The sequence below is a fragment of the Silurus aristotelis genome (genome assembly GCF_946808225.1).
Source record: "Silurus aristotelis genome assembly, chromosome: 16".
Lineage (NCBI taxonomy): Eukaryota > Metazoa > Chordata > Actinopteri > Siluriformes > Siluridae > Silurus > Silurus aristotelis.
In genome coordinates this window covers 13,594,170-13,666,258 of record NC_139589.1, presented here as the reverse complement: position 1 = coordinate 13,666,258, position 72,089 = coordinate 13,594,170, and the positions used below count along the sequence as shown (strand labels likewise).

Below are 72,089 nucleotides of genomic sequence, written 5' to 3'. Positions count from 1 at the left end.
TAATATATTGACATATTCAAATATTAAATAATTGACTATTCTGTTTTCTGTCTTTTGGAACTTCTTGAGGAGAAACTTTTACATCACTCACTACATTTAGCTGGATAGCTAGTTACTAACAAAACCCAAACATGGATGCATCTATTTTGTTCCAATTGAAGCTTGATCATATAGAGGTAGAGAATTATGTCATTTCAAGCTACCACTTCTCACATCTAAGGTAAATTAAATGTGGATTCATTCTGTACCTTGATGACTGATTCAAGTAGCCAAATGACTGCACATTACTGTAGAAAATGCAGAATGTTTTCATTCCATTTGTGATATAAAACCAGTACAAACTATGTAAACTAAGTCTATAAGAATTTACACACCAACTAAGTGCAATACAACTGTCTTACGAAGGGAGGGGCACTTTTTTGAACTGTGGCACATTGACTGTCCACCACTTAAGTTACTGAATGTCACTTTATGGTAGGCTATACTACTTGGTTTAGACATCATGTGGTACACACACCCAGGGTGTTACCCACTTGCTCCTTATTCCACAACAGTGTGTGAGTGAGAGGGCATTTATCAACTCTTGTTATCATGCTCACACACACACACACACACACACACACACACACACACACAAACACAAACTCGCACGCACGCACGCACGCACGCACACACACACACACACACACACACACACACACACACACACACACACACACACACACACACACATACACACACATACACACACACACACAAACACAAACTCGCACGCACGCACACACACATACACACACACACACACACACACACACACACACATGCACACGCGCACACATACTTACTGCTCATGTGACTAAAGCAAGAATGATAAGAAACAAGCAAACACATTTTGTGACTCACTCACATATAAGCAGAGATAGAAGTTAACACATTTCATTACTATAATATCATATCTATAGTTATACATTTCATTAATATATCATTTCATTTGCATGAATACAAATATGTGTAGTATAATTCATTAATATTTATATATTTTTTTAACAAAATCAAGAATCAAATATTTTTTTTAATCTATAGAAATTACGATTTTATTTTAAAGCCAAGAATACTGTTAAAGCAAATCAGTGACTTTTGACAAAAAACTAAATCATGTGATGCTTATTTCTAATTGAATGTTTTCTTTATCCTACGAGGTTCAGAAAAATGCCTTTAGTAAGTAAGACGTGTGAAAGAAAATCGCTCCCACTTGTTTGAAGTTTTTTGTGGCATCCCTCTGGGATCATAGTCCCAATTTACACATCCAAGCTCAACCAAATTGTCCTGTAAAATCAAACAAACACTATTGTGTATTTGTATTCAGTAAGATGTTTTCATATTCATATACCATATACTTCATATTAGTATGTATGTGAATAGGTGTATGTACTTAATTCATGTACTGTATGTATGTATTTATGTATGCATAAGTATTAAGGGTGCAAATAATTACAAATATGTTATCACAATGGAACATATGATGCATCCTAAACAGATAAAAATGCAGAGCTGAACAGTTAATGAAGTATTCCTTTTTGCCAGAAAGCTTCAGATTAGGTGTGTACAATGACTGGGTGTTGAATTCTACAGAACGGAAACCATGCAAAAACACAAAACAAGCACAAAATATTTAGGAGTAATAAAGGGTAAATCCTTTTTTATATAAATAAGTTAATAGTTTTGAACATCTCTAGTATATAGTAAGTTTCTTTAGTACACACATATTACATTACAGTGAAAACTGTCAGCCCTCATTTAAGAACAAATACCCAATTATAATACAGTATGAATAGTAAATGCTTTTAACAATTGCCATGGCCTTCACTGAATATATTTATACAGTGGTACCCTGCTTATCGACCATAATCCGTTACTTAAAACCAGTTGAAATGCGAAAAGGTCGAAGAGCGAATGTACACGCAATATACAATATACACGCACTAAATTGTTATATTGACCGCTAAATAACACTTTATTGTTCACAAACCTAAGTTAAATTTATGATAGATGCTCTCTCCACAAAGGCTGGGGCGAGACTGGGAAGATCCTTTCTCTCGCTCCACGTGGGTCGGGGTAAAAAAAAGGTCGATAAGCGGGCATTTGGTCGTTCAGCGGGCGCAAATTTCGTAAAACTGTTCGCTAAGCGAAAAGGTTGCTGTCCGAGCCGGTCGATAAGCGGGGTACCACTGTATAATCTTTTGGAATGCATGGAGCTGCTGCTTTATCTTTGCTCATCAAACATACAAACGCTAAACTGATGACTAAAAACTAAAATGCTAAAAACTTAATTAAACATGGTAAAATAATTTAGATTGCTATTGTTGCCAGCTTGTATAACAGTTTCTCAGTGTGGAAAAAAATAATGAAACAATAATTTGAAACAATTATATTTAATGAAGTATCAAGCTTGCCCCCAAATGTCTTTTTAACTGGGCATAGACCACACCCACAAAATGTAATATTGTTAGCTGTTAATATAATTAACATTTGCATTAGCGTTAGTATGTCAGTGTATATGTTTGTGTGTGTGTGTGTGTGTGTGTGTGTGTGTGTGTGTGTGTGTGTGTGTGTGTGTGTGTGTGTGTGTTGGTTTAAATGTACAGTGTAGATTAGGGATGTAAAGGTACACGTATACTTTTTTGGTACAGGGCTTTCGGTTTGGTACACGTGTACCGAATGCAATCCTTTTTTTAATGCAGAACATACTTAAAATCTAAGTATTAAATGTATTAAGTGGTGGACCACAAGTTTGTTAAGTCTCTGCCTCGCACTTTCAGTGCATTATTTGTAAACTTGAACATATACATAACAATGCCTGGGGTAAAAAATGAATCCAGAGTTAGCGCAGTGTCACTCTACTCGCTCCGCATGTTTTGCGCAAGAATGAAAATGCCAAAGAATCCATAGTTAGCCGATAACCAGGATGTGGCTAGGTGCTAACGCTAGCACTATAGATTCTTTAGCAGTTTATGTCCAGCTTCAAGAATTTCTCATAAAAAAGGAAAAAAATCCTGACAATTTCCACATTTGTTAAAGTATGCTGAAATAAGTAGAATATTTAAGCAGAAGATATCTTTAGAAAATGAAATATTAAATGTAAAAACACACACACACACACACACACACACACACACACACACACACACACACACACACACACACAGTGTATATATATATCACACAGTTGACAAAAGTTGTTTCTCAACCCTTTTGCTATTGAGATATTAGTTAAATTTTATTAGCACCAAATAATTTTTTCCATTATGTAACAACAAATACCCTCCTCAAATTCCCAAACTGATGGTGACAAAGCAACGTTGTACATAGTGTGCTCTCCCACAGGTCAGTAAAAGTGAAAGTACAAGCTGTTATATATCTCTCAAGTAACCCTCTCCTACTTACCCAGGCTGAATAAGGCTAGTGCTTTATCCACCCAAGCACTAATAAAGAGTTGCAGCACAGGAACACTGAGTCTGTTTTGTGTATATTGATATAGATATACATATACATACACATAAATATATTGATACATAAAATATAGATAAATATATAAATTCAGGAAAGAAGAGACTAAATATAGTTTGCTTGCCTAGTTTTGGTGTGTGTGTGTGTGTGTGTGTGTGTGTGTGTGTGTGTGTGTGTGTGTGTGTGTGTGTGTGTGTGTGTGTGTGTGTGCTATGTATGAGATCGCTGGTGTTTGTCATGCTGCAGGCTTTGCAGGCTGAGTGAGAGAAAGACAAGAAAGAGAAAGACTCACATGGCCTAACTGTATTATCACATGGGTTGTCCATGTGAAACTGCTTGTGTTAGTTGCTTGTCTAAGTTTGTGCACATGGGCATAAACTCATCCAGTACATCAAGTGTAAGCAGCAGAGTCTGCAAAAGGTGTAAAATGATGTTTATAGAAACCCTTGGCTGTTTGTGGTCAAAGATCTGACTATGATTTGTTCCACATAGCATTAACTCTTAAATAATATACTTGTCAGCGCAATTATCTATGCATACAGAACTGGACAAATCATTGTTCCTGTCTGCAGTTAGATGAAATTACAAGTATTTGCTGTTGTGTCCTATTCAATTATTTCCTGCAAACATGGTTACTGATACTCTGCCTCATTGGGTGATCCAATTATGATTATCTTCACAGCTCTGTGCAGTATATCTGCTGTAGCCAGTGCCACAAGTTGGAACTGATGAGGTGGAAATAAATTGTAGAAGCTTGTTTGTTATGATCATTTATGTTCCTTTGTTGGCAGTGCCACTGATTCCTGTCAGCATTAGCAGTCCCATAGTGGGTAATCACACAAATCAATCTTTGAGTTAACTCAAAAACAAAAAAACAAAAAAATCCGCACATAGAAAATACAACGAGTGAGAGGATGTTAGTATCCTTGTAGCTTTTTTACAGAATTCCAATTTCCAAAGTGTTTTATTTTCCTTCTTGACACAGCAATTTGCCACTGATTACAGTTAATAATTTATAGACAAACAACTTGTCATACTTTTTTTGTAGGTTGGTAGTTACATTTATTGGTGTGTAATGCCCATGAAACCACATAAACAATATCATTTATTTTAGCTCTTAACAGCTATTTTACCAACCTGCAGTTTATCAGAAAAAAACTGAGCTTTTCTTGTTACTGAGAAAAGGCCAGCCCAAAGTCTTCTGTCAAGAAAAACAATACTCACTATTACAAAGACATCAATTTCTCATTCTATAAATGTGTACAGAATAGCATTAACCCTGTCATATGAAGATTGCTAATTAGAATTTTTGTAATGGATGTCCTTCTCCCTCTCACATCAATAATAACAACACTAGCTAACTATCTGTAAACTGGTGTATATGTGTGTAATAGGGCAGGTAGCACTTTCTTCAATGTGCGTCACTTTTCCCAAATGCAGCTGCATGTACAGAAGGCTGAAAGATGCCGAGGTCAGCTTCACATGCCTCGGAGAAAGCATGTGTTTACCCCAACCTTTCTGGCAGGAAGCTGCAATGTGATGGGGGGAGAGTTAGCTGTTGGGTGAGAATTGACAAGGCTAAAGTGGTAGATTTTTTTTTATTGTGTACTGTTAATTATGCAGAGTTAAATTATGTCATCTTGTAGCCCTTCTTTTAAAAGTCTACATAATTGATTTACACTTGTATTAACCTATCGAGGGCAAACACAATTCAGATCTATGTATCTATCTGTCTGTCTGTCTATTTCTCTCTGTCTGTCTGTCTGTCTGTCTGTCTGTCTGTCTGTCTGTCTGTCTGTCTGTCTCTCTGGCCTTTATTTTAGATCAGCCTGACAAGGTGATGTCATACCCATTAGGCTGTGTTAAGGCTGTGTTGTTACTTACTTCCTGCAGATAGATACTGCCACAATGGAACAAAATAATTATTATAATATATAATATCATAATTAAGTTAATAAAATTAAGAAGCACTCTGAATATTACTTGGCAAGGAACATTGCTGTTTCTTGTACATACATGCAGGATACATAAAGAAACATGCAGAGATAAACTACATGGACAAATGTTTTGTGGACACCTTTCATACGATTCATTGAGTAATTGGACAAAACATTGAATAATTCCACATTTAGTGCCCATTCGTTGTTAAAAGTTCAAGTTTATTTCTATAGCGCTTTTCACAATGGACATTGTCTCAAAGCAGCTTTACAGAATTTAGGAATTAAGGTGAATGATGTGTATTTATCCCTGATGAGCAGCGTGAGGCAACTGTTGCAAAAACTCCCTTATATGTTATGAGTAAGAAACCTTGAGAGAAATCAGACTCAAATGGGGAACCCATCCTCATAAGTTGAAAAAAACAGGTGAAAACCTGGCCAGAAGGAGCAACCTCTGCTCTTCAGGACTGTTTTGATACACTGACTGGGACTTGTTTAGGGAGGCTGCAACCAACAGCGACTCCATCAACTTGGAGGAGAACACATCATCAGTGACCATGGAGTGCTCATGGAATGTGCAGAACAGCTAGCCGATGTCTTCACCAAAATCTTCAATATCTCCCTGAGCAGCAACTTTGTTCCTGATCCACCTGGACAACAAGGACATGTTGCTGTTTATAGACTTCAGCTCAGCATTCAACACGTAATCCCTCAGCATCTGATCGATAAGCTGAGCCTACTGGGCCTCCCTCTGCAACAGGATCCTGGACATCCTGACTGGGAGACCTCAGTCAGTCCGGATCGGAAACAGCATCTCCAGCACCACCACACTGAGCACTGGCACACCTCAGGGCTGTGTGTTCAGCCCACTGCTGTTCACTCTGCTGACTTATGACTGTGTAGCAATGCACAGCTCGAATTACATCATCAAGTTCGCCAATGACACGACCGTGGTGGGTCTCATCAGCAAAAACGACGAATCAGCATACAGAGAGGAGGTGGAGGCTGGTGTGGATCCAACAACCTGTCTCTGAACGTTGACAAAACTCATCCTCAGTGGAGATCGTCAAGAGCAACAAATTCCTTGGTGTACATCTGCCGGATAACCTCACCTTATCACTCAACACCAGCTCCATCACCAAGAAAGCCCAACAGCATCTCTACTTCCTGAGAAGGCTGAGGAAAGCTTATCTTCCTCCCCCCATACTGACCATGTACTACAGAGGGACCATCGAGAGCATCTTGAGCAGCTGCATCACTGCCTGGTTTGGGAACTGCACCATCTTGGATCGCAAGACCCTCCAGAGGGTAGTGTGGACAGCTGAGAAGATCATCGGATTCTCTCTCCCCTCCATAATGGACATTTGCATTCACAAAGCCACCAGCATTGTGGACGACCCCACACACCCGTCACACACCCTCTTGCCATCACGAAAGCGGTTCAAAAGCATTTAGGCCGTCACATCCAGATTGTGCAACAGCTTTTTCCCGCAAGCCATCAGGCTTCTCAACACAGAATTAAACAGAAACTCACACACACACACACACACACACACACACACACACACACACACACACACACACACACACACACACACACACTCACTCAACTGTGTGTTATTCAACTGTACAACCTGAATCAACACACATTACTCGTCTCAATCCATTCCCCCGCCATTTATTTACCATTATATTTATACCAAACCATGTGATACCATTTACGTGCTGTTTTTTTGCACCTCTCGACTGCTGCTACTGCTGTTTTTGCACTGCATTGTGTTTGTTTATATATAATCTTGTTCATTGTCTTTTATAGTCCTCTTTGCACAGAACTGTATATTCAGAGTATACAGTAGGTTTACTGGTCGATGCTATTTTGTGATATGTGTTTTTGTCCCACACTGTCTTGTGTTGTCTGTCTGCACTGTTGGTTGCACTCGATGCACTTTAGGTAGATTTATGTTGTGTGTTGTAGCTCTATGTTGTTCAGTGTAGCACCAGGGTTCTGGAAGAACGTTGTCTCTTTTTCACTGTGTACTATGTACCACTGTGTATAGTTGAAATGACAAAAGCCTTTTGACGTGACTCTTGACTTGACTTAATTTGGGTGATATCAAGAGTGTAATTATAAATTCAAAACTATACAAAACACCAGAGAGCTACAGTCGCCACCAGCATGCTCATCAGTGGCAAACTTACACTTATAAAGAATATCTTATTCATTTTTATCACCACATTATCTGTGTAAAGCTGCTTTGAGACAATGTTCTTTGTTAAAAGGGCTATACAAAAAAAAAATTATTGAATTTCATTAAATTGAGAGTGAGAACTACCATGAGTCTTGGACTGTGAGATTAGGAGTAATGTTCTTACTACAGTCTTATACAGTCAGTTGATGTGATGGAACCAAGAGCTACTGAGCAAGTCATAAAATAGCACCAGCTTCTCCATGTCAGAGCCTTTAAACATTCAAAGAGGTCTAATTTCAAATCTCTATATGAAATGGGCTCCAAATGGTGCTGGGACATCTCTAAAAGGTTTTGGATGTTTGCTGGCTCGACATCTACTTCTTTAAAGGTCCATAATCATCATGAGGTGGGGCACGACTGGAGCTGGCACAACTATGGGATAGGTAAAGAAAGAGAAACAGTGGAGAGGAATTAGCTTAGCTGCTGTTCGTGATATTATCAGCACAAGTTGATAATGTGCATTTGATCAGATGTACTGGAGCACAAAGTTATGATACGTGATGTGTGTTATGTGTAGGACTTGCTAAAAGGATACGTCTTTAATTTGCACTTAAACTGGGAGAGTGTGTCTGAGCCCTGAACACTGTCAGGAAGACTATTCCAAAGTCTAGGAGCTAATTGTGAAAATGCTCTACCACCTTTAGTGGACTTTGCTATTCTAGGAACTACTAGAAGTCCAGAGTGTTGAGATCTCAAAAACGTGACGGATTGTAGTGTGTTAGAAGACTGGATTGATAGCTGGGAGCCAAACCATTTAGGATTTGTAAGTAAGTAGCAGTCGATTTGAAACTTAACAGGTAGCCAGTGTATGGATGATAAGATTGGGGTTATATGGTCATATTTTCTCGAACTCTGGATGCTGCATTCTGGAATAACTGTAGCTTGTTTTCAATGATGCAGGACAACCACCTAGTAATGCATTACAATAGTCCAGTCTGGAGGTCATGAATGCATGGACGAGCTTTTCTGCATCAGATATGTTTCTTAGCTGTTTTTTAATTATTTTAATTTCTGGCCTATTTCAATGGCATGCATTCAGGGTTGTGTTGTGTTGGGCTGGGGGCTTGGGCGGTTGTTTTGTCCCGAAAAACACCTGGTGGTTTAATTAAAAAAAAAAAGTTTGCTGTTTTTTTTTTTTCTTTTTCAATTAACCACTGCATTAATAAATTTGTCAATGGAAGGAAGGTTCTTACAAGGATATTAAGACAAATATTGTGTGTGTGTGTGTGTGTGTGTGTGTGTGTGTGTGTGTGTGTGTGTGTGTGTGTGTGTGTGTGTGTGTGTGTGCGCGTGCGCATGAGTGTCTGTGTCTGTGTCTGTGTGTGAACAAGGTTGACACAGAGCAAAAGAAAACAAACCATGAAGCGGATTGTAAACAGCAGCTGTCGGTAGGCTCCAGAGAAATCCTTTTAAACAAGCTGGACTACTGTATGTATGAGTGTGTGTATTTGTATGTGTTTCTAACATTACTGACACACTCTGTACCTGCTGTGAGCCTGGGTACACCTGTACAGTAAATGAATGTTACCTTATAGTCTAATTATTTAATTAAATCAAATTACATTATTTTACTTGGATCACAAAATACAGTTCAAAAGTCTCTGTATTTAGTCTGTATTCCCGCTAATGACCATGGTAAAATACATTTTTTAAAAATCAGATTGTGTACAAGTTGTGGTTATATCATTTAAAAGAGACGATGTGAAATAGAAGAGTTAAAATGGCTGTTTTTGGCCACATGACCTCCGCTTTATTTAAGAGAACCGAACTGGTATACAGATGTCGGATTAAAGCTTGCCATCTCTGCACCCTACTGCCTTATAGGCTCGTATATTACATAAGCAGCTGAGCTCCAGTTGTTATGACAGAAGCCTCTTCGGCCTTTGTACTTCTCTGTGTCATGGTTTATTTAGTTTTTCTCCCCTAACAGAGAGAGCTCTGAAAAACAGTAACTTAATCTCTGTGCCATTTAGTAGAGAGCAGAACTTAATTGTGCAAGTTAAAGAACCATTTAGGATTACACTAGATTAAGTACTTTACATCTCAGTGATGGTTATTTGGTTTTGGGGAACAGAAACCTCCTGTAATACATGAGGACTCATACCACACCCGTGTTTGTCTCACTTTGCTTACATGGACCTTCCATTGACAACTATTATTGCAGCTAATTAATAGTATGTCTGCATCTAAATCTAACCCTGACCTCAGCCTTACTAAGCAGTTAATGATGTAACACAGGAGTCCCAACCCCTGGCTTTTTTCTTTTTTTATTCTATTGTCATTTTATTCACTTTCACATATTTGAAAAGATGAAAACTTTCATCTATGCCAATTTCCTGCATTTTTTTAGTCACAGTTTTTTTCTATGAATCGCTAAAAAAAGCTTGACCGATTCTGTATTATGGTTGGTTGAGTAACATTTTCATTATACATGCAATAATTAAACGACTAATCAAATCACATGTTATGGTTAATAGTAATATAATGTGCACATTGTTGTTTTTAGTTATACATGTGACAATCTATCTGTCTGTGGAAAACATTTTTTTTGTAAAATTGAACCGTAATGCAGAAAAGGTTGGGAACTGCTGATGTAACACACCCGTACACTCATATGGTTCTTACATTTAACCAGGTCAAATCTATCATTTGTAGTTCTCTTTTTTAACTAAATGTTCAAACTTGAAACTTGGCTACACGTCTCTTCTCTCAAGTGAGAAAACTTAAAAAATAATTTTTATTATACCCGATATTTCGTGCAATATATGCTAAAAAGCAATATAGAAATAAGACAAAATACAAATCAGGCACATTTGTGTATTTAGAAGAATCTTAATAATGTTATAAATTTAGCTAATAATTAAGAGAAATATAGAATTAATATAGATATAGAATAAATAAAAGGTTGCATTTATCATTTCCCCTCTAACATACATCATCTTATTATCCACTGATAAGCAGGGAACAAAATATGGGTTACGGAACAGGCTGCCATGGGCAGATGTGTCAACCATCTTCCCTCATTTTCATTTCTCTGCTTGTATCTGTTGAGCCGAGTATTGTGGATGTGGACTAGTGCTCCAGTTGCCATGGAGAGCAAGCTGGGGGATGGCAATCGTGTGACCTCGACAGGAAGAATTCGGTGTCAATGGAGTGACTTTGCTGAAGCGTGACGCTTGTTTTAATGATGACTCACACAGAGGCCAAGGCCACAAACACACTGCTCACCATCCACACCATGTCACAGATATTATAATGTAATTATAGATTTTCCAGCAAACTCTCATTGCTCCCCTAATGCATTGTTGATAGTCTGTGATAGAGACACGTAACACATTCACTTGGCATCTTGGCATGATGCATGGGCATGTTATACACCTGTGAGAATTGCTCTGCCATCCTCATGGTTTTAAGGTTGAAATAATGTATACGTTTTTTTTTTACAGTGTTAGTTAATGTTGGCTAAAGAGGAATATCTTAGATGTGAGCTTGACAAACTACACCAGTGAAGCATGACATTGAAAACAAAATAGCCTTGTTGTTCAAGGTGACTGTGCAGTTTCCTACCACAATACTGTTTGTAATACTTGTCTTTGGTGATGGGTCTAGTTGACTTAAATTTGGTTGTTAGAGATACTGTTAGAGTTTGGAGAAGCTAAGTGGGAGGTTTTGTTGAATTTGTCTGGTTTAAAGACCTTTTATAGAGATAAAAATCTTTATATTCCTAGACAAACAATGTCAAACTAATAAATGTCTGTACTATGTCAGTAAAGAATCCTTTATGTTTCTGTAACTATATAAGTAATAAGGCTCTTTTTAACTACTTCTACTGTGGCTGGCCACAGAGCTTGACAGGTTACTATTGGAAAGCTGTTTTAGGCAGGTCCCTTTGGAGAGTTGGATTTAATGCCCATGATCTCTCAGTTCAAAAAGAATAGCAGATTGCCAGCTTTTTTTGTTTCTATTTTGTCAAACAGCATAGCAGATCAGCATGATGCAATAAAAACACTCTGCTCTTTTATCTCACTGTGTGCACTGAGCCTCTACTTCATTTTTTAGCTTTATCCTTCACTCTCTGCATTTTCTATGTATTCTGATGAAACAAACAGATTGCAGTAACATAAATCTCTGTCCTTTCTACTCTTGAACTACATTTAGGATCATATGAGGGATGATGTTTGTATATAGTAAGTCTTGTAACTGCAGTCCTTTAAAATCTTTTGAGTATGTGCGTGTCATTAGTGCAGAGGTAGTCAGATGTGTAGGTTATATAAAGTGAAGCCAATATATATTACATAGTATTTAATTATTTATTACATTTTATTTATTATTGTCTGAAATTTATATTTGAGGTCACCCAGATGAGTATGGTTCCCTTTTGAGTCTGGATTCATAAGGTTTCTTTCTAATACCGTTTCAGGGTTTTTTTTCTTTCCACTCTTGTCACTGGCTTGTTCAAGATTGTAGGGACAAATTTATGATGGTAAAAAAACATTTATTCAAATAATACAAAAAGATATATTTCTGTACAGCTGATTTAAATTATTGCCCATTGTTAAAATTGGTATACAAATAAAAATTTTGTCTAAACTGACAGATATGAGCAAAATTAAACAAAGAGCAATATAGTTAATAACATATAGTAATCTACAGATGTAGGTTTTTTTTTTTATAGTTTTACTTACATTTAGATCCGATTTTTTGAGACAAGAATGGTAATTAAACAAATACGCAATTATCGGTTGGTTGCATAAGAAATCGGTCCCTGAGTCACATTTGGCTGAAATTACAGCTTTAAATGTGTTGGGATACATTAACCAAGTGGTGGTTAACATACTGAAGAATTCTGTTTACTAAAGGTAATTGGTTAAAAAGCTGTTATAAAAGCTGTTACCTGAATTAAAGTTACAGTATACAGCAAAGACATCTAATTTATCAAGTAAAAGTACATGTTGCTAATTTTGCATTGGTTATTTTATTTTAAACCATTTTAAACAGCAATGCTTTTTGTAACAGAAAATGTTGAAATGACTGTATGTTAATATCAGCAACTGCTGGAAAAGATGGAAAAGAAATATGCCACAGTAGATGAAGTTTCATGATTCTTGATAGCTTTCATTACAGCTATGAACCTGATTCAATTCTAAATTGAAATGGTTGGATGCTAAACTGAGCCCTTTTAATAGATGCTTAGTATATTGTAGTGTACAGTTATTGACTGAAAAACAAGGTCTAAATAAAATGCAAGAAGCAAAAGGTATATTTTTTCTCTTGGAAATGTAATTATTTACTCTGTGCCAGCTGCAGGTGTTGCTTACCGCTCGTTACGTCTGGGGCCGCCCTCCACTACTGCACCACTGGTACATACTCAAGTACTCAAGTATTCAAATGTAATAAGACTAAAGTAAAGTATACCATAAACGTAAATTATCGTAAAATAATTCTCAGTACAATTACTATATAACAAAATCCCAGCTTTGCATATTTTTTTGCCTGTATTTCTTGGCAAAATTGCTCAAGCCTTGTCAGACTGGATGGAGTGTGTTGGTGAACAGCAATATTTAAGGTTTTCCATAGGGTCTAAATTAGATTGAAATCAGGTTTTTACTGGACATTTAAAACATTTAGGTTCTTAGTTTTGAACCACTTCAGTGTAGCTTTGGCTTGCTGTTCTGACTGAAACTGAATTCTCCCTCACTAGAGCAGGTTTAAGGATTGCTATATTTTTGGTTCCATCCATCCATCATTTTAATGCTAATAATGCTAATCTTTCCCAGACACTGCTGCACCCATGCCATGTGATGGTACCGTCACTATACTTTACTGACTCATGGTGGTGTATTATTCTTTTTACATTTTTACAACAACTTGTTCTTGTTTTGATAGCTTTTTTGACCATTTTGTGCAGTTTAATAAATTTTGTATTCTACAGATCACATAACACTTTTGCTCAAAGCTGCATTTTGTGAATTTTGATGGCAACTGAATGCACCACAACTAATTCAGGTATTTATGACAGAATTTGCTAATTATATTGATTTCCATACAAACTTGAATATTTTTGGCTTCAAGGTTTAAGACATTGTTTTAAGCCCCTAACATTACAAATCGTTTAACTTAAACTCTATATTAATATATGCGTGCCATTCGTTTGACGCAAAAATGGAAAATTGCATGTGAAAGACACTTTTGTCAAAAAAAGCCTTTAGGATAAGAAATAAGTCCCTGCTTTTAATATTTTTTTTTCAGCTATCAGCTTTGCTTTGTTTAACAATAAGTGCTTCAGAGTTATGATTTGTTCCTGACAAAATATTATTCAAATATAAACAACTTGTTATGTATTATTTGTTGCTAGTAATGAGGTTGGTGGACTTAACCATATGAGAGCCTGGCTTACATTTAATTTATAGTAAAGGAGCATTCATGTTTTTATAATGTTGGCTGCTTAAGCCACTTTCTTCTAGTTGTTCTTGGCATAATTACTGAATACACAGAAGAGCTGGAGTGATTAAAGCTGGCCAGTCTTTCTTCAATGCCAGGCAGCAAACATGTTTGACGCACTGTCCTCCTCTGTGCTGCTTACAATCATCACCACTCTGCCATTAAGCAGCATATGAGACCATACAATGCCTAAAGGGAAAAAAACACAAAGGCTCTTAGCAATATTCCAGTCTGAATGGGGAAGTCAGTTAGATAGTAATACACATTGTCACATATACACATATAAAATATGTATCAAGCATTTAGATACATAGATATTAATAGTGTATGCTTACGAGTGTTTTAAAGACATAGTTTTCACCCTAGTGACAGGAGCTATTTCAAGCAGTAATGACATTTGCTTAAATGCTTATTCTCTAGGTTTTCTCCATCTAACTACTATGCAGAAAATGGAGTATTCCCAGTCCTAGGGTCAATATAGATGCATTGATGGCCATCTATGGTGATCAGTTTGATAGCCTTAATTATTGATCTAAAGCTGGGTGACCTCTGAATGACCCATCCATGGCAACAACTACAAAGGAGGTTTCAATGTATCTACTTCCCAGTGAAGAAGAGATGAAAACATACATGCATACATGCATGTTGTTAGGTGGAATAAAAGGGAGTCTTTAATGGCAATTCAGAGTTGTTACTGATTATAAAATTGGGATGAGTAAGGAGTGTAATGCTTTGTAAGCTTTGATACCTACTTGGAGGTTTCATTTGTAGGGTTTTTCATTGCATTTCTATGGTTCATTATATGTTGCATTGTGCTAAGGCAATTACAAGATTGTGCATTGGTTAGAATAATTCCAGATGCTGTTGTTTTTTGCTTGAGATCTCCGAGTACCTCACTCATGGCACCTAATCTGGGCCTGCACCAAATAAACATGATACTACAGCCACACTAGGCACATTATCAGCTGAAAAATTGGTGTTTTTTCTGCAGATATTGCACTGCAAAAAAAGTTATGTAATGATTATAACAGGAAAAGATAAAGAACATGTTTTCTTTCTTTATTTGACAAAAAATGAAAAATATATGGACACAATTCATTTTATTAATCCCCTGAATTTGTCATAAAAAAATGTTTAAAGGCTTCTAAAGATGCTGGTATTGATCTTAACAAGATTGGGTATGCCTGTGAAGAAGGTGCTATTTAACGTCATTTTATTTATCAATACGAGAATTTTGAAACCATATTAGATTTACATATGATTGATTTTGCATTCTTTTGCAACTAATAGACCTATTATGTTCTAAACTAACTTTTTATTTAACAAGCCTGACTGTGTTTTTTCTAATTACTTTTTAAAGCCTTAACAACACAGTTATTCACGTATCACTGAATTAAGCTGCAACATTCTGTGACCAATAAGGCTGTGTGAACATCAGCATAATATACATAGGAATGTATATTAACTCCATCATCATGACCCTAACATGTTTTTGAACTGTCAGGACATTCATCCTCAATCCTATTATGTCCACAGTAGGACTGAATATTTTTAGAAATGGCTTTATCGTGTGTATGTGCTGTAGTATGGCTTTGGGCCTGCAAAATTTTCCTTTCATAAATGCCAGTATACAGTCAGTAGAAACCAAACACTGCAGTAGGTGATGATACGGCATTCTTTAGAGAGAATGAGAGAGACCCTGGCTGGAGCAGTTTGACAGGATGTTTCATTATTGATGAGGCAGTACACAGTGCACCTCTGCTGTGGTGGAGGATGGTGCAGGCTTGCCTGACTCAGCGTTTTACCAACTAAAGCCTGGGCTATTTAGCTACATCAGCACTACATATAGGAGTAGGGAGTGGCGTACAGAATGGAATGCATGAGGCCTGATTTAAAAAAAGATCTCCACTAACTATTGTTTAAAAAAAAGTTTCATATTTATAGCATGCAAATTACTGTAATTATAACTCAACTAAGAAGTCTTGGATTTAAATGGTTTCACAAGAATTTGTTATTTTTAAAATTATTATATTTTATAAAAAAAAAAAAAAAAAAAAAAAAATATATATATATATATATATATATATATATATATATATATATATATATATACACACACACATATAAATGCATAATTATGCAGCGTCCATCCAACAGTGATCACACACGCACGCACACACACACACACACACACACACACACACACACACACACACACACACACACACACACACACACACAGCTGCTCCTCTATCATTCATCTATCCTTCACAGGACCCAGAGGAGTAATGAAATCACAAATGCCTTACTGACGCATACACAAGCTGAGCCACATTCCCTTTTCCCCACAAACAGGGACGACATGGTGCCTCTTTGGCTTAATTAGGATTTTGTCCCTTAGGGAACCCTGGGAGAACAAACACATAGAGAACAATATGCACAAGTTCGGATTACTGTGGTGAGCGATTTAGCCAGATAGATAAATCATATAATCTTTGTGTGACTAGTTTTGGTGAACTAGACTTGAGTGTTGAAGATGAACCTTTAGGAATTGAAAAGAGATAGTTCAGGACTCTGGACACTGAGCTTCTGTGAACTCAAGATGATTAAGTGAAGAACATAGTGTCATTTTTATTGCAGCAGCATGGAAAATGCTACCTGCAGGGCAGCCATTTTGGCTCACCCCTCCCTTCGGTTGAGTGATGATGGTGACTGTTGCAAGCAGGAAAAGGATCTGGTGCTGTTTGATTGAAAAAACTGTACATTGTATGAATGCTTCCTGAAATTTCGAAGCCACACAAACCAAATGATATTACACTGTATTATGCTGGTTTGTCCTATCTCTGCTCTCTTTTCTCTCCAGAAGCATATCACATCATAATTATGCCTTAGGTAGGGATGATTAATTTTTAAATTGACCTAATGTTTTATTCATAGTTGTTCTGGATCCGCATCCACATAAAAAACAAAGCTGCATCTGTAACAAACGAATGCAAGCTTTGAAACGAAACAATGCAAACACTCCAAGCCCCGTATCACCAAGCTTATGTATTCAAATAGTCCACATGCATGCAAATGTACTTTACCATCTGCATGTGTTTGCATGGAAATATCCCAGATGGGTTGGTGAGAAGAGACGTTTCTGAGTCTGAAGAGAAAGATCTGTATGGTCTACCCCCTTACAATCTATACACGCATGCATTCTAAGAGAGAAATATGGATTTTTAAATAGGCATCCTTCAGTCATTTACAATGAATGATTAATCATGACTGACTCTGGTTCTGTGGAAGGAATTACAAAATGTGGTGTGCGATATAGACTGGCAGAAGTGCTTGGCCTATTAATTGTTTTAATAAGGTGCCTATTAAATTCAGCTGCGTGCAGTTAATGCAGAGAGAACACAGAAAAAGCAGAAGTAACAAAAAATTTAATACAGAAAAATATAATGCAGTGGAAGAAAGTGAACTGATTTTTAGCTTTTTATTTTTTAGTTTAATGACCACACATTTGAACAAACTTTTCTGTAGGTGTCCATTGATTTCAATAACCTTCTACCATATTTTATACACATTGTCTTGGGACCAAAAATGCAACCAACACACTATTTTAAGAACCTAGCATGGCAGTTCCAACATGCCATTCCCGGGATTAAAATAGCAGCAGTGGCGGCAGTTCTAGGCCCTAATGAGATCTCTGTCTGTGAACACAGCTGTTGTGCATGGGACTCCTGTTCTTCCTATTCTTTTTTCCTCTTTAAACCATCAGTTTTGTACAAATGACACTCGCCCAGGTAAAGCATAGCACAAACAGAAGGCTATCCACTCCTGCTATGCCCTCCACTCCAGGCCATAGCAAACCACACAAACACACACACCGGGGACATATCAGGGCACAGAAACATTTGCAAAGTCAAATCATTCAGAGTGCATAATTATGAAGGCAAAGATGTGTGAGATATGATTGATATTATTTGAAAAAGGAATTCCTTTTTCAAACAGCTAATTAACATAAACTGAAATGAGAAGAAATACAATAAAATACTATCAAACAAGTACGTTTTTCAATTATTTTTGTATGCAAAGTTAAGACTGTATAAATGGCCTAAATACTGTAGCAGCTTGACAGATTTTTTTGATCATAGTAAACATTGTGCATCATAGAATTTTATTTCGCATTATAATACTATATAGCCAAAATTTTAAAAACACCTGACCTTAAGATCCATATGTGCTTGTTGAAAATCCCATTCCAAATGCACCCTCCCACCCCTGTGCCAATATGATCTGGGAAGGCTTTCGACTAGATTTTAGAGCGTGGCTGTGGGGGTTTGTGATCATTGAAGCATTAGCGAGGTCAGGTACTGATGTCTTGTAAAGAGGCTATGGTGCTGTTTGCATTTGGATTGAGGTCAGGGCCCTGTGCAGGCCACGCGTATTCTTTGACCAGAACCTTGACTATCCATAAAGCTTGCTTTTGCACAGGGACATTCTATCAATTTGTGCGCTTTGTACTTTGTGGCAACACATGCGTGACGTTTAGGTGTCCACAAACTTTTGCATTATCGTCTTCATTATCGTTTTATAATTATATAGGCTTATTATATTTATTCCCTTTTTCAAGCGATAAAAAGGAACGCGTCGTGACCTTCTCAGGCGGAGACTAACCGAGGAAGGGTGGGATCGCAGTACTCAAATTACCTTAAAGGGCAGAGAGATCTTTATGAATCGTCACGAAAGTAGAAAAATGGGCGTGGCTACAGTTGGCGCTGGCAAATCGGAATGTAGGATCGCGAAAACCGAGCGGCTCGTGCCGATTGTGGGAGGAGTTTTACATGACGGGGCGGGGTTCGTACCGGAAGTGTCTCGCGACCAGTCTCCTTGTCATTTTGGCTACGGCAGATTTGTGTGGAGTGAGACGGACAGCAGCGGCGGAGCAGGAAAGGGGAAAGAGAGACACATACACAGAGAGACTGCTGGCCCGAAATTAGAGAAAGCCTTCAAACAATGAAACCATCGACTGATTTCAGTGCAGCTCACGAGTAAAACCGAAACTAGGCTATTTAAAATTATCGTTAATTCAATGACGTAACAGTACTGGGTTTAAAGCCTGAGGTTAGCAGCCTGCTAGCGACGAGAGGAGAAGAAGAGAAGGGCTGTGTCATTGAGAAGACAGGACACGTCAAGACGAGGAAGAGAAGAAAAATCTCGGAAGCTGTTACTAAGCCAGACTCGGGGAAGACACAAAAAAGACCTGTTTTACTCACCACTGACAGAAATCAAGTGCATTTAACAAGCAGAGACCAGTCCTCCGCTGTCGCATTGGAGCGGATCTTCCTACAGTCATCGCCTAGGACCAAGGGTAGCCAGGAAGGTGAAAAGTGAATCTAATTTTACCTTTAGCAACGCATTGTCACTCTTCCATATACTATTTTTCCATTTTTATCGCTAAGCAGGCCTGTTTTACTGCATTCGTCATAAAAATCTTGCTGTAAAATGCCTGTGAAATTAGAAGACGTCATCATTTTTAACCAGCGTCGCTCTCTCTCTGTGTAAAGGGAAGGAAAATCTCAGGAGCCTTGACGCTCTAGCTACTATAATTTGGTTCTTTTGAACTATAGCAGCGAAAAGTCTAATAATAATGAGTTTTGGGTATTTACAGCTTGGTTTCATGGTGTGGCCTTTTTCTGTTGGGCTAGCCTATTAGCAAGCTAGTCGTGTCTAGCTGCCGGGTCGAAGCAGTTAGCCGGGTGCTAGCAGGAGCAGCAGAGACGTCACGAGCCTATAATTAGCGCAATGAGGCGACAAGCAACCTGCACATTTAACAAAAGTCTAATCGTAAAAATAATTTGAAAGACAAACCCTAACAGTTTTAGTATTTTTGCAAGTGTGTCAGTATTCTATATGAATTATGTCATTGGTTGAAATAGTCCCAGCTGTTGTGGAAATGACCTGATCCATTCTGATTTCTTGTAGGATAAGAATACCGGGTGGCAGTGTCGACTGGAAAACATAAATGGGGGATTACGGGTTTGGAGTCTTGGTACAAAACAACACTGGCAACAAGTCTGCTTTCCCAGTACGTATTCACCCCCACTTGCAAGCTCCTCCTCACCATCATCAGAACGTAACGCCGAGCCCTGCAGCTTTCATCAACAGCACCGCAGCTGGAAATGGCAGCACCGGCGGGTCGCCCTGGCTGTTCCCAGCGGCCACAACCCATAACAACATGCAAGATGATCTGGGTGCAGACAAACCCAAAGGCCAGCAGCAGGAGCTGCAAGACACGCAAGAGAAGCAGCAGCAGCTCTCTCCAGGTCACCAAGAGGGCGGCATCATCTCTGAGCTCGAGAAAGCGCGCTCGGAAGAGAGCAAATCTGAGAACGGCACATCCGAGGGCACTAATAGTAAAGAGAAGCTTCGCCTCGAGTCCCCTGTCCTGTCCCCCTTTGACTATCAGGAACCGTCTGGTCTGGGCACAGCTGTCCAGTCCAGTACTTCCTCATCCTCCTTGACCAGCTTTAATAACTGGTCTGCTGCCATCGCTCCAACCCCATCAGCCATTGTAAATGAGGATGTGGGTTTCTTTACCCCGGCCAGCAACGGCCCACTACTATTCCAAAACTTCTCACACCACGTAGGCCCAGGCTTTGGCGGCAGCTTCTCTCCCCAGATCGGTGCCGTCTCTCAGCACCATGCTCCTCCGCCCCACCCGCATTTCCAACACCAGCAGCACCGTCGTTCCCCAGCCAGCCCTCATAACCCTCCGCCCTTCCCCCATCGTGGTGCCACGTTTGGACAACTTCCTCATCTCTCCAGTGGCCTGAGCAAACCACCCTCTCCCTGGGGTGCATATCCAAGTCCCTCACCCTCACCTTCTTCAGCCTCCTGGAGTCCAGGCGGTGGTGCATATGGCTCCGGCACTGGCTGGGGAGGGTCTCGGGGTGCTGACTTCCGTCGTGGCTTGAATGGTGCCGTGACTCCACTCAGCTCTGTCTCACCACTCAAGAAGACCTTCCCAAACAATCACTCAGCCTCACAGAAGTACACCCGCTCTGGCACCACATTCACCCCCAAGACCTGGATGGATGAGACCGTTGGCCGTAGCGACAATGTTTTTCCCTTCCAGGTATGTATAGGCAAAAAAAAAAAAAAACATTGAAAAATATGCTGTGACAATATGATAATTGAATGAGTCTTCATGTAATTTGGAGACAGTATTTGTTATTTAGCTTTGCTTTGATATTGATTAAGGCACAGCGGGCACTGTTGTCACCCCTCAGTCCTAAGGCCTGTAATTTGGTAGTTCTTTATTTTCTTACCTAGCGGTTTTATTATTATATTCCTACTCCCTGTATAAATGCACCCCTTAGGTAATTGTCATAGTTTGTTTTCCATTTAATACAGCGCATTAATGATAAAATGTTTTATTTTTTTTAATAGCTTTTGACAATTGGACAGGATAACAAATGTATAATTTTGGTGGGCTGAAGTTGGACACGTTTGCGACTCACTCCTACACTCCTTATTTTTATTTTTCATCTCACTTTACTTGTTGCACTGTTAGCAGTGTGTGTATGTTGCAACGAAGGCTAAATTCCCTGGAATTAAATAGCTGATTTTATAGCAAGTGCGGCTTGGGTCACCTTTAAAATCTAGCCTGCTAAAACAGGGGGAATGAACGGCGAGTCCAAGGTTCACGGTGGTTTCGGAGTCTGAAACACTGACGCATACAATCTGATCCTGTTGTATAAATCAGCAGCGTTTAGGTTGATTCTCTTTCAGTAATACTGTACGTCATGCTGAATGTGACTCCTATAAGCTCACATTTCTCGGCGCCTATTTGTTTACACCCTCTTCTCTATAGTCCAGGCAGAACAGATGATGTCCAAGAAGGCTTTATAGACAGGCAGCATGTTTTATAATGGTTTAATACATATATTTTGTAACAAATGTACGTTATCAAAAGTTTTAGATTTTAGGATACATTTCGAACACATGCCAGCTAAATTGACTTCACTGTAATACTTCAGTAGACTGCAATCACAAGTGGTCTTATTGTGCAGATCATTAATTTGTAAACTATTATCTGTTCTAAACTTTGCTTCAGTTTGAAATGTAAATAACACTACTCTGTAGGGTCGCTGGTCTTAACATGACTTTCTTTGCGCTTTTCAACAGTTCCAGTTTCTATCATTAGAGCTGACAGTAGATAGATAGACAGCCTAGAGTTTCTTACTGAACAGTTTTCACAAACTCACCAAATGTTAAAATATCATTGACCGGAGGAAACAAATTTTAATCCAGTCTTATATAATGTTTAATCAAATTTCACACTAGGTCAAATTCAACAGTTTTTGAATAGTTTGTAGATGTTGCATACGTAAAACTGAACTAGATTTAGCTAAAAATTGACAAAAATGTCAGAAATGCTGATTGTAATTGTATAAGCTTGTGTATGGTGATAAATTGCAATAACTTATAAATTATTGAGCAAGTGCACGGCACAGCTGATCTGTGTTTGCTGATGCCCGCAAAACCCCATGAAAGGCTAGGTTTACAGAATTGGAAGTGCAAACTAGGCAAAAACGAAAAGTTTTGTCTGCATCTTTGAGAATAAAAGCATTATTTAGCAATGGAATCACAGCACCTGTAAAAGGGAAAAAAATATTCTGAACTTACAGGATTTTTACAAAAAAAATTTTTATGAATACTAAATTTGTTGTGTAAACACTGGAATGGTTTACACGTGTGTGTGCGTGCGCGTGTGCGCGCGTATGTTTTTTTTTAATGGTATTATTTTTTTAAAGTGTGGGGGTCCTGTGTGAGTGCAGTGTTTAACAGCATTGAGCAAAGTACTCACCTGGACACCGGAGCTAAAGTTGATTATTATAATATTTTATATATGTATTTAAAATATATTTGAGTGTGTACAATCAGCTGCTTACAGTATATGGAGGTCACCATCCTTCTTTTGTTATATATTTAATTATTGATAAAAGATATATAATTGCAAAGAACTATTGGCTTAATAATATACATTTTTATTTGGTGTTTTGTGTTTAAACTCGGTGCACCGGTGGGATGCGCCTCAATGTTGTAACAATAACATCCTACTCGTTTTAAACCTTCCACCTGCTGCACAGCACACATCAGCTGAGCCACATTCTACTTTCTGTAGAACAATAGTTTCTAGGTAGAGTAATTTGTTTGTATGGGTGACTGATCTTTTAAAATTAAAAGTGCATTGCAAGTTGTCACGACTTCTGCTAGCCAGTATGCAAGCACCATGCAGTTCAACATATCAAGAGGAAATAAAGCTGTTAGCCATACTCAAATAATATTCTTTATGTGTACCACAGCTCACAGCTTTTTGGTCACTTGTCGTTAAGGGTGTCAACATAATGTGTTACATTAGAAACCTCTTTAGAGAATGAACAGGGCTATAACTGCATCCCTCCACTGAAATGTATGTACTTGTGTCCTTATTACTTATATATAAGATAAGATAAACCTTTATTCGTCCCACAGTGGGGAAATTTCTATACTAATACTTGTATATTAGTCTGTTTACGTACACATAAAAAGCTACATATTAGATAAAAAAAAAAATTAGGTGGATAAATACTACATTGTTATTCATGTATATGTGTGCATCAATATCTAGTTTTAAATGTATCTTCCTCAAAATGATGGTGCATGCAAATGTATTTATAGACTTTTTATTCATACAGGCAATGAGATTATTTGCAAGTCAGTATGAGTTCAAATGTCATTTCCCATCACATAGACACACATGCCGGGGCTGGTGAAATTTGGAGCTAATTTCTGCAAGAAACTGACAAAAAGAGGGATGCAACCTTAATTGCAGTGGAGAACAATCATCATGATTTCTGCACACATTCTGTACATGTGCATTTGCCTCACAGCACACACTGACAAACAGGTCAAGGAAAAAATTATTTTAGAATGGTATGTTGTTTTACTAGAGATAAACGGTTAATAAATCTCTGGACTATATCTGGTGAAAAGTTTTTATCTGTGCTTGTTTTGAAAACATATCATTCGTCTATTGTACCAAGGGTGCAGCATTTGAGAGTGAATAATTGGTTGCACAGGTCTTTTCACAGTCCTCTCAGTTGGGTGTAGGCTTGACTTGAGTATGCAAACATTTGTTAAGGCAGTCACCAGCTATTTGCATGGTGCGTTTCACACAGTTAGGTAATATATTGTCGTGAATTTAAGAGCTTCGTGTCATCGTCATAAGCAACTCCTCTTTAATGTGCCATAAATTCAGTCAGTCCTCAAAATGCTAGAATTCAGAGTTGATAGAAGCTAGTGTAGAGAGGCAGACAGAAAACATATCTAGCTTATATATTATCTATAGTATTGAAATGGTGCCTGGGTGAGTATACACTAAAGACATTTGAGTTAAGGATCAAAAGAGACAGTGGGTCAGGATTCCTGCTGTTCCCATCTAGATGTGTTAAACATTTAGAACATCCTTTGTTCAGACCCACCGATTTTTCAAGCGATTGAAACACACGACTGACAGATAACATCTGTCTGTCTGTACTTGCTCTTTGAATGTGCATTTGTTTAAAAAGAAAAAAATATGAGGACAAGAATGGGGATTGTTTTGCAACTGAGGAAAAAAAAGGAAAAATTGATCAGAGATCATATAGAGATGAATGCTATGAGGTAAAGGAGCCTAAACATTTTCCTACGTATCGCCAAAAATCTAACTTGATTGAAATTGATTTAGACTTGATTGGTCGAAAATAAATGTTGCATTTAGCCAAACATTACATTATTATTAAAGTTGCCATGCTTCTATTATGATCTCAAAATTATTTAATAGAAATCCTTTCTCTGTAACTAGACAACTAATGCAGTCTTAATTACAGTATTTCACATTTTAGTTCAGTGAAACTTGTAGTGCAATGAAAAGCAATCCAATTTATTGTAACTCTAATTTAAACAATAAAGCTGGTCCTTATTTTTCAAAAGTTTTCAAAATGCCATTTTTAACTTTTTTCTTTTATATAGGGCAAGATGGACCAAATCATAGGTCAACTTTGACCGATAAAAAGTCATAAGATGTAATATTTAGAAGGTCAAACTGATGAGCCACAAAAGTTCTAGAACCAAGATTATGCCAAAGCTTGGAGAAAGATAGGATTTGCTCATGAGTAAAAACACACATTGGCTAAGTAGAGTGGATGAGGTGGGTGGTTTTGATTGCATGCCTGCTTCTGGAAAAGACTCACAAACCTTTAATGATGTAGATTATGATGGTAGCAGCAGAATGAAAAGTCCAAACAAAAATAAACATCAGGTGACCAGTTGGATTGATGACATGCAACTACATGTTATTTATTTATTATAGTGTTCTATACTTTCAATTGTAGATAATAAAAAAATACAATGAAAGCTGAAATTCTTCCGATCTCAAACATGTGATCTTTTGAATTTAGAATTGTATACTGGTAAGGCCACTGACGTACACAGAACTCATTGTCATGTTCATGGAACCGGTTTGTGATGACTTGTGCTCTGTGACAAGGTGCATGTGAGAAGAAACCATTATTGATAAGTAATTAAAGGGGATGCATTTGGTCAGCATCAACACTCAGAGCCTGTGGCATTCAAACAACGTTTGACAGATATTTGGGGCCAAATATATGCCAAAAAAATAAATTCTCCCTACACCACCTGAGCTCATCCTCCTCAGGTTCAACATGTGGAATTTTGCCATGGTTTTCTGCAATAATTGTAAAACTTGACCTACTCGAATAAGCTAATTTGGCACCAGCAAAAAATGACATGTTTAGTCAGGGATTTTTTTCCCAGAGTGATATTTGATGCAAACATTACCTGAAGATTTTGACCTGTAGCTGCATATCTTTTGCATTGCCCTGCTGCTTCATGATTGGCTGGTAATTGTATGAATGAGCAGTTGAACAGGCGTTCCTTTGAAATGGCTGGTGAATGTACATGCCCTGAAATAACCCAGTTAATTATCTTTAGTAGTAATTATAACTGCAGAAATCAACCATGAAGTGAATCCATCTGAAGTGAGCAACCTTAATGTTTAAGTAGCTGGAAATATAAAACAAAAGATGGTTGATAGGCAACGTTTTAGGCTGTGGAAGCCAGTATTCCAGTTAAATGTGTGTAGGGTTATATAAGAAGTAGGATGCTGTTTGGAATCCAGTTTATTTGTTTTCATATTTTAAATGCTGTAATATTAATTACACACATGGCAAAAATTAATGTTACACACCACAGTTTATAGAAACATCTTGCTCATAAAATGAATAAATTGTTTAATGCAGATTATTCTCTGAAAGGCAAAAAAAAATTTTGATCGATCTAATAACTGTGAGAGCATAAATGTTTAGCCCAACGGCATTGGTGGCCATTTTGCTTTCGCCACAAGACTTTTTGAGTGAACGAGTGGGGAAAGATGAGCGGATTATGGAGGGATCACATCCAGGAAGAGCATAAAGTGCTGCAGACAATCTAATCTGATCAAATGAAATTGCATTACAGATGCTTACATTTTGAATAAAAAACGGTATACTTGTTTGGTAGCATTGTTTATAGTATTATATTATCACCAAATCTACTACACTAAATCTTTGTTAATAGAAAAAGGTTTATTACCATTATAAATGTTTGTTAGTGCAAAATAAAAATGATCTGGAAATGTGTTTTTCATAAAAATTTTATTTGTTTGTTTTGCCATACCATAGTTCAAGGCACACCTTCTGTGGATGTAGGTCAGGTTCTCTCCCTAAATTATCCCTCTTTGTTTGCCACATGCCAGAGGCTGTTTTCACTCTGTTGGTGGCTGTGCTCTATTAAGGCTGTGTTAGAATTCAAGTACTGTGCACAATGGCCAGCCAAGTCTTTTACTTTCTAAACCTCAGGCATCCTCTTAACGCTCTATAATCTGTGCTAAAGTCTTCTGTGATTGCATGGGTTTGGGTATGTGCCCATCATGGGTCTTGGTTTGGCTGTGTAGCTCAAAGGCCTATTTTTAGTTGTAGCCTTTTAGTATTTCACCTTATACCACAGAGAGCTTGAAAGTTCGAATGTGTTCAGTCAGACCCCGTTAATGTGTTTTACCATTGTGGTACCATTAAACTTTATTGAGGAGCTGAACAGTGGAAAAATGCACAGTAAAATGCATTAATATAAAGTAAAATAAAGTTTATCAAGAGAAAAGATCTAATTGAATTGAGTGACTTTCACCTCATGTGTGGCAGAGACTCATGTAAATGATGACAATCAACTGGAAACTTATTTTCCATGTACACATTCACAATTGGCAGTAATGTTGTTTTTCCATATGTATATTACTTCATGAATGTAGAGGTAGGATGCAGTTTGTTCCATCCTAGTTCCCTATGGTGTCTCATTAGACTAGTGTCTGATGTGAACACTGAAAAGAAAACCCTTACTTGTACGGCTATAATTGTCAAGACACCAGCTTAGTATTACATTATTGTTGTTGTTATTATTCAGAATTACATTCTTCAGAACTGACGCATCCTATATTTTCTTCACAGTAGCCGCCATGTAAATCTGTCACTCTGACTGGTGCTACAGTTTAAATTACAACTCAAATACCCACACACACCCACCTTGGAAAAATATTTCACCTCCTGCCTTTGCACCCATGCTTGGACACAGGATTAATAAGCTTTAGGGGCATTTGATGTGGAACGTTTTGAAATACCTCTAATAGACAAACAACCAATGTTAAGGCTTTGTTTTCCTCCTGTATTAGTTTAGCTATGTTATTCTGAATGAATAGAATTTCTGATATTTTGAATATTGTCATCATTGGACTTTTTGTGAAGGTGTGAATGTCTTACCTCAAAATCATTTAGCTGTAATAAATGGACATTCAGTTCCACCCAGATGAGGATGTGTTCTCTCTTGAGTTTGGTTCCTCTTAAGGTTTCTTCATTATGCAATCTAAGGAAGTTTTTCTTTGCCACAGTCGCCACCGGCTCGCTCATTAAGGACAAAATTACAATTATAAAGAACAATCTTATTTTCTTGCTTTGAGACAATGTTCATTGTTAAAAAGAGCAATACTAATAAAAATTTATTAAATTGAATTAAAGTCTTTCATCAAGGCCTAATTAAGAATTATTAAATATAAATTAAATTTTGCTGAAAGGAAATAGGCTCTGTATTATACTTGGCTGCATCAGAAGGCAGTTGGACCTGTGTAGTCTAATTATAGTTTCACCTTGTTGAGACAACAGACAACCCAAAATAGCACCCAGCAGCGCAAGGTGAAGTGCCTATTAGCACTTCTTTTATTTCAAAATAAATTAGACTGAATTTGTCTATGTGTAGAATTTTTCATGTCATGGACCTCTCAAAAAACTGCAGTGAGCAGTAATTTCATGATGATCTGCAGCTAATATTCATATTTGTGCATTTTTTTTTTTAGTTGAATTGTATTTGGGAAGAGATCTGTGCAAATATTGTATCTGTGTCTGAGCATGAGCACAGCCTGCAGTGAAGTTGTGCTAAGCTAGGCTGGGCATGTTGTTCCAACAGCTCTTTTTGTTTCAGCAGTTTACAATGCAAACTACAAGTAAGAACATTTTGTGTCCTTGGCACTATGCAGAACAATTTTACACCTTTTACATTTTAGTTTTGAGCGATTTATTGTGCATCAAATGTTCGGCATGACTTTTAATAGAAAGAAACCTGCACATGTGATTTCAACATTTAATGTAAAACTAATCATGATCATGAATACTGACTGGAAAAAAAATTCTGAAATTGTCCCTGAATGTCAGAATAAACCTGCTAAAAAGTCAGCAGTGTTTTGTAAAACCAGTTTTTTCTTCTTCTGGGTATACCATGGCAATGTCTTTTGTTTTTTTTAAATGCTTTAATTTATTTACACAATCAAACAGACACCACCTGACACCAGGCCAACTCACATCTGATGGATTGGGACCTGTGTCCTTAATAATTACTGAACAATTTTAAATAGCAGATTTTGGAAAGTAGCAATGCACTTATTTTTCATTTCAATGTGTGTGTGTGTGTATATATATATATATATATATATATATATATATATATATATATATATATATATATATATATATATATATATATACACACACACACACACATCATTATTTAACCAATTTACCTCATTACTACCCCTAAATTGTGCCTGTCCCAACTTTTTTTGGAATGTGTTGCAGGTCTGAATGACAAGAAAGGATGTATATTTACAAATGACATGAAGTTGACCAAACAAAACATTAAATATTTTGTGTTCATATTGTCTGCAATGAAATACAAGTCAAAGTAAATTTAGAAATCACTACTTTCTTTTTTTATTTGCTTTTTCCATACTGTCCCAACTTTTTCTGATTTGGGGTTGTTTGACATTGTATCTAAAGAAAGGGAAGTAGTGGCTCTTAACTGAAAAGCAGGCCACATGCATTAGGACAAATATTTTAAGTACTAAGTTAAATTACATAAAATATGGATTTGTATTTAGATTGTTTTCAGGTGCCCATTTTACATTTGCTTTTTGGTTCAGTTATTTTCCTTTTTTTCAAGTAAGACTGCACGAGATAACTGAAATTCTGTTTGAACTCTAGAGACTGTTTTGGGTTATAATCTCAAGTGATCAGCAGTTTAAAGAGTTATACCACCCCATCTGATACCATTCATCTCACAGTTACATTAAATTAAACAGGAACATTAACTAAAGCTTGTGATCTGCCTGATTTTATGCATTGTGCTGCTGACAACTGATTGTCCGATTGGATAACTACATAAATGAGTGGGGTGTACAGGTGTTCCTAAAAGTGGATGTTGAGTGTGAATAGAATGAATGAAGATTGATTAAGACTGATTTTCATCCACAAGTGGCTTATGAGCTGCTATAAGAAGAATAACAAAAAATTAGAATGCCTTCTTAATTTTTTTTATTTACTTGTCCATTAATGGCCATCATTTCCTTCTTTCTTTTCCTGTCAGGAACGCACTCGATCATTTGATGGCTTCAGCATGCATTCCCTGGAGAACTCTCTAATTGACATCATGAGGGCAGAGCAGGACACTCTGAAAGGTAAAAGAAAACACATTTGTAGTAATGTCAAGGCTCCATGGGTGTCCATAGATAGAAAGAAAAACAGATAAACACTTGAACACTTTTTTTTTTCTATGGACACTGTGTTGCGTGTAAGCTTGTCAAACTAATTTATACCAACAATGAAATCAAAGTCATAAATGTCATTTTAAATAATCTGTATTAGTTTGCATGCATGTCAGCTTGTGACCAAACAAATGTTTATACTTATGTTTGTATATTATACAGTTAAATAGATACATTTTCTAAAAATTTTTATAATTCCCATAAATTCCTGGTAAGTTTCCAACTTGGAATAGTTCCAAAATTCCCCAGATAAAGTTCCCATGGAAAGTTGCCTGGAATTTACCAGACACTTTTTGCCCCTTTCACCCTAATTGGAGATATTAAAGTATTTTCATGATTTAGACATTAGACACATCATGTGCACACAGATTCACATCAGCTATCTGTGTGTACATGAATCTCCACAAGCAGAAGTTTAAAGAGGGATAAACTACATGTCTTATTGTGGTGGAAAACAACAAGGAAATCCACAGTGCTTGCTCTAGGCCAATAGATGAACTTTATATTACGCATTGTAATACTACTGATTGCTTGTTCGGTCTTGAGAAAGTAGTAATTAAATTGGTATACAGGATCATATGTTGTGAAAAATCCTTTTGTCTGACTGCCTTTAACCTTGCTGTTTGTCTGATATTTAACTTTTTGTCATGTGTTTTATGATAAAAGATGCATAGCATTTAATTGACTTTGTTTTTAAAAGTTATACATTTTTCAATCTTTACTAATGCAATCAAAATGCTTTATGTCGAGCTTTTGGCTAGTCACTATTAAGTGGACACTAATTTACTCTGATTCTGTTCAGGGCTTTATGTGTATTATTTTATACGCAGGTTGTTCTTGAGCATGAGGGTATGCGTATTTTTAATACCATGGGTATGCAGAACCCGTCATAAAATGAGTTCTGATGAGTTTACAGTATATTTCTTCTATATGCTGCTGCAATTTATTACATTTCCAGATACAGCTGTGGAAGAGACAAAAATAATAAGGGGTTTTGTCACCATTTTTCAACACAACAGTTTTGTGTTGGCAAATTAAAAATGTGTGTGCCCATGCACGAGTAATTTTTAATGCATACAATTGATCAAAATTCACAGTGCATACACATGCGATAAATGCCAATTTTCTCGTGCATACTGCTGGTTTTTAGATGCAGAATTAAAAATTGTTTTAAGCTGGTTAATGAGGCCCCATGTATTTCTGTTTTCCTGCCTTGAATTGCATGTCTTTTACTAATTGATTCAGCTTTTGAATTACTTCCAGCAGTGTCCCATCAAGTTTTGGAATTAAATAAATGCCTTTATAATAGGAGCTCCAGTAATTAAAACATAATTGTACCCACTGTAGCCCTCTGTATGCACTCACTGGTGTTGGAAAATACACGTGATGGGATGAGGCAGAGAGAAACTCTGGTGTTAAAAGCTTTGAACGGCTTCTGGCATTGCCAGTATTGTCCCCTGCCAGTAGAAAGGGGTTTCTGTTCTCTCTGCAGCAACAAAACATTGTTCTCTCTCCAGCATTGGCACTTGCCTCGCTGCCTCACTGCTCCTGTAATGCTTTTCTGGAGGAGAATTGGGTACATGGGAGAATTCTAAAAGGAATTTCACTGTAATGGCATTAATAAACAGTTTGCTCTTTGAGTAAAGATGGCCATTTATTTTATTTTAATGGGGAAGAAATTGTGTGAGATTGTTTACCATTTGAATAAAAGAAATGAAATGTCCCCACCAACCAATGCAATCCACCTCATGAAACTCACACCAAACTTGTGCTGTGTATATATGAATACCTTGACATGCAACATGTAAATATGTGCAATATACATAGTGTTTTTCTGTTTATTATTCATAACATTACAAACACTTTATTTTTTTATTTTTTTACATCTGTACAAAAGATTTGTAACTTTTGCATATGGCACCCTGATTGTAGATTGCATTTAAATATTTCTTCCTTTATATAGAACTTATATTTTGTTGTAGCTGTAAGCTTCTGTCCCCACAACACATTTCAAAGCAATAAATAGCATGGCAATAAAACCCACTCTGATTTTTAATCTGAAGTTTTTGGCCTTCAATAGCATTCTCTGTATTAAACTAGCACTCAAGTGGCTTTGATTGTTTCAATACCATATATACATTCCCATATGTATATATAGAGGAAAGGCAGTCAGCAGTATTGTGATTATTAGTCTACTCATTTATATTTATATTTAGCTCTAAAATGACAGGGAACAACCTCAGAATTTCAAGATCCAATAAAAGTTTACCAAATACACTGGACTTAAGTTAAATAGCTTCAATATTTGGCGTGACGGTCTTTAGTGTGCAGCGAAAAGCTGTTAATGGTAGTTTTCAGAAAGACATTGTGTGTTGTAAAGAAAAGTCAAAAATCTTCTCTTAAGATTTCTCTCTGCATTAATTTGCCTAAATAAGCTATTTTTCAATGTTTGATGACAAATATTTTACACGTTAAACAGTATTAATGACCATTTTCACAGCAGGTTAGGTTAGAGGACACAGATGTTCTGTACTGTTTTTCAGAGATGGACCAAATGATTAATACCCCATTTTTTCATAGGTCGCCTTGGATTCACTCATCCCGGAGGAGACAACCCTTTGCCTATAAATGGTGCGTAAATGATTTTATTGCTTTACTGTGCTAGCAGCTTAACCCTGTAAAAGCAGATGGACTGACTGGCCCAGCAAGCTCAGTGTTGACAGAGTCAGCAGATTTAACAGTATGTTTGTGCCTAGGAAGCACTATCCGTGTGTTTTAGAGCAAGTTATTTTTTCTAAAAGAGTGGGGGTGTTGGCCCATGCTCCCTCAGCTAAAGCTTATTTGCATAGATTGAAGACATGTGCTGATGCAAATACTTATAATTAACTACTATTGACCCATGACGGAGGGATAGCTGAAAACTACCAATTTTTTTACGTCAAGAGAAAGTAAGACATTTTAAATAATAATTTTGTAATTGTTCCTTCTCCTTTAATGTTGAACGTTCTATAGACGGGTCTAAACCTGCATAAAACATAAATTCTTGTGTGCCGTTGTTTTTTTTTAATGGTGTGATTTTACTTGATCAGTTACCGATTTCAGTATTTTGAGTTTTTTTTTAAGCAAATAAGATTTTGTAATAATAAAAGAGAAATAATGTTTTGTGCATGTAGGAAAAACATATGGATCTTTTAAGTAATTATTTAGGCAGTACTCACTACTCACTTGGGCTCCAATTAGCACATACCTGATATGTGTGAATGAAACCAGTTTGTATTCGAGCTGTTGAATATGCCCAAGGATGTGTATTACTGTGAATCAATAAGAGGAGAGGTGCCATCGCAAAAAGATTTTGGCTATGTACATTGCTATTTATAACTATTTGCCCCATTTCAACCTGAAGTGTAGTTAATGTAGAGAACAAAAAATACATCTTCCTACATTACCTTTTCATCTGATCTTATTTTACATGCAGCAAGGAATTATGGAAGGCGACGAGGTAAAGAACAATCTTTTAACCATTCAAAATTATAAAAAAAATTATAATAAAAAAAGGAAAAATCTGTGATTGAGCAGTGAGAATGTTTGTGATGATCGAAGTGGCAATAAATGCATGATGTGTTTTGGGAAGAATTCTGGGCATGGACAATATCTCCATTTGTGACTGTGTGACTCCTTGCATAACTTGAACCTCATTTCCTGAATTTTAAGTGGAAAAAAAAATAGAATTTTGGCTTTTAGATCTTTTTGAAATAGCAATAGTGCATATTCACTCATTCATTCATCTTGAGCAATTGCTCTATTCTGGTCAGGGTGGTGGTGGATCTGGGACCAGTCATTGTGCATGTGGCAGGAGTACATATGCGCACTCTGACATTTGAGGCCTGCATTCTGTCATGGAAGGAGCAGTTGTATTTTTAGCCCAGATGCAGCCGGCATAGTGGTTTAACAAAATAGATATAGTAATTTTAAACATTTAAGATTAAAATAACCTGTTTTTGCTTTTTATAGCTGATGTAAAAAATTATTTAAATGCACAATTTATATTGCCTAGCTCTAAGTAGTTATAGGGCCTAACGGTATGTCTTTCATGTGTATTACTGCTACTTGGCTTTTACCTAGACCTCATTTAGGACAGCCAGACAGGTACTCATCTCTGTGGTTCTTTTCCAGGTCACTCATCCTTGTTCCCCATGGAAGATGGCTTTCCAGATGAGGAGAGGGCGGAGCAAAGCCTTCCTGGTCTGGGCTCTCCCCACTGCTTCCCTCATCAGAATGGAGAGCGAGTGGAACGTTACTCACGCAAGGTTTTTGTAGGTGGTCTTCCCCCAGATATAGATGAAGGTATTGGCCTATTTGACTAACAGAAAAATAACCAAACCTTAAGTTGTTGGGAATGTTTTTTTTATATTTGGGATGACCTTTTCTAGATGAGATTACTGCTAGTTTCCGTCGTTTTGGACATCTGTTTGTGGACTGGCCTCATAAGGCTGAGAGCAAGTCTTACTTCCCACCAAAAGGTATGTAAAGTCATTATTTTTTCGTTTGTTTGTTTTCTTTTGGTTCATATGTTGTAGCCTGATGGAGTTCTCACTTCAACAGTGATTATCAACATACATAATTGTATGGCTTTTTATTTTTTTTTATTTTATTTTTTATAATTTTCAGTCCAGTGAATACGTACCATACTTGAAGAATGTATAACATGTATTTACTGATTAATATGTAATAAATACATGGCTTTTCAAATGTTAATGTCTTTTGTATTCCCTTAAAGGTTATGCATTCCTTCTGTTCCAAGATGAGAGTTCTGTCCAAGCTTTGATTGATGCTTGCATTGAAGAAGATGGCAAGCTTTACCTATGTGTGTCCAGCCCCACCATTAAAGACAAACCTGTAAGTTATTTTATATGTGAAATCGCATTCTTTTTTTAAAGCAATATGCATTTCACCTTTCTTTAAACACAGCTCTATTTGTCTACCACTATGATGGGTGAGCACATGACCTTGGCTAAGATAAAGCCAGAATTGAAGATAAATGAATAATTTCAGTGTGTGCATCATGCGGGATCAGGCGAGAACCATATACACTGCCTGGTAAAAAAAAAAAAAAAAAAAAAGGCACACACTGCCTGCAGTACTTTGTTGTTCTGCTTTTGCTTTGATTGTGGCATGCATTAGCAATGATATTGTTTTGATAAGCTTATGCCATGTCACATTTTTTTCATTCATTTTGCCATGATTATTCTGTGTATTCTTCTTCTATAAAGTCTTCACCAGCACATCCCAAAGATTCTAAGTGGGCTTAAGGTCTGGACTCTGTGGTGGCCAATCCATGTGTGAAAATGAACCACCATCATGTTCCTTTTCACCATGTTCTTTTACAGTTTGAGTCCTGGCATTGTTATCTTGAAATATGCCCATTTAATGGCAAAAGAAAAAAAAATGTATTTATGGAAAAACCTGGTAAAACGTTGCTGGCCAACTGACGCAACTCCAGATCATAACACTGCCCCTCAGGCATGCACAGTAGGCACTAGGCATATTGGGTGCTTCAAGTTATTCAGCTCTCTTTTGTGCCCTTATTTACCCATCACTCTGAAAAAGGGTAAATCTGGACTCATCTGACCACATGACCTTTTTGCATTGCTCCAGAGTCCAATTTTTATGCTCCCTAGCAAATTGTAACTACTCACTGATAAATGTTCTTTTTAAAGGAAAATTCAACAAATCATTCCTTTTTCTTTGGGTTCTTCATTTTTTGTTTTGTTTTTTAAAATCAGGCTGTGGGATGTTATTCTTGTGCTTTCTTGCACTGATTTCATAAACAATATATGTACATCAGAATAAAAAGAAAAATGCATTATTGCGCTATATTAGCACAAAGACTTTCACCCTTACAGTCATCCTTACAACCTGCATATATAATCTGTAAAGCATAGTAATAATGTTTTTTTTGGTAGTGTTTGCAACTAGCAGTCATGCCCTTACTGTGCATAGCAGACGATACTGTGTTGTCAACAGCACATCGATTAACATAGAATGTTGGCTACAGTTCTGTTGTGCTCTGGAGGCACAAAAAGGAGCTTCACACTAAAGAAATCCTAAACCATTTGTAATTTAATTAGTGATTGTTATTAGAAATGGTATATTTCAAGTTTTCTTCCTAGAACACTTGGTTATAAGTGATGTCATTTGGGTTTCTATAAGCTATGTCATTTAATGGAGCTGACCTTCTCTAACACCAGGTTCAGATACGGCCTTGGAATCTGAATGATAGCGACTTTGTGATGGATGGGTCTCAGCCTCTCGATCCTAGGAAGACCATTTTTGTTGGTGGAGTACCACGCCCTCTACGTGCAGGTATTGCGGATAACAGAGTGATTTCCCTGTAATTTTTACATGTATTTATGTAATTCATCCCTAAATTTTGTATATTAATTGTCGTTTATAAACCTTTATGATTCTTCACCTAAACATGTTTGTGTTTGTTTTTTGTTTGTGATTATAGTGGAGCTTGCTATGATCATGGACAGGCTGTATGGTGGCGTGTGTTACGCAGGGATTGACACAGACCCTGAGTTAAAGTACCCTAAGGGAGCAGGGAGGGTTGCGTTTTCTAATCAGCAGAGCTACATTGCTGCTATCAGTGCTCGTTTTGTACAGCTGCAGCATGGGGAGATCGATAAACGGGTCAGTTCTACCAGCAAGGTTCCCTTTAAAATAAAATAAAATAAATATATATACACACACACACACACACACACACACACACACACACACACACACATATATATATAAAATAATTTAACTAATAATGTATTCACACGGTGCTGTTTTTACTTGTATAAAAATGTTAGTCTGTACCCTCAAAGTATTTATTCAGTTATGAGAGTGAAACTTAGGCTGGCAAATAGTTTACCATTACTGCTAGAAAGAAATTATATTATGATGATAAATTGCATTTATTTCACTAATTTGATTTGCGTTATTCTTGACTTGCACACTGATGCTCTCTCGGCAGGTGGAAGTGAAGCCATATGTCTTGGATGACCAGCTGTGTGATGAGTGCCAGGGCACACGGTGCGGAGGCAAGTTCGCTCCATTCTTCTGCGCCAATGTCACATGCCTCCAGTATTACTGTGAATACTGCTGGGCGGCCATCCACTCACGTGCTGGCCGAGAGTTCCACAAACCACTGGTGAAGGAGGGTGGTGACCGACCTCGCCACATCTCCTTCCGCTGGAACTAAGGTTACACAGGCAGGGCGTGAGAGAGACGAGGGAGAGAAGGGTAGGAGTCGCAAAATCATTGTCTAATAAATGCACTTTCTGTTGCTGTTTCCTTTTTAATTTAATCTGAAGAAAAACAAACCCATTACTTATAATTTTTTGTGGATGTCAATCCAAAAAAATGTTCAGGTAAAAAAAAAAAAGATACAATGTTTCATGCATCTGTACTATTTATGTAATGCCATTAGATTTCATTTTTGTTGGTGCACAGGCACCAAGAAGAATTGTACACCAGACACCAGAAATATTGAGTATTGTTAATTTGTTATTCAGTACCTGTTGTGGCTCAATTAGAAGTATTACATTTTATTTTTATTTGATTCAAAAGGCTACAGAGCAGACGTGAAAAGGTGTTGCAAAGAGTGCACTTATTTCTTTTCTGAATAGAGTGCAGATGCAGTGTAAGAGCCCAGTGTTTAACCAAAGCTTAATTGGTTTTTAAGAACGGCAAAATAACATATATATATATATATATATATATATATATATATATATATATATATATATATATATATATATATATATATATATATATATAAGAAAATTAATAATTATTCAAATCAGCAATGCAAAACAATTAATTCCACATCAGATGCCTGGGCTTGATCTTCATTTTTGCAGGAAAACTTTTACCTCAAGCTTAGCTGCTAGTTTGTTGAGCAAAATGTAGAAATCAGGCTCGCCTTTCCTCCCTTATTTCATGCTGACCACAGAAAAGGGAATCGGCAGCAGAAAAGACAGTTGGAAAATCTGTATTGTCACTTCCTGGAAAAAAAAAAGATAAGCAGCCAAACAGAGCATCCTAGCCGGGGAAATGTATGGCGTTGAGGATGTAGAGGTCTGCACACGAGCTGGTTTAACAGCAAGGAATTTAAATTCCATGGTGCCCTGCAGAACTAAAAATAGCTTTGTTCAGCTTACTTCAAGGGTGGCAATTTTTATTTTGTCCAACGATATATGCTAACTTCCAGATCTTTAGCCCGTTTTAACACCCTTTAACCTAATGCAGGTTTAATGGCAAAAAGTGCTAAAGATATTTAATAAAAATACCCCATATACCTCCTGGTCTGCAGTATCCACTCAGCTGAAGTTTTGAAGCATAACTGAAGGTAGTTCACATTTACCACTCTACTTTATCCACTTTGACTTGCAGCATAGATTATTTTTTATTTTTTATTATTTTTAGATGTTAGGGAACCAAAGATGGCTGTGCATTAGTGAGCAAGATGGCTCACTCTTGTTTTACTACTTCAAGTGGGTCTCATTTCAGTTTATTATTTTTTGCCCCTCACTCCCTTTGATATATGAGACCAGACGAACTCCAACGAACCAAAGATTGGCCTTGAATTGACGAGCATGCAGTCCAACTTCAGAGTAACACTAGTGAAAAAAACAAAACAAAACAACGAGCATACGTGCATGCTGGCTTTTCCGCAAGTCCACCTGCTTCTTTTCCAAAGGTCAAAAAAAGGAGACGTATGTAGTTCAGCAGTCGGGTATCATTTTGAGAGATTGCTAGCTGCTGGGATTTAGAACAGAAATGCTGTACTTGGAATATAAAATCCCGTTCCAGTCACGATTCTAGACTTTTACCACCTTCTAATGCTAGCACAAAATGTCAGGGACATAGTGGTGAATTGTAAACTTCATACACTAGTGAGAAACGTATCCACACGTTGGCTTGATGATGTTCCAACGCACCCATGCAGCACCACCACTTAAGCTTGTGGGTGTTATGGTTCTACATTTTAGAAGTTAAAACACTTTTTGAAGAATTTGCTGTTAATGAGATGATAAAGATTATTTTCTACATGGCCTAATGATTTTTGGTACAGTGTTTTCTAGCTAAATTATTTTGTCATGCACATATGAACATTTATTATGCACTACTTTTCTAAATACTTTTGTTTATTCAACAGTCATTTTAGGCACATTTTTCACAGATGGGAAAACTCCTTTTTGCAATACCTCAATTTTTCGCATTGTGAAAGGTAGCTTTTGTACTTTTGTTACTGAGAGATCTGCATATATGGAAATTTTCTTTTAAGAGGAAAAAAAAAAAGTCAAGTGATTTTAATATATATTATTTTCAATTATGCTTTTTATACATTTCAGTGCTGAGGAATCTTTACAACTAAGCGCACACTTGAGTTGATGCGACTTCAGATCTGCAGAAGAAAGATCAAAGTATATCGCTTAAGGTCTTGGATCTTGTACACTAGATTTTAATGACAATATATATTAAAAAAAAAATTTAATCCGCATGGCAAGAACAAGTTGTCATTAAATTAATGTTAATATTCAAAATGGTTAACCTAGTTGGAAATACTTGTCATTTTGGTTTCCTCTCCATAGCTGGAATATAAACTATAATCTAAGAAGAATGCTAAATTTGGCTGACTCTCGTATCACAAGAATGGATGTTTGATGTTTAGATATTTTACCATTAAAAAAATATATATATATATATTCTTGAACTGCCAAATAGCTCCTATTGTAATCCTTAGCATGCATGAAGACAAAAATAAGTACATGAATTAAATATGAAAATTAATTGTTGTGGTTGTGCACCAGATGTTTCTAAACTTTTAATTTGTTAAGGACACCCTGCACCCTCTTGTATATTACACTCTTATGCCTTCCCCCATAATCCAGTACATTCAGGACGCTGAGAAAAAAAAAAGCTAACATTTTAGGCAAAGAAAGAACTTTCAGAGTTAAAAACAAACAAAAAAAAAATAGCCGTGCAGAACGAGCAATTTATCAGACACTGTTGAAAAGACTTGAGAACTTCATCCCTACTGTCTGTCTGAGGTAAAATCAGAAACCTATTTGGAGGAAGGGGAACTTTAAGACTTGAATGTGGTAAATGTTGCAAGTTAACTTCGAGTTGTTATGTGCAATACTTTTTTTGAACTTTTTTCCAGATAAGGACTCTTTGCAATGTAATTCTTTAATGCCATTTTTAATTGCTGACATTTAAAAGAAGATGTTAATATGTTTTTCACAGTCATTTTCTACTGTTATTGTAATCCTTTTCATGCTGGTGTTTGTAAAAAAGAACAGAAATCAAAACTATTTGTACTAATATAAAATAATTGAAGTTATTTTTAAAACATTAAAGGTTTTTGTGCTCATTTGCTTATTTTATTTCAAGCTACTGTGATTGCATTGTAATTATTAGGTCAATAATGTATTTAGCTGTTTATTGGTATATTTTTAATTGGAATGTATAATTAATTTTTATAATTTTGATCAGATTTTTGTTATATTTTTGAGGTGAAGCTTTTAATATGTTAAAGTGTCTAGTTTTTACTAATTGCTATATTGTGCTCCACAATATATGGTTCACATTTTCTGAAGGAAAAGAAATATTTAAATATGTCTGTTAATGATGTTACTTAATGGCAAAATTTCAATAGTTTTTAACTGTGTATGGGAAGGTTGTTGTATTTATTAATAGCATTTTTTTACTTAAGATATCACCTTAATTTGTATTGTCATTTCACTTTATAAGTTCCTATTTTTGTATTTTCCTTTGTAATTAAGTTATGTTATACAAATGTCCATATTCTAGGAGTTGGTCTGTAAGTGCTAGTGAAATAAGAAAAAGAAAAATCTAATGTTATTTAATTGTTTGCAGCCAACTATTTATAACAATATGCATAATTTTTAAATATTTGTAATGTGAAACGTTGAATGAATAAATCTTAACTGTGACAAGACATTCTGTTTGTTCTTGTGCTTTCTTTCATGCATCATTTCCAAAGCATCATTTCACTACTGGGCCTGCCATTCTTTTTCTTTTTCTTTTTTTTTCTTTTTTTTGTTTTTTTCTACCACGTGCCACCAACCGTTTTCTCTGCCAGATGTAGGTTTGAAATTATTTAAATATCTTTATTTGTATTATTTTTTTTTTTTCTCCTTGCACATTACAAACAGTTCACTGAAAAACACTTTGCATAAATTACATGTTTGCTTGTGCATATTTGAGCCTCTGGCTGGGAGAATTACTAATTCTAAGAAGACCCAGGAAATAAAGATATCGCACTCCATAGCACCATCTGGTGTACATTTTACACAATATGTTCATGTAAAATATTTATTCTGCTCTACATCAAATTGTTTGTTCTATAATTTTATCCTAAACAGTTTGCATTGCAATCAGCCTGACTTTTAGTCATAAAAATCTGTCTTGTATGTTTCATAACCTTTCTGACAAGCACACAATCAGTCCTGTATTATTTTCCATCAACTAGGTTTCAACAAGTCTAGTCCTTATTGTTCAAATTGGCATATATGAAATATATTCAAACAAATAAAAGTTTAGCTTCAAACAGGACAGAAACATTTCAAATATGACCTTGACCCAGTCTGGCCCTGAACCAATTCCAAAATCTAATTAGTTTAACTTCTGGTCATAATGACATATATAATGGATATAAAGTGTACAACAGTTGTACACACCCATGTTTAATTACAGCTGAAACCAAGGTATTAGAAACAAATGATCATGTTTCCCTTCATCTTGTCTAGTTTCCCCAGTCACAGTTGAAAAGAAACGGCCCCATAACATCACGTGGCTATCGCCATGCTTTACTGTGCTGTTCATTGGGTGATAAGCTGTCATTTTATTGCAACAAACAGGTTTTTTTTATTTTTATTTATTACATTTTCTTTTATTATTTCTAGTCCTACCCTGGTCTCATCAAACAATAACCCACTTTGCAACAATTTGGGATAATTAAAACTAGCTTGACTTTTTCTTTGTTTTGTTTGTCTTTTAATGAGAAAGAGCTTCCATCTATCCAGCCAATTCTATAAAAATATAAGAGATTGGTGACCCTGTGTTATGAGGGACCAGTTCTTGACCTATCACTACAGAACCTTTAAATTTGCATCTGTTTAATGCTCTGAGGGAGGAGTTATATAGTTTGATGGCTGCCAGCAGAAATGATCTACTGTGGCACTCAAGTAGGCTTTTTTGTCATTCCAACCATATACAGTACAATACAGTACACAGTGAAACGAAATAATGTTTCCCCAGGACTAAGGCACTACATAAAACAGCAATTTTGTGCAAACGGTTACTAATTTGGTTAATTTAAGCATGTGTGTCAGTCAGTCCCTTCGTTTTGAGTGGTCAAATGGATTGTGGAAAGAAATTGTTACACAGTATGGATGTGAAGGGCCTGCATGCTTCAGTACCTTTTTGCCAGAAGGCAGGAGGGTAAACAGTAGATGTAAGGAGTGTGTGAGGAGTGTGTGAGGAGCCACAATGCTGGTAGTGTTGCATTTATGAGTTTAAAGTGTTAACTTTTAGCTTTAATCAAACTGTGTTGGTATGGTTAACAAAATCATTGCATTAATTGTTTAGGAATTCCAGCCTTTAATTTAATTGTCCCTCCATTTTTACATGCTCAAAAGTAATCGGACACACTTCCTGCTATTAGATATTAATGAGCATATGGTAGCTGTTCATGAGAACTCTCAATATGCAGTCTGGAGATGTCAGTGCAAATGACACCAAACAAAACAAAACAAATATAATAATAATAAATTTTTTTTTTTTAAAACATCTACCAGAGAGATTTTAGGAGTGACCCAATTAACAATTTAGTACATTCTTTAAAAAAAAATCAATGCCCTTGCAAACTTAGTGGATAATTTCCCTTGGTGATAATTCCCTTGTAAGAAAAAAACACAATCAGTTGCGGATTTATGGCATTGAGTTACTTTTTCCCTGTAACCCCAGAAGACAAAAGACATACAATTCATTCAGTCAACTGTTCAGTTGGCAGTGTCTAGACAGTTTGCACCACAACTGTGAACAGATTAAGCAGTTTTATTGAAGCAAGTAATATTTTTTATCGCAGCAAGTAATATTGATAATATTAGGTCATCCTTATCTGCGTATTGTAAGTGCAATTATACAGTTTAATTTGAAACCATCTGTCTCTCAGTCTATCTAAACCATAAGCATAATCTGAAGCTAAATAAAACTGGGCAGAGGTATAAACTTGATTCGCATTCAAGCTTGTCCACAGAGACCTTAACTGAATTAACTGGATGAAAAGTGCAGCGTTCCAGACAATCATGAAACAGAACACATGTTAGTTCTGCTCCATTTCACATGTACTCCAAAGAATTGGCAGAGAATGCAGTCCAAAATTTCACGGATGAAATGAAAAGTTAAATGAAGACACTCATGACACTATAATGTACTAATTTATTTTTAATTGCACAATGACACCTAAAACAACCACAGCATAATCATTGCAAAAATGTAAGGTCTAGAACAAAGTTCTGAAATACAAAGAAAGACAAAAAAAACACGATCAACATGGTAAAAAGACCAAGTAAAGGTTTGAATGTATAGAATTATAGCCATAGCACCAACTAGATACTAACTGTGATTAAAGTCTACAATATAATGTACAATTGTTTACTGTCTCATACATTGAAGCTTTGGGAAATTGTCATTTAATTAGAAGGTACATTTAATACTTTTTTAGGTCTAGAAAGAATGCATCATTCTTTTGCATCTACGTTGCTGGCTGGTTAAAATGCACATATGTTTTGTGTTAACTGCTGGAAGCACTGATTGAGTATGCTGATTATTTAATACTCTTTGTCAGTCAAGAACAGAAATCTTAGCCTACAAATGGGCACAGGCACACCAAAACATAGCAGCTGAAAACTGGGAAAAAATCTTCATTTCTGCTTTAACATGTAATAGAATACAGCATCAGAATACAGCATCAACAACATAAATTCATGGACCCAACCTGCCTTGTGTTAACAGCTCAGGCTAGAGAATAGTGTTGGAAAGGTGGGGGGATGCTTTCCTGGAACACATTGGGTCACCTAATAACAACTGAATGTTGTTTAAATGCCACCGCTGATCTGAATACTGTTGTTAACAATGTGCATCTAAAAAAATATATATATTTTATATATATATATTTATTTAATTTTTTTTATGAGGTGGGACACGACCGGAGCTGGAGCAACCTCAGAATGCCTCGGGATGGGGAGAGAAAGAGAAGCAGTGAAGAGGAATTAGCTTAGCTGCTGTTCATAATATTAACAAGCACAAGTTGATAATGTGCATGTGATCAGATGTACTGGAGCACAAAGTTATGATATGTGATGTGTGTTATGTGGAGGCTTTGCTAAAAAGAAAAGAGTGTGTCTGAGCCACGAACACTGTCAGGAAGACTATTCCAAAGTCTAGGAGCTAAATGTGAGAATGCTCTACAACCTTAAGTGGACTTTACTATTCTGGAAACTACTACTTGAAGTCCAGAGTTTTGAGATTTTAAAGTGAGTGATGGATTGTAGCATGTTAGAAGACTTGATAGATACATGGGAGCCAAACAATTTAGGATTTGTAAGTAAGTAGCTATAGTTTGTAGTTGATTTGAAACTTAACAGGTAGCCAGTGTAGGGATGATAAGATTGGGGTTATATGTTGATATTTTCTCGACCTTGTGAGAACTTTGGCAGCTGCATTCTGGACTAACTGTAGCTTGTTTATTAATGATGCAGGACAACCATCTAGTAATGCATTACAATAGTCCAGTCTAGAGGTCATGAATGCATGGAAGAGCTTCTCTGCATCAGATATAGACAACATGTTTCTTAGCTTAGAAATATTCCTAAGGTGGAAGAAGGCTGTTTTTGTAATACAGGTGATATGATTTTCTAAAGACAAGTTGCTGTCTAGAATAACTCCCAGGTCTTTTACTGTTGAACTAGTATTTACAGTACATGCTTCTAAATGCAAGTTAAATTGCTGGAGCTTCTGTGTACTGGTTTTTGGGCCGATGAGCAAAATCTTTTAATTTTAATCTTATGCCTTCTAATAATATTTCCTAAGGGAAGCATGTATATTGTGAAAAGCATGGGTCCTAGGACTGAACCTTGTGGCACCCCATAATTTACTTGCATTAACCTGGATAGTTCTCCATTTAAATCTACAAAATGGTAACGAGAAATATCCCCACTGTGGGACAAAAAAAGGCTTGTCTTATCTTATCAGACCTGTAGGATCTAAACCAGCTTAATGCCTGTCCCTGCATGCCGATGTAATTCTGTAAGTGATCTAGGAGAAGGTCATGATCTATAGTGTGGTATGCAGCGCTAAGATCTAGAAAAACTGTGGCAGTGGTAAATACATATTTTAAGAAGAAGGAGGATCATAGGGTGACGTATATGAGCAGTGGAAGGTGCACACAGGTGGACTATGTTCTATGTAGGAGATGTTAATAATAGAGACTAATAAGTCAACTACTGCAGAAGTGATAAGGAAGACAGCTAGGAACGTACTTGTGACGTGTGACATCTGGAAAGAGAAAGGAAAAAATTACATGGTGGTGGAATGAGGAAGTGCAGGAGAGCATAAGGAGAAACCGAATTGGGATCAGCAGAGAGATGAGAAAAGTAGGCACAAGTACAAGAAGATGTGACAGTAGGTAAAGAGGGATGTGGTGAAAGCCAAGGAAGTTTTTTTGCAGCATAGGTAGTGAGCGCATTATTGAATGCGATACTTACCATCCTAGTGAAGGGGGATTGATAGAAATTATAATAAGGTTGATGTTGATGATGATTATAATGATGATGATGAAATTCAAGGTTCTGAACAGGGTTTAGAGGTATACTAGTATAGAATGGAATACTGGTATGGTGCAATATGGATTTTAACATAGAATACATTGTATATTATACTAATAAAAAAGATAGATTTGGACTCAATTTTAAATGTGATAGTCAGGTGTCCAGGTTTTTCCATATACAGTGGCCCCACGGAACTTGCGGGGGTTACGTTCTAAGACCCCCGCGAGTTCCTAAAATCTGTGAATTTAGGATGCACCCCTGCAGCCCCTATGGTACCTTAGTGATTTCATCTAGACATTATGTCACTTTCATAGAATAATGTGTTTTAAAAAAAAATATGAAATTTGTTAGTGAAAACATAGTTTAAAATCTTTTAATCTAACGTTGCTGAACATTCGGTCCCGCTGTGGATTCCCACATATTTTAAGATAATCCGCAACTTGCTGTTAGTTAGGTTCCAACTGAGAATTTTGTTGAAAATATGTTGGATGGCCTTGTAGTGGTTTAAATTCATTAAGAAAATTAAGACAGGTTGTAGTTTGGGTTTCTCCTTTTTTTTTTTTTTTTAGCATTAAAATGCACAAGATTTTCAACATTATTTTTGCTTACATGGAAAATTGACATGCAAAATTGCATTACTATGAATGCATTACTAGTTGTTTTTTTTTTTAGCATGAATATTAACTACATGTCAAACATGGAGGTCCAATTTTTCTTCTCAGTGCTGTTTAACTCTTTTAAATTTTAGGCTCAAAAGCAAACCCATCCTTATTTGGGTGGCACTGAATGGCTATTTATTACAGTTCCATCATTGTTGTGTACTATTCAGTGATGAGGCCTTAAAGACAGAACTGTTCATGTAATATGCAGTCTTTTACGCCTCAAAATCAGTCACACGGTTACTGGTATATGAGCAAAACCACTAAGCAGTTAGTCGCTGAACATGTGTTACATCTGCAATCCCCCACCAGGTGGCGATTAGACACTAATAACACAGTGTGCTGAAATGGAAGCGCACATCAGTGCAACATTTAATGCCAAGTATCCAATAAGAAATTATTTCGGTGTGTTACAGAAAGACACCATCTTCTCTTATTCGAATGTGTTTTATTTAATGCCTCATTATTTTCTTGAAAAAAATCCTCAAGCTTTAACAGACGCCTCTTTATATGCCACGTGTCAAACTGCACACAGGCAGCCGGGGGCGTTCAGCTCCAGTTTTGTTATAGCTCTAACCCACTGCCATTACATCCGAATTAAAGGGGCACTTGGGCAAAAGCCCAATGCTAGATTTTCTCTGGATCCCTCTAGCGGCGTCGGCTCGGTTGTGCGTGTGGAGGAGCGGTGTGTTTCACAGAGCGCAGTGTCTTACCTCCTCCATACTGCCTCCTTCTTCCTCCTCCTCACAGCTGCGCGTGCACGTCTCCGCCCGACCGCCTTCAACAGAAACAGCGCTCATTGTTTTGGTGAGTGTACATTACTGATCAGCGCTTTCATATACCTGAGATACACTGCTGTGTCTGGTAAGAAACCATTAAAATTGCCGATTATTATTATTGTGATGATGATGATTTTGTTGTGTCGCTTGTGTTAATGTTGGGGTACCTGATCAAGACAAGACATTACTGATTGTACCTGGGTTCTTATATAAACAGCATATTTATGCACAAGGATTTTACAGTTAGTATTTTGCACTATAATTTCCTGCGAAATATTTTATGTATAACCGAAAATGTAAAGCTTCATTACGACCTCATAAGGATGCAGTCAGGTAGACAAGAAAAAAACAAACAAAAAAACATTTATTTATTTATTTATTTATTTATTTATTTATTTATTTATTTATTTATTTATTTATTTTATTGTGCATTTGTGTTGTTGTTGTTTTTTGTGTGTGTGTGAGAATACATCATAAATATGAGTGTGGCTTTCCCCAACCAAAATGGTTATTTTACAGGCTGGAGAAAGAGGAGATCACTAGATAAAAATGGTTAAACTTGGGAGTAATCTCCAGGACAAAGGGATTAAAGCAGTGACTGTTGAAGATGGATTTCAGACGGTTCCCCTTATCACGCCCTTGGATGTTACTAGTCTTCACTACCAAGCTCCAGACAAGGTAAGGGACATTTCTGTCCTGACAGCCACCTGATTATCTTACACAAGCACTCATCAGATCAACGTATCACAATAATGGAGTCTTCGCCGCCGACATGAATATATTTATTGCGATCTCTCAAAGGCTTGCCTGAGAAGTACAATTAAGGTGATTGTTGTATGAATACATACTTTTGTCTGTCCTCTGTGAAACCGAAAGGATTGAAATGATCTATATTACAATATTTGCCTCAATATTCCTTATTGAGTTTTGTAATTTTGCACGCTGACATGAGCCCATCCTACCCAGCGTTTATTCCTGCCTCACACCCAGTCTTTCTAGGATAGGCTTCAGTGGCATCACAACATTAGCCAGGATAAAGTGGGTACTAAAGACAAATGGATGAATAAGATGCTTTGCGTGTTATTTCATGACGATCTCAAGATTTCAGGAAACATGGGTCAGTATACAAGTCAAGGATTTTAACTTAAAAAATAAAGAGACTGTTTTGAAGCCAAATTGCATTTTGGTTTATTTGTAATTCTACTAAGAAAAGCACAGTTAGTGCATGCACCTGCTATCTGGTCACCCTTTCAACACGTACGCATAGAGCATTCTGCTATTCTGCACCACGAGTAATACATCCACTTAACCTTACAAAACCCCACTTCCACTCCCACATATCTGCCAAGGGATTTTTATGATTCTTTCATTGTGCTGTACATTGTAGTTTCTGAAGAGAACCAGCCATCTCCTTTTTTTTTGTCTCGGACATTTCTCATATCGCAATTTTTGTAGCTCTCTAAAATCAGTTTTTGATTACTTTTTTGAAAAATAAAAAATGCAATGTGAAACATTTCTACATTGTTAGAGAGACTATATGATTAAAAGGAATGAAGGAATGAATGAATGTGCTTTTGGACATCATGCAGCATAACAGTCATTAACAATCAGACACAAAATTGCTGGACTTTAAAAAGAAAAAGAAGTAGAAAATACTACAATAAACACAATATCGAAAGAAATTTACACAATATGATTCAAAATATATGTTTAAAATAAAAATTCGGGCTTTTGCTAATTTTAATAAATAACTTTTTAAATAAAAGTTTATAATAGTTCATAGTTATACTAGGTTATTAATAATAATTCTATGTTACAGAAATGTGTGTAAAAATTGATTGGAATCCTGCAATTATATTTCAAGATTTATTGAAAGCTAAGAGCATGAACACAAATATTACACAAAGAACATGCATTGCCCCCTGAGGGCACCAAGATCATAGATTATTGATTTTTACCCTTGACCCTTGTTAGATTTCTCTAGCTTCTCAGAATCTTTTGTACTGAAGCTGATGAGATATTTATCTTCACAATTTTATGTTATGGAACGTAACTCTGAAATTGTTCCACAATTTGTAGTTGCCGTTTTTTTCGCAGATTGGTGTTACTCTGCCCATTTTTTCTTTTGACACTAGACACACATTTTTTCTAATATGCACTATTATTATTTGCATTATTGTTATATAGATTCTACTATAGCTACTACTAAACTACTCATTATACTACACTATAATACCACACAATATACACTATATACCGCTTTATACTTAATATTGTTTTAAAATAAAACTAGTAATTGATGATAAAACTGCATACCCATTTGTTTAAGTTCAGGATATTTCTATTCATTCTGTTTATTTTTGCTCATTTACATATAGGGTGACAAAATACTGGATATGTGTCAAAGTTGTTCTGGTAACACCTGCCTTGAACTGTCAGGGCTTTGGCTTTAGGATTATGTATTCACTGTCAATTGCATTTGGGATTTCAACAGTTCTGTAAACGTGTATGCTAACAACAAAGAAAACCTTCAGTCTGGTCGGATTTGAGGCATTTCTGTTTACAGACTGCAAACGCTTTGTAAGAACAGACCTAATCAATCCAGGGTTGATGTAAGGGACACATTTAGAAGGCAACTGAAGATGTGATTGGTTTTATATGCATGACAAAAAGCAATCTAGGGGAAATAAATTAGGCCATTATTTCCCAAGGCAACTAGATTATTTCCAGGACACCAATTTACCCTCATTTCCTAAACCCATTGTAGCAAAACAACCATAAGACACAGAGTATGCTGACAGTGATGCTTATTTGAAATTTGTTCTGATCTTGAGATATCTAGTCTGGGGGCCTCGGATGGGCTCGTAACCCAACATGTGAATATGGAGGATAAAAAAGTGTCAAGTGTACAGTTATACAAGGTGGCAAACAAGGAAAACTGAAAAACATAAATAAAAGCAATCTTTGCATAATTAAAATGTGTTTTTTATTCATATTAAGCCTTCTTTAACAGTTGTAGATATTTACTTGACACATTTCACCTCAATTTCTAGTTTAATGTTTAGCCAATATTGGGTAATTTAACAGGATTGTTGATTATTATAGCTGAATGAATTCATTATTGTAAATAAGATTTATAATGTAATGCCCGGTTAACGTGTATGAACAACATTAAGAGGAACAAGTCAGGTTCTTGTTACTGAATTTAAAGATGTTCATTTGTTTAAATAAGAATACACGGATTTCTTGGAGAGGTGCGTCCATAAATAAGGCCCATATGGAGAAGATGGTCCTTGTGTAATGGCATTTTGCAGTAGAGGCTGGCACCCATGTGTCTTATAGGCCAAGATGATGACCCTCATCCAATGACCAGCCTCTGGTTAGACATGAGAGCAGCCTGTTTTTTTTTTTCTCTCCATGGTAATTGAACACTTTGTCTGAGGAGGAGATGGCTACTATCTGGTCTAATTAATACCAGAATCACAGCACAGCGATGAGTGCTCTTCAAGCGAGCCCTATGACTTTGGACAGAAACCTTTCTGCCCAAAGTCCACCACAGAGTTATTTGGACATCAATGTATGCAAGGCAAGCTGCCACAGCATGTAACTTTCCTTATCTTTTAACAGAAGTGACTACTAAAAAAGACACACCCAAAGACACAGATGGCATTGTTTAAAAATCAGCAATAACTTAAGAGCCAGATGGACTGCCCTTAGTTGCAAGGAGTCAATATGCCCTTAATTCCTCTTTAGCACCACATGTCCCTCAAAATATGAGGGAGACTACTGGGCCTTGGAAGCTAATTGGGAAAAAAACTACCACTCTCCAAAAAAGGGTTTTGGGGAGTGTAGACCTGTAGTTAGCTTTTTTAAAAATGATGATGAAAAATAGGTGGTAAACACTGTACTGAAAGGGAAAGATGTATCCACTCTTGATAAATATCTTGTGGAGTAGGGATTGGGAGAGAAAATTAAATGGACTATAATTTAGAAGAGTTATTGGATGTTAAGCATTAACAATAGTTTAAACAAGAGGAAGCAAAGCAATTTCAGTAAGATCCAAAAATGTTACCCAAAGAAATGTTATGTATTCTCTAACAAAAATACCTCTAATTACAGAAGTCTAGGTAGTTCACAATTTCAGGATTTTCACAGAGTTCCATCAAGCTAAAGCAACTTAATTATAATGATCAGGTAAAAGCTTTTTGTGGGTTATATACCCACTTTTGTATTATTTTTTTTGTTTACCCACTTTTTTGTGCAGGTTGTGGTAAAGACACGGACTGAATACCAGACGGAGCAGAAGAACAAGGCAAAGATGAAGGTGCCTAAGGTGGAGGAGTACACCATAAGCTTTACTGATGGAGTGTCAGAGAGACTGAAGGTATGGCTTAATTTTTCTTATGTACCAAAACAATTGGCTTTAATTATTTGCTGTTTACTTTAAATACACAGTAGCATTGCTTGTCATCATAAGCTTTATGCATGTAATAGATTATGTATATGAATATCTATAATTAATCATGAACCTCCACATGTATTGAATCTGATCTATTGTACCAGTGCTTTGTATTGGTCAAAAATCTTTCAGAAAAGAGAACTTAACTTTCCATAACTGGACAATCTGGGTTTTTTATTATAGAAAAATGGGAGGCTTGATAAAGGAATGTTGTTTATAGCTGCCATAATATAAAACTAACCTGTTTTGCATACATTGCTCAGAATATCAAATTCTGCAACTGTCACTTTACCAAGCCAATTTTTTTTGTTGTCATAATCACTTTTAAGAATATACATTTTTAAATATTAATGTGTAGGTAAATAAATTTGCTATTCATTCATCATGCACAAAAATTACATTAAATAGAAAACATATCTGGATCTACACTGCATGTGTGGAGTATCTAATGTTCTCTAAGTAGCATCCTGATTCAGTTAGACTAAATGATGTACCTGTGACGCAATAGCATCCCGTTCATGGGTGAATTCCAGCTGTAGTTATCTTTGGACTGTTATTCAGCATTATCCTACACCAGTATTTTCACTGCTCTAACACCCAGTTCGGTCCAAATCAGGTTGTCTACTATCTTGATTCATGTATAATTGATCAGGAAAAGCACTAAAACACTGTATGTAGGACACAGCTACTACAGGACTGGTGTTGAAAAACACTGATTGTCCGTAATGTATCGAGTACTGACATTTATACAACCTCCATTGATTTGCATTCGGAGTGAGATATTTAAGTCAGTATGTTTTGGTTCAGAGTTTTTGTATTGGAGAGATGCTGGTGCCAGTGACCTTCCTGGTTTAATTAATTCAGAAATGAAATAGGATGCTTTACTTCAGCGCTGAAGGTCATTGTAGTAACTGATAAAGGGAAAGGTAAATTATATGCTACAAGCACTTAGCCCTCTGCCTGTCCTATTAGGGGATGTGACTTAGATGTGGATCAAAGCTCTCCATTACTTGTAAGGCTTAACTGTGACAGTGGTGTTGCAAATGACAAAAAACAAGAACCATATGGCCCTGAAATCCCCAGCGTATTTCTCTGTAACTAATGCACTTCAGGAAAGCATTTAAAAAAAAAAGTGGAATATTCACACTAATACGTTTCTCTCCTTTGATTATCATCATCCATCAAAAATTAGTCTGCAGAGCTGCGGGTCTGAAATTGCTTTGACTTTTGCTGAGGGCTTATTTCTGTGTTAATATGTAGAATACAGAGCATCATTTAGAATAGAAAAAGATTACTAATCGCACAGCTCTGTTGCTTGGACTCTCCCAGTGGAAGTCTGCCGTATTCCCTGCTGTTGCTCCACTAGCAGTTGGAGGAAGAATGTTCCTCCTCATTAAATGTTCAAAACAAAGAAAAGCATAGGTCTCTTGGTATTTAGTGCAGCCAAGCAGAACATATTAACACATCATGCTAAAATAAATAAGGAAATAAGACGGCATAACTTAGAGTGGGAAATTTCATCTTGGCTTGCGATATTTGAGCTGCATTTAATTTATGAGCTGCACAGACATCTCAGGCCCAGACATGCATCTCACGGCTTAGTTGATGAATGACAGGTTGTTCGTAAGCATGAAAGAGGAAAAGGAAGAAGAGAGAGACAGATGTAGTGAGGAAGATAGATGAGCCAGCACTGCTCTTTGTCAGTTGGCGTCTCTCTGACAGCTGACTACGTAGTTATTGAAATTCTCACATGCCACCTGTAACTGAAATCTTTCATTTAGTCTCCTAATTATTGAGTGTGGAAAAAGAAGAGAGACAGGCAGTGATAAAATAAGCACCAGTGTGAAAAAGGGTGGCAGGCTGTTAATTATGTGCTATTGTAACAGAGCTTAAGCCAATCAGATAGTAAAAAGTCACTTTCCGTCAGCAGCAAGACATTGAGATTGTGAGTATGTTTACAGCCAGGGTGATTTTAGAAACAACTCCTATACTTTACTTGTTACTCAGTCAGTTTTATTGTTGCTGATTTATTAGTTTAAATAATATCTCTTAAAATATATGCAGGCTACATTACAAACTTCTCTTACACATTCCCTTAGATTGTAGCAGTTTGCATTGCTCATGTGTCATTCACACTAGGACATGATGCAGAGCATAGAGGTGTCTCCTGAAGCTACAGTTAGAATCTTGTAAAAGCTCTACATTTCATGATAAAATATGAACATGATCCCAGTTTGATGTAATGCCTTTTTGCTTTACATTTATTTGTTTTTGCTTTTTTAATTCTGCATTATTGTGCAAAGATTTATGGCAATCTATTTACAATTAAATCAGTTACACAATGTGTACATAAAGTGAAGGGGTTTGAATATATCCCCAACCCACTGTAGTGAGTGGAAATTATTATATAACTGAATTATTGATCTAGGGTAAATGATTGTGACTGTGACATACACTGTGTTGGCAAACTGGAGATCCATAATGAAAAGGCACTCATTTTCCCCTACATAGCATCTGAAGATTGTATTGATTATCTAGTATAAAAGATAAATTTTAATTCATAAGCACTTCATATAAATGCATTATGAAAGTAGACATAACAGTGTTAATCTTTTTTTTTTTGGAAACACAAAAGGTAAATATGAGACTTTTTCAGTACAGATTTGTGGATCAATCATTTTTGCCATTAAACATACAGCTTTGTACCATATTAACTGACCGGTAATGGCTCTCTGTAAATTGCAAATTGTATGTTGGCTAATAAAATGGCCAGTGAGAATGGAACGGCAAAAGACAAACCTAAAGGACATAACAGTTTCTCACTCATGTTAGTCCTTTATATCTGAGTGCTTTGGGAGCAATTAGTACTACTGAACACTTTTCCCTGCTCTCTCTCTATTCTCTCTCAGTGTCTCTCTCTATGTCTCTCCCGCTTCCCTTCCAGTGTTCAGTATACACTGTTAGCATGACTAATAGTGAAGATGCCCAGTGGATTGTCTGTGTGGGAGAGGCTGCCCTAGAGAACTGGCCTTGTTATTCTACTTCTGGATTAAACCCCACAAAAGCTTTAAAACTGCCTGGCAGTTCAGTTCTCCAGCCATATTTTGCTTCTACTTTACTCAATCCAAATGCCACGGGTGGTGAAAATAACTTGGATATGTTCTCTTATGCATATGTGATGAGACCTTCAAAGAAGTCCCAAAAGGATTTATGATGCAGCATTTGCAATAAACCCAAATATATTTGGGTTATCCACTTAGCATTTCCTGTCTCTTAGTTTTCTCTTGTCTCTACTGCTGTGATAAGTTTGTACAAGACTGTTTTTCTTGTAGAACGAGGTGGCAACTGCTAGCTTTGAGGCTTTGGCTCCCCTTGTTAGCATCGCTAGATTTATTAGCAATGTTGTTACCCACGTGCGGGTAGGGGTGTTTCTTCACTCTGTTGATGCCAAAAAAGTACATTCAGCTGACAGATTTAATGCTGGTCCACACAAAGGCACTGTGGTTCTAGGCACAATATACAGAATAAACAAAAAAACAAAATAAAAGGATTATATGGATGGTACAGCCACAATGTCATGCAAAATTTACAGATCATGGTGACATCCAAATTTATAGATGTATGAACCATTTACAATCTGAATGGTTCATGTGTATACTGTGCATGAGTAAATTACCAGAATGGGTTTAAACATTCTTGTTTAAACTTATGTTTCTTCATGTTTTTATGTCTGTGCTTGGTAATGCAGAGATCGTAAGCCAGATGTGTGATGTCCATGGTGTTTTTGGATGCTCGCTTCCTTGCTCTAGGGGTAAACAGTTCTCAGAGAAGAACCAATAATCTTCTCAGCAGTCGGACCAAACTACTGTAGACCGTAATCAGTGTACAAAGGACTCAATGATAGCTGAGTTAAAATGCAGCAGCTCCTTTGGTACGTTGAAATTTCTCAGCTTGTAAAATGTCTCTTGCTTAGCCTGGTTCATTAATTGCATCAACGTGTGTCTCTCACTTCAGGTCCTGAGAGAGATGGTATAGCTCAGGAATTTGAATGACTTCACTGCAGCCACAGTGCTGTTCAGGATGGTGAGAATTAAAGGGGTGTTCTGTTATTATCTCTACTGTTTTGAGTGTGTTTGGCTCCAGTTGTATATATATATATATATATATATATATATATATATATATATATATATATATATATATATATATATATATATATATATATATATATATAATAAATGTTTTCAACTTAATACATTTCCAATTGCTTCGAATAAATTCACACTATATAGTGTGTCTGCAAATAGAATTATATTTACTATTTCTTTATTAACCTAACTTTTGAAGAGACTGATTTTAAAACACATTTTCACCAAATGTTTAAATCTGTTTTGTTGCATAGTTAGTTAAAGTACACAAGAGAGCACCCAATAACGTCTGCAGAATAAAGCTAGAGTTCATGGTTCTCTATACTGAGCAGCAATATAAAAAATATCAATTGAGAACAGCAAAACTTTGGCTTGGAGCTGAAAACTAGGACAATGTAATCAGTAATCAAAGAAGGGAAGGAAAATTAACATTAACATAAAACTTTGCATTCCTCAAAGCAAATGCTTTGATAGACACACAGCGTTTTAGCTGAAATGAAAATCATTTAATGCTGATATGGACCTTCATCCATTAGGATTTTGCTGTGCATAATGTCTGAATTTTCTAGTGAGACTAGGGATACAGAGTAAGCCTAGCATGGAGTATTTTTAGAGAGCAATTAAATGCTACAGTAGAGGTTTTGTGTGAGGATCCAGTAAGAGCACTGTGGAGACTGCTTGTGGAGACCATTTACTTTCATAATTTTTAACTTTTTTTCTCCAGTACCATCTGAGACATGGGTGTCAAACTCAGGACAGATTTGGTGTAATCATATTTTCCCCGGGAGATCATATCAAATGTGTATTAGAGCTGGCCTGCCAGTATATAGCACATACACTGTTAATACTACAAATCCCAGAATGCTTTGTTAGTTCTTTGGCGCGTCAGACGAGACCGCTGAAAAACTCAGCGTATTCAGCGCCGAATTTACCCGCCGATTTTGGACTGTTAATAGTTGAAAGATTGCCTTTTTTTAAATTAAAGGAAATTATTATTTTTGGTTGTTTTGTTGTTGCCCTGTGAAAAAAGATTTACATTAAAAAGGAACTTGAAAGGCTATAGAGAGAGAAAGAGACATAATAAGAAATGAACACCACTGATGTGTGTTTTAATTCTAATTTAATTTCTCATGTGTTTATAATTTTAAGCTTTGGTTGTTCCAGATTCAATGTTTATGCAAAACTAAAGTTTGTTTCCATATGAAAAGGTTCAACATTACATATCTGGAGAGACGGGAAAACATGCACAATTGCAGTACATTTTTCGATAAATATTGAGTTTGGCCCGCAACTTCGTTCCAGTTTTTAATTTTGGCCCACTGTGAATTTGAGTTTGACACCCCTGATCTAAGACTTTTCCTATAAACTTAAACAATTGTTTCATGCCACTGAAGGACATTGAGACTTGCCCTGAGGCTTGCTTCTGAGGCTTTATGTCGTCCTGAGAGGTAAATCTTTCCCACAGTTTGAGGTCTTGTGCACTCTGAAGTGCATTTTTATCAAGGACATCTTTGTAATTTTGCTACTGTTTAGCCACTCGAATATAAAGGCCTGAGATGGTTGTGCTTCAGGTTCTCCCATCTCTGACTGAGGACTTTTGAAACTCAATACACCACGGTGTGTCACTTTCTAGATCATGTCTAATCAATTACATTTGCTACAGCTGGACTCTAGGCAAGACCTAGACACAGCTTAAGAAAATTAAAGCAAACCTGTAGCACCTGAGATCAATTTGGTGTGCCCTAGCCATGGGTCTGAATTCTTGACTAAATAAGAGAAATTTGTTTTTCACTTTTGAAAAAACTAAATAGGGATGTTTTTTGGTTTGTCTCTGTGGACTGTGTGTAGATTAATGTCAAAAAATTCATTTTAAATTAAATATAAGAGTAACTGCAAAAAGTGCAGGTGTTACATTCTGGACCCGCTGTTTGTTCGATGCTTTATATGCAGCATGCAAAGTCAGAAAACAGCTGATAGAGAATCTGACTTGACATTCTACAGGATGATTTCCCCAAAGGTGAGATATGATCTACAGACTATCTATATGGTAAAAGAGTAATCTTTAGTCAACCCTGCACAGGACCAGACTCTTGTGGCCATTTTGTTCATTGATCACATTTGGTGAAACCCAGCTACCTATCATAAATATATAGTCGTAGCTATAACAATATAAACCTGGTTCTTTCAACACATCATAATTAATGACAGTATTTTCATTAACGAGTATCTAAAGGGTTTGCAAATCCTTTAAGTTCGGAGAGACATTTCCTGCATACTGAATAAGAGACTCCCAATATCTTGCACCATTATGAAGGCCATTGCCTCATCTGCAGTCAGGAGAAAAGCTTCACTTTCTTTCCCATCACAAATTATGGTGGTGTGAATCGTGCCTTCTGAGTGTTCATGAACTTAATTTAAATTCCACTGTTAGTGTATATTTACTTGCTAGTTGAATCAATTTGGTTTATGTATGAGGGTTGTGTTTTTTAATGTTTTTTAGAATGGCTAAAATTGCCTTTATTTGTGGATAAAATTGATTGTGTACAGTATGTCCTCTCTGGGATATGTTCTGGGTAGCAGGTAGAGGTGGTCGGAGGATCTCTGATTATGTTTTTATACACACCTGATTTGCTATTATTAGCCTTTCCTTTTTTTGTGTGTATTCTTTCTATTATTCATGAGTCTATCTCTATCTGGTGCTGCTTCTATAGAAACATTGCATAAAACAGTATTTGGCATCATCGCTGGAGCACTGGGAAATGTTAAAAAAAAAATGTCTACAGCTATAACAAACAGAATCTGTTCTTGTTTTAGGGTTCACTGAATGTTCTCATATTGTCAGTGCTGCATCTTGGTATATGACTTTACATTAGAGTGGATGGTTGCAACAGCTCTAGATCAGTAAATATCTGAACATATATGCTTATCACAACTTAGGAACGAGCAATGCTAAATAATTCTCGCTAACAACCTGAATAGAACAAAACATTTTGTCAAAAAAACATTCCACGGTCACGTATTTTTCTCAATAAAGAGATTTTCTTTTGTTATTTATATGGCTGGCTAATGTGTCATCTCGCGATGCACCTTGGTAAGCATAACAATTAATTATGTACAATTTGTGACCTAGTCAAATGTATCACCTGTAAACCTTTTGATCCTCCTGATGGCTTTCCTCTTTTGAGGAATTGGTGGAGATCTTTCTAAACTGTTAATTAAGGTAGTAGAAATTTACTTATTCCTAAATAACTGAAACCAAAAATCATGACTCCAAGATCACATTTGTTCCCCTTTCTGATGTTTAATATGAACATTAGCTGAAGCTCTTAACTTGTGTCTGTGTGATTGCATGCATTGTGCCGCTGCCACATTTTTTTTTTTTATAAATTTAAAAGTGGGTATTTATTGTTTTGTGTGTGTGTGTGTGTGTGTGTGTGTGTGTGTGTGTGTGTATATATATATATATATATATATATATATATATATATATATATATATATATATATATATATATATATATATATAAATATTCTATGAAACATACTACTGTACTCGCTGGGGTTGTCATCCAGCTCCAGGGCCCCACAGGGGGGGTCACCCAGCCTTCCTACCTGGCTGGGGATATTGCCCAGCTCTCCCAACCGGCTGAGATCTTCTCTCTGCCTGTCTGTTCTACCGAGCATGCCCCCCAGCCTGTCAGCCCAGCCGTGACTCCTTCTGGCCCTGCTGCATTACAAAGAATATATCCTGGCTTGCCTGCCATGCTGAGAACAGTGTTCCACTCCTGAGCACTGCCGAGGACGTCGCTCCGTTCCCAAGCCCCGATAAGGAGGTTGCTCCTCTGCCAAGCCTTACTGAAAATGTGGCTCCACCCCTGGCCTTCACCAAAATGTTCGCCCAGCCTATTGGTTTCGCTGACACCATGGTCTGCGCAAAGGGCTTTGATCTGCCGAAGGGCGTCACTCCACCTCATCACGTCGGCCAGAAGTCCGAGGTGCCCACCAGAGACCTGCCCCTTGGGGCAGCTACAATGAAGCTTGCTCCACACTTCTGGTCTTCCTTGTTCTTCAAGGCATTTTACCCAGTGGCGGTCCGCATCAAGTCCCAATTTGTCCTTTGCTGGCACCCGATCTTCCTCATCTTCCTCAATTCCTGTCCCGTAGTGGCTGCTAAACAGCACATTTTATGAAAGTGACGTGAATGTGGTTTCAGTCTTATATGAAAACATCAACTACTGGTACTACAGAAGTTAAAACCACTAGTGAAATAGACTTTGACAACACAAATTTTTTTCATATGGAAACAAAAAAGGTTACATTAAGTTTGTGTCCTTTTTTCATCCACAGGTCACAATCCTAATTGTTCTGGCTTTAGCTTTTCTTGCCTGCATAGTGTTCTTAGTGGTGTATAAGGCTTTCACTTATGACCACACCTGCCCAGATGGCTTTGTGTACAAGGTGAGTGAGTATTTATTAGATTTTTCTTATTGGGTCTGAAAAAGCTCATAAAAAATTACAGTACTGGAGATTTAAAAGTCCATAATGTGCTATGTTCCTGTGAAGCTTTTTAACACCTTAGTAAAATTAAACTTTTCACATGCCCTTTGTTTCATGTGTTTTGGATTTAGAGTCAGTACATTCTTGAACAATTTGGTTTATTAGAGAGCGTTGTTGTAACGTAAACAGTACAAAAACTTCCTAAGTCCCAAAGGTCTTTGTGCAATTTATTATAAACAAAAGTAACAATACTGGTACTAGACAATTACTGGATCACATGTAGTGCAAATTAAGAAAGTGACATATCAACATTCAAGAGTAGAGGTTGACCGATTGATTGGCTAACCGATTAATCGGGCCGATTTTTGACTTTTTCTTTTTTTTATTCATCGGCATTGGACAATTGTGCTGCGTATTAGGCCGATTATTTGGCAGGCGCATTTGACACACCAAACCGTGCCTGCACATTCTGCACTTGCAAGAGAGAACCAGCAGGTGGCCGTAGTCTTTTTGCAGTACCTGAACTGGGAAGCTGGAACTGTGAATATATAAAGCATGCAGCGTTCACAGTCATTACTAACGGACTCGTGTAGCTTTTTTCAATCACGTCTGCTAAGTTTCAAAGATAAGAGCTAGAATAATAAGTGAATAATAAGCTCATTTGCTAAGCTGAATAGCCAATCAGAGTTCTCTTTTTTGCTGACGAGCTTTGCTGGTGTTTAGACTTGCAGAATCTCTAAAAAACAGCTGACACCATCTGAATATGGCCAACAGTGTGGAACACAACAAAAATGGCTTGGTGTGTCCCACGTTTTTCGTTCTTAATCTAACCTTTCATTGGTTATATTATATGCTACTTTAGGAGAAAGAATGAGAATAACATTTAAAAAAAGAGAATGCAATTAACTTTTAGCAATCCCTTAATCAGCTGTAGTTTAGGCTACAGGTAGGCACTGGTACCAAAACCTGGTAACAAGTGCACTTATTGGAGACGCTTGTGTTGTTCAACAAATGTGTAATTTAAGCAATTTTCTTTATCATTTCTTATTAATTATCTTTTTTTATTTTATGAGAATTGGTTTTGGGGGGTGGGAGTTCCCCTCTATTTAAGCCAACAGATATGCACTGTGCAAGTAGAATTAGTACAACACAATTAGCACAACAGATATAATAGTAGAACATACAGTAAAAGTCCAATATAATAAAACCTAAATTTCAAAACCGTTGTGCAAAATGTAAAAAAACTGATTTGCAAATTTCAAATTCTATTCACAATAAAATAAACAAACAAAGAAAACATATCAAATGTTTAAACAGGTCTCAAAAAACAGGGCCGTTTTTATCACTATGTAGCATCATGTCTGCCGTCTACATAGGGCCAGGAACTGAGGAAACCAGTTGCTGAAGTAATGGGAGAGGAATGTTGTCCCATTCAGGATTCTAGCTGCTTAACATTTCTGGGTGTCCTTTGTTGTTTTGTTTTTTTCTTTTTATGAGGCACCAAGTGTTTTCAAATGGTCAAGGGTCTAGATTCAGGCAGGCACATTTTACACAGTGTCCCAACGTTTTTTTTTTTTAATTGGGATTGTAGATAGAAAAATAGATTGTTTACTAGTATTCAGGAACAAATTTTACAACATAATCTGACTTGAATCTGCAAGCATGTCTTCAAATGATAAAATAAATGTTGTCTTTTGAAATTGATTGACTTTTACTCCAACAGCACAAACGATGCATCCCAGCCTCTCTTGAGGCCTACTACACTGCACAGGATGCTCACTCTCGTGGCCGCTTCTACACGGTGATCAGCCACTACAGCAGCATGGCTAAACAGACCATGTCACGCTCCGTCTCACCATGGCTTCCAAATGCCAATATCCAGCACGGTGATAAACCACCCAATACTGTCAGCCAATGAGGCTGCTAATTCTGATTTCTCCAGTGACCATGTCTTCTCATCAACTTCCCTAATGCTATTCTCCAGTTCTACTCTTGTATTTATTTTTTTTACTCATATAGTTCATTTGTACAGGTTATTTATTTATGACTTCTTTATTGTACAATTTCTGTTTTTATTGTATTGAATATCAGTTAATTGTTTGTACAAAGGGATGCGTCTGTGACGCATGTCAAAAGCAAGGACCCATAAGAAACCCATAGTTTCATTGTAAAAGGCATGTTGCAGATACTGTATGGGATTTTTTTGTGTGTGCATTGTTTTCAAGCATATTGTTTCTGTGGTTTTATGTCCACACTGGAATATAGGAAGAACACTAATTGAAAAAGAAAAAAATCATATAATGATGAAAAATACATGGTTTATGTTATGGTTCCTCCTTGAGCCTAATTGTAAATAGCTCATGATAAGTAACATCCAGTGTCTGTGTTTCCATAGAAGACGTTGTAAGATTAGTACTGTTTATGATTAATATCCTTTCGGAGCTTTGTGTTTTACTTTAGACTGCAGTCTGTGATCAGTCTGAAAAGGATGTTCCAGGGCCAAAATACCCAATGCTCTGGGAGGTAGAGACCCTGACTGCTGCTTAGTCAGATCTGTGCCATGATTGCTTTTCTTATTTTTAGCTGTCTGTGAAAAATAAAATTGTATGCTAAATCCTAGTTACTATGTAGCAAAGCCTTGAATATTTTATTCTGTAGCCTTGGGGTTTAAAACAGTAAAGATATTATAAGACATTTACTATTTGTGTACATTTTGTGTCTGCCAGGTTACTTCATTGTTACTGTAGAGGTTGCTCCTGTCCTAGCAACATTTTTAGCTGTCAGTGACATTATCATGTAGGCAGCAGTAGAAAGATCAATATTGTACACTAAACTATTCACAAGCCAAGTCAATATAGTGATAAGATGCAGTTAACTCCAAGATTATAGGGACTGTAAATGAAAATAAACAAAATGATATACATTCATTTAGCATTCATCTTCAGAAACAGCTTTATTCTGGTCAGGGTTGCATTGGATCTGGAGACAGTCCTGTGATTTGCACCTAGTAACATTGCACCTTGTAAAGTGTTCAGTGATTCATTAAATTGACATTACAAAGATTTAAGAGTACTAAAAGAAAGCAAAAAGTAAACCCTTCCACATCTGGATCAATGATCAATGACATCATTGATAATGGTAATGTATTTAAATAAATCTCTTCAATAATTGTGTAGCCTGGAGAGATGGAGGTATGCGCTGGAGAGAAGGGGAATGAAAGTCAGTAGGAGTAAGACAGAGTACATGTGTGTGAATAAAAGGGAGGGCAGTGGAGGCGTGCGGTTGCAGGGAGAAGAGGTGGAGAAGGAGTTCAGGTACCTGGGGTCAACAGTGTAAAGTAATGTGTGTTAGAGAATGAAGAAAAGAGTGCAGGCAGGGTGGAGTGAGTGGAGAAGAGTGGCAGGATTGATTTGTGATAGAAGAGTATCTGCCAGAGTGAAAGGGAAAGTTTATAGGACTGTGGTGAGACCTGCGATGTTCTATGGTTTAGAGACAGTGACATAATCTAAAAGACTGAAGGTGGAGCTGGAGATAGCAGAGCTGAAGATGCTGAGATTTTGATTGGCAGTGACGAGGATGAACAGGATTAGAAACAAGTTTATTAGAGGAACAGTGCATGTAGGAAGTTTTGGAGACAAGGTGAGAGAGGCCCGATTTAGATGTTTAGACATGTGCAGAGGAGGGACATGGGGTATATCAGTAGAAGAATACTGAGAATGTAGCTGCCAAGAAAGAGGAAAAGAGGAAGACCAAGGAGGAGGTTTATGGATGTGGTAAGGGGAAAGACATGCAGGTAGTTAATTTGTAAGAGGCAGATGTAAAGGATACAGTAGTATGTCAAGTCAAGTCAAGTCAAGTTTATTTGTATAGCGCTTTTCACAACAGACATTGTCTCAAAGCAGCTTTACAGAAAACAACAGTGAGGGTGAATGGTGTGCGTTTGTCCCTGATGAGCAAGCCGTGGCGACAGTGGCAAGGAAAAACTCCCTTAGATGATATGAGGAAGAAACCTTGAGAGGAACCAGACTCAAAGGGGAACCCATCCTCATATGGGTGACATCAAAAGTTTGGTCATAAATCTTTCAACAGTATGGAGACGAATGATTCACTCTCTAACGGAAGCAGCCGAAACATGAAGATATCGTATAGCTATTGCTATCATTCTGATACTGTACTCATTTACCTATACTAGTAAAAAAAAATATCTGATTCAAACATGACACCATGTGATATAATGTTACATAACCATGTATGTTACTACGCTGATGTACAGATTACAGGAAATTATGAAAAGTGAGAATATTTCTCAGTTACTGATAAAAATTAAAGCAAAGTGCACATTGAGCACATTTTTGTCATTTACTGTAATTGTTATATTTCCACACACGTTGGCTTTAAGCAATTTTTGTCACCTTGTCAAATCACACTTTCCTTTAAAAGGTGGCAAGACACCACATCATCATTCATTATCATTCTCTGTGTGAATGCCCTGAGGTCTCTTCATTCTGTCACCACTAGGCCATTTAAACCTTTTGTCTACTGTCTCCTGTACAGAATGTGTAAATGCTCTTTTCTCTTTTAAAGATGATGTGATGCATCATGGGCCTCTTTACATCTGAAACCTGTCTTATAAAACCTGGATTCATTCCATTTTGCTATACATGTCACCATCCAAAAACCTGATCACATAGTGTCAAAAGTACACTAGAATTTTTTTCCAAACCTGCCATGGATTACTGTGTAACTTCTGCAACTTCTCTTGGTTTGTGTAAATTATAGAAAGTAAATAATCAGAAGACTTTACCAGAGTACCCTGAGAAGCTTACTAACAAAACATAAAAGCTTATACAGTCGTAGAACATGCAACATCCCGTGAACAGATGAGATAAAGAATACCTTGTAACAGAATGATGAAAAGAAAAGAGTATGAAGAATGGATGGAACTGCTGATAATCCAAAACACACCACCTAATCTTTTGCTGCTTCAAAACTAATTGGATGGCGTGTCACACTGTGGTTGACCTGAAGTGTTGGTGAGTAGAATCTCGGAATGTACATGTCAAACACGTGACAAGTTGAAAAAATGTCTGCTGATAACAGGAATCTGATAATACAGTGGGCAAAGGTTATCAGAGTTTTTTTTTTTTTAAAAGCATATAAATTTTGTGTTTAAATTGTTCCCACTGTAACCTCAGATTTGTTAGATTAGCTTTTTTTTTGCTTTACTGTGTTTCATGTTAGAAAGCTGCATGATTAAATAGGTGGCCTGTCAGTTTAGAAAACGTTGTTCTCAATATACTTTCTCATTCCAAAGAAGGAATTCTTGATTTAAATCAATTCTAGATAGAAACAATATTATGGCCATATTATATTTAATGTTATGTGGTTATAATAACCATGTTATTCTTTGTTAATACATTCCCCTTTTGACTTCATAGAGTCCACCTGATGTCACGTTGCTTACATGTAACAGGGAAAAGACGTGTTTAGACCATTGCGTGGGTGTTTAATTATTTGTGGTAATGAACCACATACACACAAAAAAAAAAAGACAAAAAAAAGGCACAGGAGACAAGGGATAACAGCATAAAACAAAACTCTGGAATAGAGAATACATCAAACAAGGCTAGGAACAACAACGAGAGCAATTTGAAACAACGGAAATCATAAGCAAGTTATATAATGTCATTAAAAGGCTAGAAAACGAGCTGCATATATTAGTTTTTCCCAGATATTGTTGTAGTGTTCTGGACTGTTCCAAGATTATTAGTTTGTTGTTGTGAGATGGCAATTGCTGTGGGAATATAGTTATATAGACCATTCCTGTATGATGCTGAGTGATCTTACAGGGTGTCAGTAGCTAGTATACCAAAGGAGGAATCTATATGATCTATATGATGTTTATTTGTTAGCATAGGCATGGTTAGCATAGAAGTGGGGAGTGGAGGTATAACCACTTAAATTTCAACAAGCCTTTTAAAGTATTAACATGTCTACAATACACATTACACAATTTTGGATCTAATGGATGCAAAATACTGGTCACCATAAAAGGGTGTGTTTTGACATACTTAGTGAATGCAGTGTTGTGTGATTAGAATAAGAGACATTGTGGCGCAGTGATCCTGTTAGAAAGAAAAGCACTGACATCTTGTGGGCAACAGCTGCATGGAGCTAGCTGTTGAACTGGGGGGGATGGGCATGATTAAAAAAAAATTAAATGATGTACAGCCATGCCCTACATCATTATGTTTAACATTGGACCACAGGCCATCCCAGATGTGTTTGTTGAACGCAAGAGTGTTCACAGTGGGTTCTCTGATTGCAGCTACTGCTAGGGGAAGCCCATCTCAGTCTAACAGCTTTTAGGAAACAAATTGGATGCCATTTAGATGTTTGGACAAGCAGGGAAGGTTGGAATGGATACAGAAAAGCTGGGGAGTACTGGCCACACTTATCTGTAAACTTATGGAATAAACGACTAGCAGATATATACATATAAAAACATACAGATTATTACAAACAACTTCTTCTTCTTCTTCTTTCGGCTGCTCCCATTAGGGGTCGCCACAGCGGATCATCCTTCTCCATACCACCCTGTCCTCTATATCTGCCTCTTTTACACCAACTACCTGCATGTCTTCCCTCACCACATCCATGAACCTCCTCCTTGGCCTTCCTCTTTTCCTCCTACCTGGTGGCTCCATCTTCAGCATTTTTCTACCAATATAATTCATGTCCCTTCTCTGCACATGTCCAAACCATCTCAATCTCGCCTCCCTCACCTTGTCACCAAAACATCCTACATGTGCTGTCCCTCTAATAAACTCATTTCTAATCTTGTCCATCCTCGTCACTCCCAACGAAAACCTCAACATTCACAGCTCTGCTACCTCCAGCTCCAGCTCCTGTCTTTTACTCAATGCCACTGTCTCTAATCCGTCTCACCACAGTCCTATAAACTTTCCCTTTCATTCTTGCAGATACTCTTCTATCACAAATCACTCCTTTCACTCTTCTCCACCCACTCCACCCTGCCTGCACTCTTTTCTTTACTTCCCTAACACACTCTCCATTACTTTGCACTGTTGACCCCAGGTACCTGAACTCCTCCACCTTCTCCACCTCTTCTCCCTGCAACCGCATCACTCCACTGCCCTCCCTCTCATTCACACACATGTACTCTGTCTTACTCCTACTGACTTTCATTCCCCTTCTCTCCAGCGCATATCTCCACCTCTCCAGGCTCTTCTCAACCTGCTCTCTACTCTCACCACAAATAACAATATCATCTGCAAACATCATAGTCCGGGGAGACTCCTGTCTGACCTCGTCCGTCAACCTGTCCATCACCACTGCAAACAGGAAAGGGCTCAGGGCCGATCCTTGATGCAGTCCAACCTTCACCCTGAACCAGTCTGTCGTACCTACTGCACACTTTACTGCCGTCACACTGTCCTCATACATGTCCTGCACCACCCTCACATACTTCTCTGACACACCTGACTTCCTCATACAATACCACAACTCCTCTCTCGGCACCCTGTCGTACGCTTTCTCTAAATCCACAAATACACAATGCAGCTCCTTCTGTCCTTCTCTATACTTCTCGATCAACATCCTCAAAGCAAATAAGGCATCTGTGGTGCTCTTCCTCGGCATGAAACCATACCGTTGCTCACAGATGGTCACCTCTTCTCTCAGCCTGGCTTCCACTACTCTTTCCCATAACTTCATGGTGTGCCATCTCTCCTAAACATCTCCACGCTTCTACCGGTATGTCATCTGGTCCAACCGACTTTCCATTCTTCATCCTCTTAATCGCTGCTCTCACTTCCTCCTTACTAATCCTATCTACATCCTGCTTCACCAACTCCACATCCTCCAACCTTCTCTCTCTCTGATTTTCCTCATTCATCAGCTGCTCAAAATACTCCCTCCATCTTCTCAACACACTCTCCTCACTAGTCAACACATTTCCCTCTCCATCCTTTATTGCTCTAACTTGCAGTACATCCTTCCCAGCTCGGTCCCTCTGCTTGGCCAATCGGTATAAAGATTATTACAAACAACCAGCCTTAAAAAACTTGTTAGAGTGGATTTAGAAGAGCAATTTCTAGTCTAGTACATGAAATAAGAACTGCTCAGAAAAATACAGAAGATGTGACAGGCCTACAGAATACTGTGGAAAGAAAGATTGCTTTAAAATATATATATATATATATATATATATATATATATATATATATATATATATATATATATATATATATATATATATATATATATTTTTTTTTTATTATTAATTGGGATTGAAGATATATTGGATGAATGTATAACACATCCATTCAAGAGTTGGGAAATTTCTGTCTGTATAGTTCATAATGAAATGATAATATTCAGTTTTAAGTTTATGGTCATGTTAAAAGCATCTATATACAATCAAATTCTTGAGTTACAGATATACAATTCAATTCAATTATTTTTTATTTGTATAGCGCTTTTAAAAAAAAATTAATAAGCTGTTCTTTATAAGTGTACGTTTCTTCCCAAGCCGGTGGAGTCTGTGGCAAGGAAAAACTCCCTGAGACAGCATAAGGAAGAAACCTTGAGAGGAACCAGACCCAAGAGAAAACCCATCCTCATCTGGGTTGCACTAAATGTCCATTTATTACAGATAAATTATGTTGCGGTGTACAGTGATGTAATCAAAAGCAAACTATAGTCCTGAGTCAGTAAAGCAGACTGTTGACATTAACTACAGACAAAAAAATCCATCCTCAAAGTTCTTACTCAGGAATTTCATGGAACCAACCAAGGCGTTGATGAGAAACCGTCCCCAGCTGCACAGAGTGGCCTCCAGTTAAAAAAAAAAAAAAAACACTATCCACAGCCAGGCCTGGACAAAGTGGGAAGATCCGAGGAGGGAAGAGGTTCAGCAACAGTGGTCACTGGAACCTCAGGTGCATGTTTAACTCGACAGAGAGAGAGAGAGAGAGAGAGAGAGAGAGAGAGACAGAGAGAGCGAGAGAGAGAGAGAGAGAGAGAGAGAGAGAGAGAGAAAGAGAGAGAGAGAGAAAGAGAGAGAAAGAGAGAGCAATTCCCCCAATGCTGCAGCGAAAAATAGTCGAGCAATATCAGAAAGGAGTTTCTCAGAGAAAAATTGCAAAGAGTTTAAAGTTATCATCATCTTCAGTGCATAATATCATCCAAAGATTCAGAGAATCTGGAACGATCTCTGTGCGTAAGTGTCAAGGCCGGAAAACCATACTGGATGCCCGTGATCTTCGGGCCCTTAGATGGCACTGCATCACATACAGGAATGCTACTGTAATGGAAATCACAACATGGGCTCAGGAATACTTCCAGAAAACATTGTCGGTGAACACAATCCACCGTGCCATTTGCCGGTGCCGGCTAAAACTCTATAGGTCAAAAAGAAGCCATATCTAAACATGATCCAGAAGCGCAGGCATTGTCTCTGGGCCAAGGCTCATTTTTGGAAAACTGGGTCGCCATGTCATCCAGACTAAAGAGGATAAGGACAACCCGAGTTGTTATCAGCACTCAGTTCAGAAGCCTGCATCTCTGATGGTATGGGGTTGCATGAGTGCGTGTGGCATGGGCAGTTTACACATCTGGAAAGGCAACATCAATGCTGAAAGGTATATCCAAGTTCTAGAACAACACATGCTCCCATCCCGATGAAATCTCTTTCAGAGAAGACCTTGCATTTTCCAACATGACAATGCCAGACCACATACTGCATCAATTACAACATAATGGCTGCGTAGAAGAAGGATCTGGGTACTGAAATGGCCAGCCTGCAGTCCAGATCTTTCACCTTGTCATAGTAAACATTTGGCGCATCATAAAGAGGAAGATGCGACAAAGAAGACCTAAGACAGTAGAGCAACTAGAAGCCTGTATTAGACAAGAATGGGACAACATTCCTATGCCTAAACTTGAGCAACTTGTTTTCTCAGTCCCCAGACGTTTGCAGACTGTTATAAAAAGAAGAGGAGATGCCACACAGTGTTAAACATGGCCTTGTCCCAACTTTTTTGAAATGTGTTGATGCCATGAAATTTAATCAACTTATTTTTCCCTTAAAATGAAACATTTTCTCAGTTTAAACATTTGATATGTCATCTATGTTGTGTTCTGAATAAAATATTGAAATTTTAAACTTCCACATCATTGCATTCTGTTTTTATTCACAATTTGTACAGTGTCCCAACTTTTTTGGAATCGGGTATGTAATTATATGCTGCAAAACCCTATAAAAAAAACCTCATTAGCAACATTACATACAGTATAAGTTGAAAAGTCATATCCATCTATATAGTTTTGCATCAATAGTGTCTCTTTTGTCTCTCTAACTAACATCTTAAAGAAATAAACATAAAGGAAATATAGGCACACTGAAATAAAAAACGTTCTTTCGGCTTCTCCCATTAGGGGTCGCCACAGCGGATCATCCGCATGTTTGATTTGGCACATGTTTTTACGCTGGATGCCCTTCCTAACGCAACCATCCCCATTTATCCGGGCTTGGGACCGGCACTAAGAGTGGCTGGGGTACACTGAAATAAAATATAATACAATTATACATGTGACTCTGGTCAGCTTAAATATGTATAGACTCTCCACACCTGTAGGGGCAGTGGTCATGTACTGTTCGCCAACCGCCATAAAACCAGAAGATAAAGAAGAGCGAGGAGAAATGAAGGAAAACCAAACAAACAACAATAAGAAGAAGGAGATGGAGGAGGAAATAGAACAAGGAGGAGAATAATAAGAACACCAATTATATTTGAGAGGCAGAAGAAAGAGAAGGATAAAATTATTCTCAGAAGGTCAATAATTAGAAGAAGAAGGAGAAGAAAGGAAGAGGAAATAGAAGAAGTACTAAAAGCGCTGAGGGTGCACTTTTATTTACATTTCAGTATGGCTTTGTTCGGGAGAAGGCTACTGGCAGTTGGACGGTATGTATTTGTCATCCATCTACAAGGGCAGTTTGTGGTCTTCAACATTAATACCTGTATTAATATATTTTTTAAAATATGTCGTATGTCCAAATGTGCGCAGCTTCCTATATAAAAATAAGCGGATGTGGTTATCTTTCTTTTTAAAAACACTGCAGTTAAATTATTTATTTAGGAGCCAAATTCTGAACTAGTGTTTATCACCCTTAATCATTATTATGCCTGTCATCCAGCTCAGGATTATTACTTATTTTAGGTTTATTAATATGAATAATTATTAATAAACCATTATTCTAATTATA

At 37.0% G+C, this 72,089-nt stretch overlaps 3 protein-coding genes across 12 annotated transcripts in view; all 3 read left to right on the top strand.

Moving 5' to 3' along the window:
- Nucleotides 1-18,972: 18,972 nt before the first annotated feature.
- On the top strand, nt 18,973-41,363 carry cpeb4b (cytoplasmic polyadenylation element binding protein 4b). Of its 9 annotated transcripts, XR_014537338.1 has the most exons (13): nt 19,007-19,505; nt 20,108-21,260; nt 30,170-30,260; nt 32,928-32,978; nt 33,823-33,846; nt 34,521-34,691; nt 34,778-34,867; nt 35,125-35,243; nt 36,596-36,710; nt 36,859-37,040; nt 37,372-37,640; nt 39,559-39,630; nt 39,755-41,363. XR_014537338.1 is itself a non-coding variant. In XM_083565104.1 (12 exons), the coding sequence occupies exons 2-11, from the start codon at nt 20,148-20,150 to the stop codon at nt 37,597-37,599; spliced, it is 2,184 nt and encodes a 727-aa protein (XP_083421230.1). In that variant the 5' UTR covers nt 18,977-19,505; nt 20,108-20,147; the 3' UTR covers nt 37,600-37,640; nt 39,755-41,363. The 9 variants fall into 9 exon arrangements, 6 of the variants coding, with proteins under 6 accessions (XP_083421228.1, XP_083421230.1, XP_083421229.1 ...); XR_014537337.1 differs by having other exon boundaries at nt 18,973-19,505; nt 37,372-39,630; XM_083565104.1 differs by lacking the exon at nt 39,559-39,630 and having other exon boundaries at nt 18,977-19,505.
- Nucleotides 41,364-47,482: 6,119 nt separating this feature from the next.
- nsg2 (neuronal vesicle trafficking associated 2) lies at nt 47,483-65,137 on the top strand. Of its 2 annotated transcripts, none has more exons than XM_083565293.1 (6): nt 47,483-47,724; nt 48,216-48,374; nt 51,961-52,080; nt 60,650-60,760; nt 62,523-64,631; nt 64,889-65,137. In XM_083565293.1, the coding sequence occupies exons 2-5, from the start codon at nt 48,246-48,248 to the stop codon at nt 62,715-62,717; spliced, it is 555 nt and encodes a 184-aa protein (XP_083421419.1). In that variant the 5' UTR covers nt 47,483-47,724; nt 48,216-48,245; the 3' UTR covers nt 62,718-64,631; nt 64,889-65,137. The 2 variants fall into 2 exon arrangements, with proteins under 2 accessions (XP_083421419.1, XP_083421418.1); XM_083565292.1 differs by having other exon boundaries at nt 47,500-47,781.
- Nucleotides 65,138-71,522: 6,385 nt separating this feature from the next.
- diablob (diablo, IAP-binding mitochondrial protein b) overlaps nt 71,523-72,089 on the top strand; it is a 5,853-nt gene continuing 5,286 nt past the window's right edge. Inside the window, exon 1 of the mRNA XM_083565286.1 lies at nt 71,523-71,787. Coding sequence (XP_083421412.1) covers nt 71,750-71,787 — 38 coding nt within the window. The 5' untranslated portion in view covers nt 71,523-71,749. The remainder of the gene's footprint in view (nt 71,788-72,089) is intronic.

Bases quoted from the DNA above. Each gene is read 5' to 3' on its own strand.
- nsg2 (XM_083565293.1), top strand. From the start codon at position 48,246: ATGGTTAAACTTGGGAGTAATCTCCAGGACAAAGGGATTAAAGCAGTG. The intron at 48,375-51,960 runs GTAAGGGACATT...TTTTTTGTGCAG, and splicing joins ACTACCAAGCTCCAGACAAG to GTTGTGGTAAAGACACGGAC. The intron at 60,761-62,522 runs GTGAGTGAGTAT...TTACTCCAACAG, and splicing joins CAGATGGCTTTGTGTACAAG to CACAAACGATGCATCCCAGC.
- cpeb4b (XM_083565102.1), top strand. From the start codon at position 20,148: ATGGGGGATTACGGGTTTGGAGTCTTGGTACAAAACAACACTGGCAAC. The intron at 34,868-35,124 runs GTATGTAAAGTC...ATTCCCTTAAAG, and splicing joins GTCTTACTTCCCACCAAAAG to GTTATGCATTCCTTCTGTTC. The intron at 36,711-36,858 runs GTATTGCGGATA...TTGTGATTATAG, and splicing joins ACCACGCCCTCTACGTGCAG to TGGAGCTTGCTATGATCATG.